This window comes from Genypterus blacodes, unplaced genomic scaffold (genome assembly GCF_046128005.1).
Source record: "Genypterus blacodes isolate CSIRO-AG114 ecotype Tasmania unplaced genomic scaffold, CSIRO-AGI_Gbla_v1 ptg000044l_1, whole genome shotgun sequence".
Taxonomy (NCBI): domain Eukaryota; kingdom Metazoa; phylum Chordata; class Actinopteri; order Ophidiiformes; family Ophidiidae; genus Genypterus; species Genypterus blacodes.
Window position 1 is genome coordinate 174,506 of NW_027466857.1, and position 72,089 is coordinate 246,594.

The window sequence follows — 72,089 nt, forward strand, 5'->3', positions numbered from 1 at the left end:
ATTGGGGAATATTGAATTTTTGGTAAAAATGTTGACCGAAAAAACCGAAAAAACACGTTGACCGCGGGGTCAACGTGTTTTTTCAACTGGTGAAAACTTGAAACGCCCATATCTTGGATAAGGAAGGAGTGAGAGAGCTCACATTTCAGACACAGCATCCAGGCTGCAATGGCTTCAATTTGTGTTATTTTGGGGCAAATTGGGGAACATTGAATTTTTGGTGAAAAAGTTGACCACGCGGTCAATGTTTTTTTCAGCTGAGGAGAACTTGAAACGCCCATATCTTGGATAAGGAAGGAGTGAGAGAGCTCACATTTCAGACACAGCATCCAGGCTGCAATGGCTTCAATTTGTGTTATTTTGGGGCAAATTGGGGAATATTGAATTTTTGGTAAAAATGTTGACCGAAAAAACCGAAAAAACACGTTGACCGCGGGGTCAACGTGTTTTTTCAACTGGTGAAAACTTGAAACGCCCATATCTTGGATAAGGAAGGAGTGAGAGAGCTCACATTTCAGACACAGCATCCAGGCTGCATTGGCTTCAATTTGTGTTATTTCGGGGCAAATTGGGGAATATTGAATTTTTTGTGAAAATGTTGACCCCGCGGTTATTGTTTTTTTCAGCTGAGGAGAACTTGAAACGCCCATATCTTGGATAAGGAAGGAGTGAGAGAGCTCACATTTCAGACACAGCATCCAGGCTGCATTGGCTTCAATTTGTATTATTTCGGGGCAAATTGGGGAATATTGATTTTTTGGTGAAAAAGTTGACCCCGCGGTGAATGTTTTTTTCAGCTGAGGAGAACTTGAAACGCCCATATCTTCGGCATGGAAGGAGTGAGAGAGCTTAAATTTCAGACACAGCATCCAGGCTGCAATGGCTTCAATTTGTGTTATTTTGGGGCAAATTGGGGAATATTGAATTTTTGGTGAACATGTTGACCCCGCGGTCAATGTTTTTTTCAGCTGAGGAGAACTTGAAACGCCAATATCTTGGGCAAGGAAGGAGTTAGAGTGTTAAAATTTTTAGATGCAGCATCCAGGCTGCAATGGCTTCAATTTGTGTTATTTTGGGGCAAATTGGGGAATATTGATTTTTTGGTGAAAAAGTTGACCCCGCGGTCAATGTTTTTTTCAGCTGAGGAGATAACTTGAAATGCCCATATCTTGGGCATGGAAGGAGTGAGAGAGCTCACATTTCAGACACAGCATCCAGGCTGCAATGGGATGAATTTGTGTTATTTCGGGGCAAATTGGGGAATATTGAATTTTTGGTGAAAAAGTTGACCCCGCGGTCAATGTTTTTTTCAGCTGAGGAGAACTTGAAACGCCCATATCTTGGGCAAGGAAGGAGTTAGAGTGTTAAAATTTTTAGACGCAGCATCCAGGCAGCAATGGCTTCAATTTGTGTTATTTCGGGGCAAATTGGGGAATATTGAATTTTTTGTGAAAATGTTGACCCCGCGGTCAATGTTTTTTTCAGCTGAGGAGAACTTTAAACGCCCATATCTTGGATAAGGTAGGAGTGAGAGAGCTCACATTTCAGACACAGCATTCAGGCTGCAATGGCTTCAATTTGTGTTATTTCGGGGCAAATTGGGGAATATTGAATTTTTTGTGAAAATGTTGACCCCGCGGTCAATGTTTTTTTCAGCTGAGGAGATAACTTGAAACGCCCATATCTTGGGCAAGGAAGGAGTTAGAGAGCTCACATTTCAGACACAGCATCCAGGCTGCAATGGCTTCAATTTGTGTTATTTCGGGGCAAATTGGGGAATATTGAATTTTTTGTGAAAATGTTGACCCCGCGGTCAATGTTTTTTTCAGCTGAGGAGATAACTTGAAACGCCCATATCTTGGGCAAGGAAGGAGTTAGAGAGCTCACATTTCAGACACAGCATCCAGGCTGCAATGGCTTCAATTTGTGTTATTTCGGGGCAAATTGGGGAATATTGAATTTTTTGTGAAAATGTTGACCCCGCGGTCAATGTTTTTTTCAGCTGAGGAGATAACTTGAAACGCCCATATCTTGGGCAAGGAAGGAGTTAGAGAGCTCACATTTCAGACACAGCATCCAGGCTGCAATGGCTTCAATTTGTGTTATTTTGGGGCAAATTGGGGAATATTGAATTTTTTGTGAAAAAGTTGACCACGCGGTCAATGTTTTTTTCAGCTGAGGAGAACTTGAAACGCCCATATCTTGGATAAGGAAGGAGTGAGAGAGCTCACATTTCAGACACAGCATCCAGGCTGCAATGGGATGAATTTGTGTTATTTTGGGGCAAATTGGGGAATATTGAATTTTTGGTGAAAATGTTGACCCCGCGGTCAACGTGTTTTTTCAACTGGAGAAAACTTGAAACGCCCATATCTTGGATAAGGAAGGAGTGAGAGACCTCACATTTCAGACACAGCATCCAGGCTGCAATGGCTTCAATTTTTGTTATTTTGGGGCAAATTGGGGAATATTGAATTTTTGGTGAAAATGTTGACCCCGCGGTCAACGTGTTTTTTCAACTGGAGAAAACTTGAAACGCCCATATCTTGGGCAAGGAAGGAGTTAGAGTGTTCAAATTTTTAGACGCAGCATCCAGGCTGCAATGGCTTCAATTTGTGTTATTTTGGGGCAAATTGGGGAATATTGTTTTTTTGGTGAAAAAGTTGACCCCGCGGTCAATGTTTTTTTCAGCTGAGGAGAACTTGAAACGCCCATATCTTTGATAAGGAAGGAGTGAGAGAGCTCACATTTCAGACACAGCATCCAGGCTGCAATGGGATGAATTTGTGTTATTTTGGGGCAAATTGGGGAATATTGAATTTTTGGTGAAAATGTTGACCCCGCGGTCAATGTTTTTTTCAGCTGAGGAGAACTTGAAACGCCCATATCTTGGATAAGGAAGGAGTGAGAGAGCTCACATTTCAGACACAGCATCCAGGCTGCAATGGCTTCAATTTGTGTTATTTTGGGGCAAATTGGGGAATATTGAATTTTTGGTGAAAATGTTGACCCCGCGGTCAATGTTTTTTTCAGCTGAGGAGAACTTGAAACGCCCATATCTTGGATAAGGAAGGAGTGAGAGAGCTCACATTTCAGACACAGCATCCAGGCTGCAATGGCTTCAATTTGTGTTATTTTGGGGCAAATTGGGGAATATTGAATTTTTGGTAAAAATGTTGACCGAAAAAACCGAAAAAACACGTTGACCGCGGGGTCAACGTGTTTTTTCAACTGGTGAAAACTTGAAACGCCCATATCTTGGATAAGGAAGGAGTGAGAGAGCTCACATTTCAGACACAGCATCCAGGCTGCAATGGCTTCAATTTGTGTTATTTTGGGGCAAATTGGGGAACATTGAATTTTTGGTGAAAAAGTTGACCACGCGGTCAATGTTTTTTTCAGCTGAGGAGAACTTGAAACGCCCATATCTTGGATAAGGAAGGAGTGAGAGAGCTCACATTTCAGACACAGCATCCAGGCTGCAATGGGATGAATTTGTGTTATTTTGGGGCAAATTGGGGAATATTGAATTTTTGGTGAAAATGTTGACCCCGCGGTCAATGTTTTTTTCAGCTGAGGAGAACTTGAAACGCCCATATCTTGGGCAAGGAAGGAGTGAGAGAGCTTAAATTTCAGACGCAGCATCCAGGCAGGAATGGCATCAATTTGTGTTATTTTGGGGCAAATTGGGGAATATTGAATTTTTGGTGAAAAAGTTGACCTCGTGGTCAATGTTTTTTTCAGCTGAGGAGATAACTTGAAACGCCCGTATCTTGGGCAAGGAAGGAGTGAGAGAGCTCACATTTCAGACACAGCATCCAGGCTGCAATGGCTTCAATTTGTGTTATTTTGGGGCAAAGTGGGGAATATTGAATTTTTGGTGAAAAAGTTGACCTCGCGGTCAATGTTTTTTTCAGCTGAGGAGATAACTTGAAACGCCCGTGTCTTGGGCAAGGAAGGAGTGAGAGAGCTCACATTTCAGACACAGCATCCAGGCTGCAATGGGATGAATTTGTGTTATTTTGGGGCAAATTGGGGAATATTGAATTTTTGGTGAAAATGTTGACCCCGCGGTCAATGTTTTTTTCAGCTGAGGAGAACTTGAAACGCCCATATCTTGGATAAGGAAGGAGTGAGAGAGCTCACATTTCAGACACAGCATCCAGGCTGCAATGGCTTCAATTTGTGTTATTTTGGGGCAAATTGGGGAACATTGAATTTTTGGTGAAAAAGTTGACCACGCGGTCAATGTTTTTTTCAGCTGAGGAGAACTTGAAACGCCCATATCTTGGGCAAGGAAGGAGTGAGAGAGCTTAAATTTCAGACGCAGCATCCAGGCAGGAATGGCATCAATTTGTGTTATTTTGGGGCAAATTGGGGAATATTGAATTTTTGGTGAAAATGTTGACCCCGCGGTCAATGTTTTTTTCAGCTGAGGAGAACTTGAAACGCCCATATCTTGGATAAGGAAGGAGTGAGAGAGCTCACATTTCAGACACAGCATCCAGGCTGCAATGGCTTCAATTTGTGTTATTTTGGGGCAAATTGGGGAATATTGAATTTTTGGTGAAAATGTTGACCCCGCGGTCAATGTTTTTTTCAGCTGAGGAGAACTTGAAACGCCCATATCTTGGATAAGGAAGGAGTGAGAGAGCTCACATTTCAGACACAGCATCCAGGCTGCAATGGCTTCAATTTGTGTTATTTTGGGGCAAATTGGGGAATATTGAATTTTTGGTAAAAATGTTGACCCCGCGGTCAACGTGTTTTTTCAACTGGTGAAAACTTGAAACGCCCATATCTTGGATAAGGAAGGAGTGAGAGAGCTCACATTTCAGACACAGCATCCAGGCTGCAATGGCTTCAATTTGTGTTATTTTGGGGCAAATTGGGGAACATTGAATTTTTGGTGAAAAAGTTGACCACGCGGTCAATGTTTTTTTCAGCTGAGGAGAACTTGAAACGCCCATATCTTGGATAAGGAAGGAGTGAGAGAGCTCACATTTCAGACACAGCATCCAGGCTGCAATGGGATGAATTTGTGTTATTTTGGGGCAAATTGGGGAATATTGAATTTTTGGTGAAAATGTTGACCCCGCGGTCAACGTGTTTTTTCAACTGGAGAAAACTTGAAACGCCCATATCTTGGATAAGGAAGGAGTGAGAGACCTCACATTTCAGACACAGCATCCAGGCTGCAATGGCTTCAATTTGTGTTATTTTGGGGCAAATTGGGGAATATTGAATTTTTGGTGAAAATGTTGACCCCGCGGTCAACGTGTTTTTTCAACTGGAGAAAACTTGAAACGCCCATATCTTGGGCAAGGAAGGAGTTAGAGTGTTCAAATTTTTAGACGCAGCATCCAGGCTGCAATGGCTTCAATTTGTGTTATTTTGGGGCAAATTGGGGAATATTGTTTTTTTGGTGAAAAAGTTGACCCCGCGGTCAATGTGTTTTTCAGCTGAGGAGAACTTGAAACGCCCATATCTTTGATAAGGAAGGAGTGAGAGAGCTCACATTTCAGACACAGCATCCAGGCTGCAATGGGATGAATTTGTGTTATTTTGGGGCAAATTGGGGAATATTGAATTTTTGGTGAAAATGTTGACCCCGCGGTCAATGTTTTTTGCAGCTGAGGAGAACTTGAAACGCCCATATCTTGGATAAGGAAGGAGTGAGAGAGCTCACATTTCAGACACAGCATCCAGGCTGCAATGGCTTCAATTTGTGTTATTTTGGGGCAAATTGGGGAATATTGAATTTTTGGTGAAAATGTTGACCCCGCGGTCAATGTTTTTTTCAGCTGAGGAGAACTTGAAACGCCCATATCTTGGATAAGGAAGGAGTGAGAGAGCTCACATTTCAGACACAGCATCCAGGCTGCAATGGCTTCAATTTGTGTTATTTTGGGGCAAATTGGGGAATATTGAATTTTTGGTAAAAATGTTGACCCCGCGGTCAACGTGTTTTTTCAACTGGTGAAAACTTGAAACGCCCATATCTTGGATAAGGAAGGAGTGAGAGAGCTCACATTTCAGACACAGCATCCAGGCTGCAATGGGATGAATTTGTGTTATTTTGGGGCAAATTGGGGAATATTGAATTTTTGGTGAAAATGTTGACCCCGCGGTCAATGTTTTTTTCAGCTGAGGAGAACTTGAAACGCCCATATCTTGGGCAAGGAAGGAGTGAGAGAGCTTAAATTTCAGACGCAGCATCCAGGCAGGAATGGCATCAATTTGTGTTATTTTGGGGCAAATTGGGGAATATTGAATTTTTGGTGAAAAAGTTGACCTCGTGGTCAATGTTTTTTTCAGCTGAGGAGATAACTTGAAACGCCCGTATCTTGGGCAAGGAAGGAGTGAGAGAGCTCACATTTCAGACACAGCATCCAGGCTGCAATGGCTTCAATTTGTGTTATTTTGGGGCAAAGTGGGGAATATTGAATTTTTGGTGAAAAAGTTGACCTCGCGGTCAATGTTTTTTTCAGCTGAGGAGATAACTTGAAACGCCCGTGTCTTGGGCAAGGAAGGAGTGAGAGAGCTCACATTTCAGACACAGCATCCAGGCTGCAATGGGATGAATTTGTGTTATTTTGGGGCAAATTGGGGAATATTGAATTTTTGGTGAAAATGTTGACCCCGCGGTCAATGTTTTTTTCAGCTGAGGAGAACTTGAAACGCCCATATCTTGGATAAGGAAGGAGTGAGAGAGCTCACATTTCAGACACAGCATCCAGGCTGCAATGGCTTCAATTTGTGTTATTTTGGGGCAAATTGGGGAATATTGAATTTTTGGTAAAAATGTTGACCCCGCGGTCAACGTGTTTTTTCAACTGGTGAAAACTTGAAACGCCCATATCTTGGATAAGGAAGGAGTGAGAGAGCTCACATTTCAGACACAGCATCCAGGCTGCAATGGCTTCAATTTGTGTTATTTTGGGGCAAATTGGGGAACATTGAATTTTTGGTGAAAAAGTTGACCACGCGGTCAATGTTTTTTTCAGCTGAGGAGAACTTGAAACGCCCATATCTTGGGCAAGGAAGGAGTGAGAGAGCTTAAATTTCAGACGCAGCATCCAGGCAGGAATGGCATCAATTTGTGTTATTTTGGGGCAAATTGGGGAATATTGAATTTTTGGTGAAAATGTTGACCCCGCGGTCAATGTTTTTTTCAGCTGAGGAGAACTTGAAACGCCCATATCTTGGATAAGGAAGGAGTGAGAGAGCTCACATTTCAGACACAGCATCCAGGCTGCAATGGCTTCAATTTGTGTTATTTTGGGGCAAATTGGGGAATATTGAATTTTTGGTGAAAATGTTGACCCCGCGGTCAACGTGTTTTTTCAACTGGAGAAAACTTGAAACGCCCATATCTTGGCTAAGGAAGGAGTGAGAGAGCTCACATTTCAGACACAGCATCCAGGCTGCAATGGCTTCAATTTGTGTTATTTTGGGGCAAATTGGGGAATATTGTTTTTTTGGTGAAAAAGTTGACCCCGCGGTCAATGTTTTTTTCAGCTGAGGAGAACTTGAAACGCCCATATCTTTGATAAGGAAGGAGTGAGAGAGCTCACATTTCAGACACAGCATCCAGGCTGCAATGGGATGAATTTGTGTTATTTTGGGGCAAATTGGGGAATATTGAATTTTTGGTGAAAATGTTGACCCCGCGGTCAATGATTTTTTCAGCTGAGGAGAACTTGAAACGCCCATATCTTGGATAAGGAAGGAGTGAGAGAGCTCACATTTCAGACACAGCATCCAGGCTGCAATGGGATGAATTTGTGTTATTTTGGGGCAAATTGGGGAATATTGAATTTTTGGTGAAAATGTTGACCCCGCGGTCAATGTTTTTTTCAGCTGAGGAGAACTTGAAACGCCCATATCTTGGGCAAGGAAGGAGTGAGAGAGCTTAAATTTCAGACGCAGCATCCAGGCAGGAATGGCATCAATTTGTGTTATTTTGGGGCAAATTGGGGAATATTGAATTTTTGGTGGAAAAGATGACCTCGCGGTCAATGTTTTTTTCAGCTGAGGAGATAACTTGAAACGCCCGTGTCTTGGGCAAGGAAGGAGTGAGAGAGCTCACATTTCAGACACAGCATCCAGGCTGCAATGGCTTCAATTTGTGTTATTTTGGGGCAAATTGGGGAATATTGTTTTTTTGGTGAAAAAGTTGACCCCGCGGTCAATGTTTTTTTCAGCTGAGGAGAACTTGAAACGCCCATATCTTTGATAAGGAAGGAGTGAGAGAGCTCACATTTCAGACACAGCATCCAGGCTGCAATGGGATGAATTTGTGTTATTTTGGGGCAAATTGGGGAATATTGAATTTTTGGTGAAAATGTTGACTCCGCGGTCAATGTTTTTTTCAGCTGAGGAGAACTTGAAACGCCCATATCTTGGATAAGGAAGGAGTGAGAGAGCTCACATTTCAGACACAGCATCCAGGCTGCAATGGCTTCAATTTGTGTTATTTTGGGGCAAATTGGGGAATATTTAATTTTTGGTGAAAATGTTGACCCCGCGGTCAGCGTGTTTTTTCAACTGGAGAAAACTTGAAACGCCCATATCTTGGACAAGGAAGGAGTGAGAGAGCTCACATTTCAGACACAGCATCCAGGCTGCAATGGCTTCAATTTGTGTTATTTTGGGGCAAATTGGGGAATATTGAATTTTTGGTGAAAATGTTGACCCCGCGGTCAAGTGTTTTTTCAACTGGAGAAAACTTGAAACGCCCATATCTTGGATAAGGAAGGAGTGAGAGAGCTCACATTTCAGACACAGCATCCAGGCTGCAATGGCTTCAATTTGTGTTATTTTGGGGCAAATTGGGGAATATTGAATTTTTGGTGAAAATGTTGACCCCGCGGTCAACGTGTTTTTTCAACTGGAGAAAACTTGAAACGCCCATATCTTGGGCAAGGAAGGAGTTAGAGTGTTCAAATTTTTAGACGCAGCATCCAGGCTGCAATGGCTTCAATTTGTGTTATTTTGGGGCAAATTGGGGAACATTGAATTTTTGGTGAAAATGTTGACCCCGCGGTCAATGTTTTTTTCAGCTGAGGAGAACTTGAAACGCCCATATCTTGGGCAAGGAAGGAGTGAGAGAGCTTAAATTTCAGACGCAGCATCCAGGCTGCAATGGCATCAATTTGTGTTATTTTGGGGCAAATTCGGGAATATTGAATTTTTGGTGAAAATGTTGACCCCGCGGTCAATGTTTTTTTCAGCTGAGGAGAACTTGAAACGCCCATATCTTGGGCAAGGAAGGAGTGAGAGAGCTTAAATTTCAGACGCAGCATCCAGGCAGGAATGGCATCAATTTGTGTTATTTTGGGGCAAAGTGGGGAATATTGAATTTTTGGTGAAAATGTTGACCCCGCGGTCAATGTTTTTTTCAGCTGAGGAGAACTTGAAACGCCCATATCTTGGATAAGGAAGGAGTGAGAGAGCTCACATTTCAGACACAGCATCCAGGCTGCAATGGCTTCAATTTGTGTTATTTTGGGGCAAATTGGGGAATATTGAATTTTTGGTGAAAATGTTGACCCCGCGGTCAACGTGTTTTTTCAACTGGAGAAAACTTGAAACGCCCATATCTTGGATAAGGAAGGAGTGAGAGAGCTCACGTTTCAGACACAGCATCCAGGCTGCAATGGCTTCAATTTGTTTTATTTTGGGGCAAATTGGGGAATATTGAATTTTTGGTGAAAATGTTGACCCCGCGGTCAACGTGTTTTTTCAACTGGAGAAAACTTGAAACGCCCATATCTTGGGCAAGGAAGGAGTTAGAGTGTTCAAATTTTTAGACGCAGCATCCAGGCTGCAATGGCTTCAATTTGTGTTATTTTGGGGCAAATTGGGGAATATTGTTTTTTTGGTGAAAAAGTTGACCCCGCGGTCAATGTTTTTTTCAGCTGAGGAGAACTTGAAACGCCCATATCTTTGATAAGGAAGGAGTGAGAGAGCTCACGTTTCAGACACAGCATCCAGGCTGCAATGGCTTCAATTTGTGTCATTTTGGGGCAAAGTGGGGAATATTGAATTTTTGGTGAAAAAGTTGACCCCGCGGTCAATGTTTTTTTCAGCTGAGGAGAACTTGAAACGCCCATATCTTGGATAAGGAAGGAGTGAGAGAGCTCACATTTCAGACACAGCATCCAGGCTGCAATGGGATGAATTTGTGTTATTTTGGGGCAAATTGGGGAATATTGAATTTTTGGTGAAAATGTTGACCCCGCGGTCAATGTTTTTTTCAGCTGAGGAGAACTTGAAACGCCCATATCTTGGGCAAGGAAGGAGTGAGAGAGCTTAAATTTCAGACGCAGCATTCAGGCAGGAATGGCATCAATTTGTGTTATTTTGGGGCAAATTGGGGAATATTGAATTTTTGGTGGAAAAGATGACCTCGCGGTCAATGTTTTTTTCAGCTGAGGAGATAACTTGAAACGCCCGTGTCTTGGGCAAGGAAGGAGTGAGAGAGCTCACATTTCAGACACAGCATCCAGGCTGCAATGGCTTCAATTTGTGTTATTTTGGGGCAAATTGGGGAATATTGTTTTTTTGGTGAAAAAGTTGACCCCGCGGTCAATGTTTTTTTCAGCTGAGGAGAACTTGAAACGCCCATATCTTTGATAAGGAAGGAGTGAGAGAGCTCACATTTCAGACACAGCATCCAGGCTGCAATGGGATGAATTTGTGTTATTTTGGGGCAAATTGGGGAATATTGAATTTTTGGTGAAAATGTTGACTCCGCGGTCAATGTTTTTTTCAGCTGAGGAGAACTTGAAACGCCCATATCTTGGATAAGGAAGGAGTGAGAGAGCTCACATTTCAGACACAGCATCCAGGCTGCAATGGCTTCAATTTGTGTTATTTTGGGGCAAATTGGGGAATATTTAATTTTTGGTGAAAATGTTGACCCCGCGGTCAGCGTGTTTTTTCAACTGGAGAAAACTTGAAACGCCCATATCTTGGACAAGGAAGGAGTGAGAGAGCTCACATTTCAGACACAGCATCCAGGCTGCAATGGCTTCAATTTGTGTTATTTTGGGGCAAATTGGGGAATATTGAATTTTTGGTGAAAATGTTGACCCCGCGGTCAAGTGTTTTTTCAACTGGAGAAAACTTGAAACGCCCATATCTTGGATAAGGAAGGAGTGAGAGAGCTCACATTTCAGACACAGCATCCAGGCTGCAATGGCTTCAATTTGTGTTATTTTGGGGCAAATTGGGGAATATTGAATTTTTGGTGAAAATGTTGACCCCGCGGTCAACGTGTTTTTTCAACTGGAGAAAACTTGAAACGCCCATATCTTGGGCAAGGAAGGAGTTAGAGTGTTCAAATTTTTAGACGCAGCATCCAGGCTGCAATGGCTTCAATTTGTGTTATTTTGGGGCAAATTGGGGAACATTGAATTTTTGGTGAAAATGTTGACCCCGCGGTCAATGTTTTTTTCAGCTGAGGAGAACTTGAAACGCCCATATCTTGGGCAAGGAAGGAGTGAGAGAGCTTAAATTTCAGACGCAGCATCCAGGCTGCAATGGCATCAATTTGTGTTATTTTGGGGCAAATTGGGGAATATTGAATTTTTGGTGAAAATGTTGACCCCGCGGTCAATGTTTTTTTCAGCTGAGGAGAACTTGAAACGCCCATATCTTGGGCAAGGAAGGAGTGAGAGAGCTTAAATTTCAGACGCAGCATCCAGGCAGGAATGGCATCAATTTGTGTTATTTTGGGGCAAAGTGGGGAATATTGAATTTTTGGTGAAAATGTTGACCCCGCGGTCAATGTTTTTTTCAGCTGAGGAGAACTTGAAACGCCCATATCTTGGATAAGGAAGGAGTGAGAGAGCTCACATTTCAGACACAGCATCCAGGCTGCAATGGCTTCAATTTGTGTTATTTTGGGGCAAATTGGGGAATATTGAATTTTTGGTGAAAATGTTGACCCCGCGGTCAACGTGTTTTTTCAACTGGAGAAAACTTGAAACGCCCATATCTTGGATAAGGAAGGAGTGAGAGAGCTCACGTTTCAGACACAGCATCCAGGCTGCAATGGCTTCAATTTGTGTTATTTTGGGGCAAATTGGGGAATATTGAATTTTTGGTGAAAATGTTGACCCCGCGGTCAATGTTTTTTTCAGCTGAGGAGAACTTGAAACGCCCATATCTTTGATAAGGAAGGAGTGAGAGAGCTCACATTTCAGACACAGCATCCAGGCAGGAATGGCATCAATTTGTGTTATTTTGGGGCAAATTGGGGAATATTGAATTTTTGGTGAAAAAGTTGACCTCGCGGTCAATGTTTTTTTCAGCTGAGGAGATAACTTGAAACGCCCGTATCTTGGGCAAGGAAGGAGTGAGAGAGCTCACATTTCAGACACAGCATCCAGGCTGCAATGGCTTCAATTTGTGTTATTTTGGGGCAAAGTGGGGAATATTGAATTTTTGGTGAAAATGTTGACCCCGCGGTCAATGTTTTTTTCAGCTGAGGAGAACTTGAAACGCCCATATCTTGGATAAGGAAGGAGTGAGAGAGCTCACATTTCAGACACAGCATCCAGGCTGCAATGGGATGAATTTGTGTTATTTTGGGGCAAATTGGGGAATATTGAATTTTTGGTGAAAATGTTGACCCCGCGGTCAATGTTTTTTTCAGCTGAGGAGAACTTGAAACGCCCATATCTTGGGCAAGGAAGGAGTGAGAGAGCTTAAATTTCAGACGCAGCATCCAGGCAGGAATGGCATCAATTTGTGTTATTTTGGGGCAAAGTGGGGAATATTGAATTTTTGGTGAAAATGTTGACCCCGCGGTCAATGTTTTTTTCAGCTGAGGAGAACTTGAAACGCCCATATCTTGGATAAGGAAGGAGTGAGAGAGCTCACATTTCAGACACAGCATCCAGGCTGCAATGGGATGAATTTGTGTTATTTTGGGGCAAATTGGGGAATATTGAATTTTTGGTGAAAATGTTGACCCCGCGGTCAATGTTTTTTTCAGCTGAGGAGAACTTGAAACGCCCATATCTTGGGCAAGGAAGGAGTGAGAGAGCTTAAATTTCAGACGCAGCATCCAGGCAGGAATGGCATCAATTTGTGTTATTTTGGGGCAAAGTGGGGAATATTGAATTTTTGGTGAAAATGTTGACCCCGCGGTCAATGTTTTTTTCAGCTGAGGAGAACTTGAAACGCCCATATCTTGGATAAGGAAGGAGTGAGAGAGCTCACATTTCAGACACAGCATCCAGGCTGCAATGGCTTCAATTTGTGTTATTTTGGGGCAAATTGGGGAATATTGAATTTTTGGTGAAAATGTTGACCCCGCGGTCAACGTGTTTTTGCAACTGGAGAAATCTTGAAACGCCCATATCTTGGATAAGGAAGGAGTGAGAGAGCTCACGTTTCAGACACAGCATCCAGGCTGCAATGGCTTCAATTTGTGTTATTTTGGGGCAAATTGGGGAATATTGAATTTTTGGTGAAAATGTTGACCCCGCGGTCAATGTTTTTTTCAGCTGAGGAAAACTTGAAACGCCCATATCTTGGATAAGGAAGGAGTGAGAGAGCTCACATTTCAGACACAGCATCCAGGCTGCAATGGCTTCAATTTGTGTTATTTTGGGGCAAATTGGGGAATATTGAATTTTTGGTGAAAATGTTGACCCCGCGGTCAACGTGTTTTTTCAACTGGAGAAAACTTGAAACGCCCATATCTTGGACAAGGAAGGAGTGAGAGAGCTCACATTTCAGACACAGTGTTGAGAATAATTGCTCTGAGCACAGTGCATGCACCTGGGGGGGGTAGCACTGAGAGGGTGAAGTTGTAACTACATGTGTTGCAGAACACCCGGCCTGATGTCATGTAGACGCCTGTTGCACCTGTTGTGTGAGAATGAATGGGTGCTGACGGATAGCTCGAGGTTGTGCTGTCACACCCCAGTAGGCACACAGTAACACTGCGATGGGAAGATTACTAGCCAACTCAGCCCCAGACCAACTAATAGGAAGAGTCCCAAGAAAGGCGAATCAGGGCAAGGCGATGCCATTACTGTTTTTAGGGTTTTCAAGACTGCTTTACACGATTAAGATCAAACGAGTAATCATAATAGTGGCAAGTACCTATAAATTTAGGATAAAGGGGAAGGGCCTGGGGCGTGGAAAACCCAGGTCCAGAATAGTATATAAGGAGAAGACAAAGAGACACAAGCCAGAGCAACCCCGGGGTTTTCCTCTCACTTGTTTCATTTGTACTTTGCTGCAAATAAACATTTTACTTGGATCTGAAGACTGGTTTCCTCAACTGCTTTTAGACTATAGCTGAAGACAAGTTTTTTACTAGCCAGAACCTTGAAGACTTATTAGAAGTGAACTATTGACGTACTATTGCCACGTCATTTGGCGAGCTAACAGCCAGGAGGGACGGTGCGGCCGAGGGACCAGTGGGGTCGTCAGAGGAGGTGGGACCAACTCAAGGGCCCAAAATCCACCAGAAAGGTGAGAAACAATTCCTTTTTTCTTTTTCCAAATTTATTGGGTGGTGTCCCTGGCCTTTGTCTGATCCCACGGTCACAAGGTATTGTCACCTCTCCCAAAAAGACCTAGATTTAGAATTAATAAGATAAGTGTTGACTAACAAATAAGAGTTGAGGACTGTCGTCAGATCCAAGATTAAGAATGACTGATTCTGACACAATGGGATGATGGATAAATGTCAAAGAGTGATATTTAATTGTTTGATCTGTATGTGGCTTTGTTTGTCATTGGTCTGTGGGGCTGGTATGATCTATGCGTTCGTGAAATATGCAGAGAAACTCTCAAAAGAATCAGTAAGAAGGAGTATGAATATGAGTGTGAATGGAATTTAAGTAGAAAAGCATTTATTGTGGTGAAGTTATTTAAGGGAAAAATCTATACCACAGGGATGGTATGAGATAAGAGTAAAAGTACCGCTGGAAGACGTCTGTCGCCGTGCCCTCTCAGGGGCGACTCCAAGCAGGGAAAAAGCAATGTCGCTGTGCCCTTTCAGGGACGACCAAAGCTAGATAAGAGAATAAGTTATTTAACGTAGAAGTACCGCTTGAAGACGTCTGTCGCCGTGCCCTCTCTGGGGCGACACAAGCAGGGAAAAAAGAAATCTGAAGAAAGTCGCCGTGCCCTCTCCGGGGCGACTCAGATGTAGAAGAGTACCGGGCAGGGAGCCCAGGGAAATAACTGGCAGAGAGCCAGGGGTAGTAACTGGCAGGAAGCCAGAGCATTTTGTTTTAAAAGGCCTTGTGTATATATGTGTGAATAGAGGATAAGGAAGGAGTAGTGGAGAAAGGAAAAGTGGATAGAACTATAAACAGTATACGCTACATTTATGCATTTATATTATTTTTAATGTATATAGAAGTGGAAATGAAGTTTGAATAAGTTGCTGTGTTTGGAATTGTGAATAATGTCGCTGTGTTCTGATCTTAGAAGGTCAGCTTAGATAGCAATCTTGCATACGGGGTGCAAGTAGTTTAATAGTTAGAAGAGTGTATGAGTAACCAATCTAGAAATTGATCCATTTAGCAAAAGTTACTCCGCGTATAGGTTTAAAATAAGGGATGCGAGCCTGTCTCCGTGGTGGGCATTTGTTTTAACATATGAAGATTTATGTCAACACTTAAGAAAGAGTAATCGTCTCACGAAGACACCCCCTCACCCCGCTTTACAGTGTTTAAATGCTCTGTGGGACACTGAAGTTGTGTGTGTAGGCACCAACGAACACCACAGGGAAAGGTGGAGAAACGGAGAGTGGTGGGAAGAAGGAGTAGATCCTACCCAACTGCTAAACAGTGAGTCACACACAGAAAACGTGGGAGCTATAACATGTGTAAGTGGGATTGATTGTATATCAGTGGACGCAACACACAGAGAAGGTTCCCCATTTCCAGAGTATAGAGGATTTGTTGAATGGCAAAAGATAATATTGGGACAGGACATTTTGTATGATAACCGACCAAAATACCCCGGACTCAGAGTAGAGAGAGTAGAGTGGGCAGATCATCATAGAAGGTGGTGTAGGGATACATACAAATACCCAGAGGTGAATTGGTGAGCAAAGTGAAGTCGGAATTGGCTGGAGCTGGAGGATAGTTGGCACAAGAAGGGAGTGCGTTTCAGATAAAGTAAACAGACCAAGGGCAAGGTCATGGGGGTCAAGCTGAGTAAACAATCTGAAGAATTGACACCCGCTGAGCTTATCATGCTGCGTCATCCCACACAAAAAAGGAAAATTCAAAAGTGTATGGGCAGATGGAACAGGACCACAGCAGGCCATAATAAGTGGCCCGTACAGGGAACCTTTGATCTAAAAAATTGTGACAATGTGGAAGAGGAGCTAAGACGTAAAGATAAAAGAAACGACCAAAAACATCAGAAGGAGAGACTGAAGAACGCGGAACAGAAGGATATTCTGCAGTACTTTAAAATGGAGGGTACACATAGACAGATGTTAATGCAGGAAGCATCAGCCCCTCCTCCCCCGTATGGAAAAGAACATGGAGGACAGTACCCACTAATGGCTGGCGGAGTAGATGGTAAAGTAACAGGGACATTAGTGGTAACAATGAAATCAGGAAAACATTCAGGTGGAAAAAGAAAGGTCCCCAGGGAAAAAAGGGAACTAAGGTATGATGAAGAAACAGAGGAGCAAGACAACGGATCACTGAACTCGGACTCTAGTGATTCCGGGTCCAGTGAGGTGTTGGGAGCAAGCAGCCTGAAGGCAGGCATACACTCCAGTAAAGAACCAGATCCAGAGCCAATACCGCGTGGCATGTGTCATGCTACATCTGAGATACAGCTGCCAATCGGAAGGGATAGCTCAAGAGGAGGAGCACCCTCAAGAAGAGCTAGGGATAGAGAGGCAGGAACATACCTGACACCCCAAGAGATACACCATAGGACCACTAGAAGGAGTAGTCTGCCAGAAGAGATGGCCTATAGGCAAATCCAGGAAGCAGGAGACAGACAACAAGAACAATTAGAAAAGACCAGAAGGGACATGTTAATAGAATGGAGCCGTAGAGAACAGCAGAGGGTCAGAGAGGCTGCAAGCCTGACGAAGGAGGCGGAAAGATGCAGGACAGGACAAGTAAGGGTGGAACAAGACACGCGCCAGGTACAAAGGGAACAGTCACCCTACAAAGCCTGGGGGTCACCGGACATGAGATGGGCAGGGGATTCGGCAAAAGAGACGGAAAGATTACGGAGAATGATGGACGAGGTGGAGAGAGAAGTGGTGAATGAAATCAACAGAACACGTGAATTAAGCGAATCATTTCTGCGGGAAGAGCTCGACAGGGAACGTGAGCTCAACGAAGCACGTCGCATAGACTGTTTGGATGATTGTAATAACAGAGAGGAATGCGAAATAGCTGAACACCAGTTTACAGTGGATGTAGAGTTAACGGAAGAAGCCACTGGTGCAGGGGAAATGGACCTGAGGAGCGGGAAAATACCCTATGCGCGCAATCGGACCACAAGGAAAAGACCCTATGAACACAAAAGGCCCAAGAAAGCAACACTTTGTCCACCCAGTAGGGCAAACAAGAAAGCACCTGCAGAAGAATGCCAATCAGAGGATGAAACAAGAAATGATGACGGGAGCCACGGACATGCCATGGGTCCACTGCTGGTAAAGGGACCAGGTAACACAGAGAGGTATGTGCCATGGGGATTTATGGACATCACAGGATTAATAAACCGTCTTCCTGCACTAACAGAAGGAGCTGATAGATGGATAGCAGCATTTGAAGACAACACGGGCGGGATAAAACTGGCTGCTGGAGACATCAAAGCACTACTGATGAAGATCACGGGTCAACATGTGTCGGGAGAGATCTTTGAAGAAGCAGGGGTGGTAGGACTGACAAAGAGCCACAATTATGACCACACCCCTTTTAACGCTATTCGGGGACAGGTATGGAAAACCTTGAGAGACAAATATCCTTCTAAAATGGATCCTTCAAAATTAGAAAGGGAAAGCTTGAAGGATGAAGACAGCCCTCTACAGTTCCTGCATCAGTTCCAACGGAAATGGAAGACAGAGACAGGCAGTGAATGGAATGTAAATGAATCATCAAAAGCTCTGTTTAAGTTGTATGTAAAGAATGCCATGCCAAAGGAGATACAACATAAGCTGAATGGAGTTGTTGGGCTGATGAAGTTGGACTGGCCTGTGTTCACTGAACACCTCGTACACTACGTGGATGTCTACAGAAATGAGAAACGGGCTACTGAGGAGCAGAACAGAATGCTGGCCGGTAAGCTAACCCAGCTGCAGATAGGAGAACTGACGAAACAAAAGAAGAACCGTGAAAAGGTGAAAAACCAGGCGCCAGTGACGGTGGCTGCTCCTGAATTCAAGCCTGAGGGGGCTACAGGAAAACAAACGGAAGTACAGGTGACACAAGCTCCAGTGTACACAACTACACTGGCCCCTGCCCAAGGACAGCAAATGATCCCCACTAACCCAGCAGGTTATCCTACAGGACAGCAGCCTGTCCACGCACCCATGCAGCAGGCCCCTCCAATTCATGTGCACTTCAATCAGGGGGGACAAGGCAACTATCAGCCGCCCGGAAGAGGAAGGCCAATGCAGAATATAGGACCACCCCAGCGTGGAAGATGGAGAGGACCTCCGCCAACACGATATCAACGAGGACCTGACCAGACGTTGCACGACCAACAGCAGACACAATACTCCCAAAATGGTCCACCCACACCGGTAGGTCGACAACAGCTACAGTGCTGGGGATGTGGAGTGACAGGACACGTACAGAGAGACTGTCCTACCAACCCATGGCCGGGAGCTTTAAATCAGGGCCTGTGGATGGGACCTGCAGCTCAGTGGCAATAGGGGAGCCCAGAGGAACAAGAGGGGGAAGTGATAACGCCTGTACTCACGCAACAGCCACAAAGTGAACCTACCATAGACGTTATAATACAAAATCGGCAGCATAAATTTATGGTAGATACAGGTGCCACATACTCATGCATAGGCAGAGATGGAGCCGGACTTCCCCTTTCGGCATCGAAAATACGAACAGTTGGTTTCTCTGGGAAAACACAAATAATACCCCTGACTGAACCGGTTCCAATGAAAATAGGAGACACAGTAGTATGTGCACCTATGCTATATTCAGCAGACACACCAATCAATTTACTAGGGCGTGATATACTGTGCCAGTTAAATGCCACAATAATGTGTTCACCTAATGGCATATACTTTGATGTCCCAAATAAGGTCAGCCCTCACACAAGCCCCATGATGTCCCAAGTGGCAACGACAGACTTTTCACAAAATACAGGCCAAAGGAAAGAAGCACGAGTGTTTTGGATCAGGCTAACCTCACCAGATGCGTTTCTGATACATGCATGGGAAACATGGAAGCCGCTGATAATCCATCAGTTTGAGAAGGCACGAGAGCCAAGTCTTCCTCTACATTGTACGATGCTATATGACGGAAATCAAGACCACGATGACTATGAGACGTGCTGGTTGGAAGCAATGAATAACCATACGACAGTCCTCCAGTATGATGCCATCATTGTGGGACCCCAAGGAGCAGCTGCTGAGGTGATAGGCACGGAGGAGGTAAAAGAATGGTTCCAAGTACCGGGATCATCGCCACACATCACCTTGTTGATAGCAGAAAACTTTGAGTCACATGATTTAGGACCAATGATGAAGAAGGCACAACTAGTACAGGAATGGACACCTACAGACTGTAAGCCCATTTGCATTTCCTCTGACGGGCAGTTCCTCAAGATCAGCATAACAAAAGCAGACGAGGCCATAGCGGAAGAGGTGCAGTTACCCAGACATGATAGGAAACAGATGATGGTTGCAAAAGAGCATGAAGCTTTGTTGGAGCAAGTTCCGCCACAAGTATGGTCAGCACACAAGACAGATGTAGGTCTCGTAAAATCTGCAGAGCCCCTATATGTTCACATAAAACCAGAAGTTAGGTTACCGAGGCAAAAACAGTATCCGTTAAAACAAGAAGCTGTTGCAGGGATAAGGCCCATTATCTCAGGACTGGTAGAAGCAGGAGTTTTAGTGAAAACTGACAGTGCATGCAACACACCCATTTTTCCAATACGAAAGCCAAATGGAAATGACTATAGATTGGTGCATGATTTAAGGGCAGTTAATGCTGTTGTTGCAGAAGAAATACCTGTTGTTCCAGACCCACATACTTTACTGTCTAACATACCTCCAGGAACAAAGTGGTACACAGTGATTGATTTGTGCTCTGCCTTCTTCAGTGTTCCAGTTCATCCACAGTCGCAGTTCCTATTTGCGTTTACCTATGAGGGGGAACAGTATACTTATACACGTCTCCCTCAGGGTTTTGTTCACTCCCCGTCGATATTTAACCGAGTTTTAGCAAATGATCTCAGCCATCTGGACATACAGTCTACCACCTTAATGTATGTGGATGACATTTTGATATGCTCTAGCAGCAAAGAACAGTGTGAAAAAGATTCACTCACAGTCCTAACAGTTTTAGCTGAAGGAGGACACAAAGTGAGCAAAAATAAACTGCAGTTTTGTCAAACATCTGTAGAATATTTGGGCAGACAGTTGAGTGAGGAAGGAAGGCACATTGCCCCCTCCCAGCTGATGGCCATAAGTCAAGCCCCTAAGCCTCAAACAGTAGGCCAGATGTTATCTTTCCTGGGAATGACAGGATATAGCAGACCATGGATATGTGACTATGCCATTAAAACAGCTCCATTAAGAGCTTTGATACGAGCAGCTGGACAAACCCCACAGTCAGCGCAACTCCAATGGACTGAGGAAGCAGAAGGAGCGTTTCAACTCCTTAAGAAAGATATGCAGACTGCCCCAGTTTTAGCCAATCTCGACTATCGCAAGCCGTTTCACCTGTACGTAGCTGAAAGACAGGGACATGCATGTGCGGTATTGATGCAGGTGTCTCCTACCGGTAAGCAACCAATAGCGTACTATAGCACAAAATTAGATAGGGTAGAGGAAGGGCTGCCACCCTGCTACCAGGGATTAGCGGCGGCTGCATTTGCCTACAAAAAGGCGTCAGTGTTAACCATGGGACACCCTGTAATACTATATACGTCTCACCAACTGCATGCAATGCTTACCGGCCCACGTTTTGTAATAACCCAGGCCAGGCGAACAGGCTATGAGGTCCTGTTGTCAGGGTCAGAGCTAACAATACAGCGATGCACCACGATAAATCCAGCAACACGAATGGTTTTGCCTACTGAAGGGGAGCCTCATGACTGCCTTAAAGAAACAGATAGTTTCTTGCAAGTACGCGACAACCTGTACAACCAGCCGATTCCGTCGGACATAGTTTTGTTTGTAGATGGATCTTGTGTACGAGGAGACACAGGAACAAAAGCTGGCTATGGCATAGTTCAGCTCAATTTGGACGACACATTTACCCAAATACAATCAGTGAGCCTCGACCAACCATGTTCTGCACAATTGGCAGAGATTAAAGCTTTAACAGCAGCATGCAAACTGGCTTCGGGCAAACGTGCCACCATTTATACAGACAGTGCTTATGGATATGGCGTATGCCATATTAATGCCAGTATTTGGAAACAACGAGGATTTATTCGTGCAGATGGCACGCCGGTGGCGCATGGGCAAGCAGTGATAGAATTGATACAGGCCATGCAGCTTCCTACCCAATTGGCTATAGTCAAATGTGCAGCACATCAGCTGAATGATTCACCGGTGGCTAGAGGCAATAATCATGCAGATGCTGCAGCAAAAGCGGCAACAGGACAGGCCACTCAGGGGCCCATACTGTTTGAACAGGATTGTGCCCCTATAACCAACATGGCTTCATTGATACAGGCGCAAAACAGAGTTTCTGAAGCAGAACAAAGGTTATGGCTCCAAAGGGGGGCCATACGAACGGCCACTCCACACAATGGGTTATGGAGGAGTAGCCATGGGCATTTTGTGTTGCCATTGTCGTTATTGGTAATTGCAATCAAGACAGTACATGAACCTGACCACTGTTCCAGAGTTCAAGTGTTGAGAAAGTTGCAAGCTGTATGGTGGTCACCATACATGGCTGCAATGGTTGACAGAGAACTGTCCATATGCCAACATTGTCCAAAGTATAATGTTAGAAAAATGTTTACTCATCCATTGGCACATATTCCAGTGCCTGAGGGTCCGTTTAAACACCTGATGATGGATTTTGTGGACATGATTGACAGGGTACAGGGAAAAAGATACCTATTGGTGGTTGTGTGTCGGTTTAGTAGGTGGGTTGAAGCTTGTGCGACAGCTAGAAATGACCATAAAGTAGTAGCTAGGTTTTTGTGTATGGAGGTTTTCCCCAGGTTTGGAATACCAGACACTATCTCGTCAGATAGTGGACCACATTTTATCTCACGGGTAATCAAAGAGATGTTCAGTAGATTGGGCATCAAACAGAAATTTGGCTGTGTCTACCATCCGCAATCACAAGGCTCAGTGGAACGAGCAAATGGAGTTTTGAAAACTAAAATCGCTAAGATTGCTGCCGACAGCAACCATAAGCTCACGTGGGTGGATGCTTTACCAATTGCTTTAATGGCCATGCGCTCCCAAACTAACCGACTAACACATCTAACTCCCCATGAAATGCTTACAGGTCGCCCGATGCCCCTTCCACAACACAGAGGGCCGACGGAGGGGCCTCCATTGCAGCAGCTGGAACGAGAGCTGGGCGATTATCTGAAAGCTTTGTCTCAAATTCACAGGCTTGTGTTTCAACAGGTGAAAGAGGCCAACAGCAAAGACGACACACACATCCCAGTAGATGTCCGTGACATCCGGGTGGGAGACCAAGTGTATATACGGGTTTTTAGACGTCAGTGGAACGAGCCTCGTAGAGACGGGCCTTTTAAAGTGGTGCTCACTACGCCCACTGCTTTGAAAGTTGAAGGTAAGCCATTTTGGTTCCATCGCAACCACTGCACCCGCCATCGACCGCCTGACCCGCCTGGTCACTTTCCTGACCAATTAGGCACCACTGACTCACGGCAGCATGCTGAAGGGGACGCGCAACGTGGCCCCCAGACCACGCCCGCTAACACTAGCCCTGCCCATAGTAGCTCAAGTGACTCAAGCTCCTCTCACGCACAGCGACGGTCGGCCAGACTACGGGCTCATCGTCAACAAAGTAGTTCGAGCGGTTCTACTAGTAGTTCTGGCTCGACTGATGGACAGGTGTCGCCTGATCCTGCAACAGGGGAAGTGCCTACAGGCAGCGGTGAAAGAGCAGTTGAGGACCATGCTGTGTCACGTACTGATGACGCTCCTGATGTGCAAGCAGGGCCATCAGGACTTCAGACGTCTGCCGGGTCGCCACCACCCGCCTCACCCACAGGGGAGGTGGGCCCATCGACTCCAGACTACCCGCCAACGCCGGGCCACGATTGGTCTGATTCAAATTAGTTGGTTTGCCCTTATAGTGCTAACCTTGGGAGGGTTAGCAAGGGGGGAAGTTATATTAACCAACACACACCAATCACACACTCAGCACCCACTAGATGGATGTGCCATGGCCATGATTACGTTAGCAACTAACAAGGGCATAGTGGATAAAGGGGTAGTCACACCAACAGTGTATATAAAAGCGGACATCTATGAACATGTGTTAGCAATAGCCTATGCCACAGCTGAACCAGTAGGGAAGGAATGGCTGGGTTATCCGCTCAACGCAGAATGCCGGGGAGAAGGGATGGTGATCATTCAGGTAAAATGCACAAACATCGCATGCCAACATCAGGAAACAGGACAGGAAATGACAATAGGGGAAGCAAGAGATAAAATACAATTAGCAAACAAACGACACAAGAGGGATCTGGAAAAACTACGATCTACACAATGGAGTAGTAACATGTTTCAGACATGGCTTAGATTCTCAGCGGAGGAAATGGCTGCAGCCAAGAAAGAGAAACGGGAATGCATCGCCTGCTATAATGCGAAAAGAATTCCGCAGTTCAAAATACTGCCAGGAAGCGCAATAGGAAGCTGCCCATATTTTAACGAGGGCAGGTGTTTCGCTCAGTGTGCAATGCATATGGCAGGGAAAACAAAGGGATGGAGCAAAGATGATGAAATTTGCCCACACCGGCTCCAATATACAGGATATGATGTTACCACGGTAATTCCCCCAGTAGTTCACAAACCGGATGGATTGATTTTTCCTTTCTGCATAGTAAGAGGGAGAGAATTAGAAAACGTTGTTAATGCAAAAACAGGGGCAATGACAGATGCAGCAGGACTAATACAATGCGGCATGGAGACATGGTATCCGGTAATAGAGACAGGGAACACCACAACTACCACCAAGTCATGTACCACCAGGCCAAAAGCCCGCATTCAATGCAAGCAGGTGATACCCAATGGAGGTCGTGTAACTTACGAACAGAACTCCTCCTACATGGCTCAATACCGCCTGGCAGATTTTGGACAGGGTACGGAGCCACTAGGGGATATCTTCTGGATATGTGAGCACAATACTACACTATTGTCTAAATTACCACCCAATTGGACAGGTATGTGTGCACCATTAATGTTAACAGGTCAGCTATCTTTAATAACGCAACAAGACACTCTGGACCACCCCAGAAATAGGAGAGATACCGAGAACTCCAATGACAAAACCTATATGGACAACAGTCAGGAGCACGGCTGGGACTGGAAAAGTACTGATGAAGTATACATTAGTTGGGACCAAGTCCCATACGGGATCCCTGAAGAACACACTGCTATAGGAACAGAATGGGTAAAAAGTGGACGAGCAGTAGGATCAGTTCCATTTGTAGGACCCATCAACAATGCCCAGTACATAGCACGGAATAGCCGATGGGTAAATTACCTATGGTATAATCAACAGAGATTTATCAACTTCACCATAGTAGGGATAGGTCTGATAAGAGAACAACTGCATGTTACATCCATTATGACCCTACAGAACAGATTTATCCTGGAAGCAAGAATGGCTGCAGACCAAGGCGTTTGTGATATTATCGGAGAAGAATGTTGTACCCTGATCCCGTTACATACAGGACCAAAAGGCAATCTGACGCGGGTCCTGTCAGAAATGAAACGCATGCGACATGATCACGTTAAAAATTCTAATTGGAATACACAGTTGAAAGGCTTCTGGGATTGGCTGGGAAAATTGGGATGGCTGAAATGGCTAAAGACAATTGGAATAGCACTAGGAGGAATAGTGCTGGTAGTACTAGTTGTAATTGGGTGTGTTATACCATTGATGCGCGTCCTAATCCTCCGCATGATCACAGGAGTAACGGGACAATTTCCAGTAATCCAGATACAGGTAGACGCCGATCAGGTAGAACACATACACATGACAGGGTATGAGCCCACTGAACTGATGACAGGGGGTGTGCCCGATGAAAAATGCTACGCTTAAAGTGAATCACCATCCACTCTCCCAAACGGTATGTAGAAAAGTAGATATGTAGAAAAGTAGATAAAGTAGTAATTTAGAAATATAGTAGTGTATAATCATATAAGGTGTACATAGTAATTGTAAATATTTTCATCACAGACAGGTGCCAAAAATGGCGGAGGCATTCTATGCCAGCCAGCAGGCACCTCCAGATATGGACCCAGGGCAGAGCCACAGCCCAACTGGACCAAACAACACACCCATATATACAGAAACACCACACCCAGAGATAGATAGATATAGTTCACTTAGGCAACCAGGCCAAGACGGAGTGAGTCCGTGGCAGGAGGAGCAGCATGATTTTCCCATCCAGGTGCTGGAGAACCCCAGGAGAGTCCAGTACCTGATGCCCCCACCAGTGACACCATCGATGGGACCTCCTCCGAATCCATGGTCATCGCCCATCATGGAACCGGAACAACGTTTCAGCCCAGAAAGCCCTGAGGACCCAGACGATCAAAGCCTCTCACCAAGTCCAGGACAATCGAGCAGAGGCATCCCGCTGATACCCACTCAGAATCTACGCACCGCAAGGGTAACTCCTGAGGTCCGACAACATCCTGCCGCACCTCCACCTCCCGACGCCACCCCTCAACTTCCCAACTTCATGCCTCAACTACCAGATTTCACGATTGACGATCTCAGACACATAACTAGGTTTGTGCCACGCCCGCTCAGCCTGCTTACCACCCCAGGTGACCTCCGGGAGGACATTTTGAGTATGAGCAAAGATGTGTTCACCCAGCTGCAAGCAGGCCTGTCTGACAGAGCACGAAGATTATTGTGCGCCACCAGAAGGGCTCTATACGCTCGTCGGAAAAGTCAGCGGGTTAGACAACTAGAAGCTGATAATCTGCGTCTGAGGCAGATCGAACGGCAGAGTCATGTATTACAAGAACAAGCGAACCATCTGCAAGACGAGAATGACCTGATGCAGTATACAGTATCACAACTGCGCCGTGCCAATGCTTTACTGATCCACTTCTGTCAAGGGCGGCTGCGAGGTCAGACAGCAGCTCTCAGTGGACTGGAAGCCCAAATGAGGGGAAACACGATGGGAGGTGTTCCACCGCCGGCACGGGAGCAGGGCCAAGATTGGAGACGTGGACGAACATAAAGCCAATGGCAGATCAAGACATACTGAATGAAGCTGTACAGGCCGTTTTTGGCAATGACCAATTAGAAGAAGAAGACATGGTACTAGAAGATGATAATATACCCCACGAAGTAATGTACATAAACAGATGGGAGCAATGGAAAATGCTACGTGACCAAAATGTTTTAGCTGGAAGGACTGTAGGAGGATGGGACTATGGTGATTTTTTGACTCCCAAGATCCAGTTCATAAACGAGCATACAGACATTGAATCCCTGGCCCCTGGACCCAAGGTAATTAACACCCTGGTAGGAACAGTGTCAACCCTTATCGATGTAAAGACTGAATGGCATGCGCCATGGATGACAGCATCAGATCCCGTCACGCCACATCTATCCTGGGAAACGTTACCCAGCATCGAGCAAAAACAAAAAGATGTCAGGACAAGGCACCTGCACGAACTGTTTCAACAGATATTGGAGCAGGGTGACATGCAATATTGGGATGAAGGGTTTGGAGTGTTAACCGGATATGAGCGAAGGCAGCCTATCACAGCGGTTCATCCACAATTGTTTGTACAGAAGTTGACATACCATGTATTTGTGATATATTACTTGTTTTTGTGGAAACACCTGTATCCAGACCAGAGCAGAAGCCCTTTTACGGTGTACCCAGGGTCTAACGACACCAGATATCTGCTGGCTGCCTACAGCAAGAAAGTTGTGACAAACATTCTGGACGGAGGTCACAGAATCATTTGGTCTGACACAACACACAAAATGCGTCAGTGGCTGCATTTAATATCCCTCAAAGATAAAAGGGTGACAGACGTCATCCGGCCACATGGCCTCATGCGTCGTCTCTGTGCCAACGGAGAAGGGCTAGCGCCGTACAATGGGGAGTTCATCCGGAGAGCGGTGGAGTTCTATGATGCCGTAGAGGCAGAAAAGGCGGTGGAGTAGATAGAAACTTACAGTCAGTGGCGAAGGTAAAGATAAATGTATGATCAAGACTGTAATAATAATAATAAGACTTTAAAAGGACTCAGTCCTACTGATAGTTGCCAGGGTTGTTTTACCTTGTGTATCAAAGGCATTATCTTCTTACAGGATGTGTTTAAGCTACAACTCAGGCATGAAAGTAATAGGAGATTGACCTGTGGTGAGAAGGGAGTAGGGACAGGCTGGGAGGAACCCCATATTATGGCTGCCCCAAGGCAGATATATTTTTTGTACTATGTTAAAACAAAAAAGAAAATCCTTCTACAAACAAATCCTAAAGAGGCAGTGCTCCTCACAAGTCGCACCGAAAGGATTACTCCTTTCCGAACGCCCCACAGAGTCAACTGGTCAACAGTGGACATGGGATGATGCTTTGTGGATGGGTAAAGCTCCATATATACCTGCATATATATATATATCGGTAGCAGTAGGTCACTAATCATAGAGCGCATGAGCACTTATGTTACCCAGATATATCATTGTGTTATTTTGTCACATGTTGCCCACATATACCATTGCGGTTACTTATGTCACTTCTGTTTATTTTTTTTTATGACTGGTTTGTTTTTGTTATAAGAAATGTGTACAATGAATGCTAGCTGGCCACCTGGAGAGGGTTTTACCTTGGCCAGATGTAATGGGAGGATGTTTCCCTCTCCATGTCGCTAGATTCAGCTGGAGGGCCAGACAAGGACGATCACTGCGTAGCCTCACATGGATTTAGTCCAGGAGGATAAGGGATGACAGTCGGTTGTGTTTTGCAGCTGAGTTGTCATCTGCTGCAGTGAACCTCATTGTCAGGAATTAGAAGAATCGGAAGGTGTTTGATTTCTTTATTATTCACATTGTATGTATTTTAGACTAGTCACTGTCACATTGCATGTATTTTAAAGTTTATCACCATCACTTTGCATGATTACAGAAGGTATTTCCCATTTATCGTTCAGTGGGTGGTCCTTTCAGGACCAAAGGGGGGAATGTTGAGAATAATTGCTCTGAGCACAGTGCATGCACCTGGGGGGGGTAGCACTGAGAGGGTGAAGTTATAACTACATGTGTTGCAGAACACCCGGCCTGATGTCATGTAGACGCCTGTTGCACCTGTTGTGTGAGAATGAATGGGTGCTGACGGATAGCTCGAGGTTGTGCTGTCACACCCCAGTAGGCACACAGTAACACTGCGATGGGAAGATTACTAGCCAACTCAGCCCCAGACCAACCAATAGGAAGAGTCCCAAGAAAGGCGAATCAGGGCAAGGCGATGCCATTACTGTTTTTAGGGTTTTCAAGACTGCTTTACACGATTAAGATCAAACGAGTAATCATAATAGTGGCAAGTACCTATAAATTTAGGATAAAGGGGAAGGGCCTGGGGCGTGGAAAACCCAGGTCCAGAATAGTATATAAGGAGAAGACAAAGAGACACAAGCCAGAGCAACCCCGGGGTTTTCCTCTCACTTGTTTCATTTGAACTTTGCTGCAAATAAACATTTTACTTGGATCTGAAGACTGGTTTCCTCAACTGCTTTTAGACTATAGCTGAAGACAAGTTTTTTACTAGCCAGAACCTTGAAGACTTATTAGAAGTGAACTATTGACGTACTATTGCCACGTCAACAGCATCCAGGCTGCAATGGCTTCAATTTGTGTTATTTTGGGGCAAATTGGGGAATATTGAATTTTTGGTGAAAATGTTGACCCCGAGGTCAACGTGTTTTTTCAACTGGAGAAAACTTGAAACGCCCATATCTTGGGCAAGGAAGGAGTTAGAGTGTTCAAATTTTTAGACGCAGCATCCAGGCTGCAATGGCTTCAATTTGTGTTATTTTGGGGCAAATTGGGGAATATTGTTTTTTTGGTGAAAAAGTTGACACCGCGGTCAATGTTTTTTTCAGCTGAGGAGAACTTGAAACGCCCATATCTTTGATAAGGAAGGAGTGAGAGAGCTCAAATTTCAGACACAGCATCCAGGCTGCAATGGGATGAATTTGTGTTATTTTGGGGCAAATTGGGGAATATTGAATTTTTGGTGAAAAAGTTGACCCCGCGGTCAATGTTTTTTTCAGCTGAGGAGAACTTGAAACGCCCATATCTTGGATAAGGAAGGAGTGAGAGAGCTCACATTTCAGACACAGCATCCAGGCTGCAATGGCTTCAATTTGTGTTATTTTGGGGCAAATTGGGGAATATTGAATTTTTGGTGAAAATGTTGACCCCGCGGTCAACGTGTTTTTTCAACTGGAGAAAACTTGAAACGCCCATATCTTGGATAAGGAAGGAGTGAGAGAGCTCACATTTCAGACACAGCATCCAGGCTGCAATGGCTTCAATTTGTGTTATTTTGGGGCAAATTGGGGAACATTGAATTTTTGGTGAAAATGTTGACCCCGCGGTCAATGTTTTTTTCAGCTGAGGAGAACTTGAAACGCCCATATCTTGGATAAGGAAGGAGTGAGAGAGCTCACATTTCAGACACAGCATCCAGGCTGCAATGGCTTCAATTTGTGTTATTTTGGGGCAAATTGGGGAATATTGAATTTTTGGTGAAAATGTTGACCCCGCGGTCAACGTGTTTTTTCAACTGGAGAAAACTTGAAACGCCCATATCTTGGGCAAGGAAGGAGTTAGAGTGTTCAAATTTTTAGACGCAGCATCCAGGCTGCAATGGCTTCAATTTGTGTTATTTTGGGGCAAATTGGGGAATATTGTTTTTTTGGTGAAAAAGTTGACCCCGCGGTCAATGTTTTTTTCAGCTGAGGAGAACTTGAAATGCCCATATCTTGGATAAGGAAGGAGTTAGAGTGTTAAAATTTTTAGACGCAGCATCCAGGCTGCAATGGCTTCAATTTGTGTTATTTTGGGGCAAAGTGGGGAATATTGAATTTTTGGTGAAAATGTTGACCCCGCGGTCAATGTTTTTTTCAGCTGAGGAGAACTTGAAACGCCCATATCTTGGATAAGGAAGGAGTGAGAGAGCTCACATTTCAGACACAGCATCCAGGCTGCAATGGGATGAATTTGTGTTATTTTGGGGCAAATTGGGGAATATTGAATTTTTGGTGAAAATGTTGACCCCGCGGTCAATGTTTTTTTCAGCTGAGGAGAACTTGAAACGCCCATATCTTGGGCAAGGAAGGAGTGAGAGAGCTTAAATTTCAGACGCAGCATCCAGGCAGGAATGGCATCAATTTGTGTTATTTTGGGGCAAATTGGGGAATATTGAATTTTTGGTGAAAATGTTGACCCCGCGGTCAATGTTTTTTTCAGCTGAGGAGAACTTGAAACGCCCATATCTTGGGCAAGGAAGGAGTTAGAGTGTTCAAATTTTTAGACGCAGCATCCAGGCTGCAATGGCTTCAATTTGTGTTATTTTGGGGCAAATTGGGGAATATTGTTTTTTTGGTGAAAAAGTTGACCCCGCGGTCAATGTTTTTTTCAGCTGAGGAGAACTTGAAACGCCCATATCTTTGATAAGGAAGGAGTGAGAGAGCTCAAATTTCAGACACAGCATCCAGGCTGCAATGGGATGAATTTGTGTTATTTTGGGGCAAATTGGGGAATATTGAATTTTTGGTGAAAATGTTGACCCCGCGGTCAATGGTTTTTTCAGCTGAGGAGAACTTGAAACGCCCATATCTTGGATAAGGAAGGAGTGAGAGAGCTCACATTTCAGACACAGCATCCAGGCTGCAATGGCTTCAATTTGTGTTATTTTGGGGCAAATTGGGGAACATTGAATTTTTGGTGAAAAAGTTGACCACGCGGTCAATGTTTTTTTCAGCTGAGGAGAACTTGAAACGCCCATATCTTGGATAAGGAAGGAGTGAGAGAGCTCACATTTCAGACACAGCATCCAGGCTGCAATGGGATGAATTTGTGTTATTTTGGGGCAAATTGGGGAATATTGAATTTTTGGTGAAAATGTTGACCCCGCGGTCAATGTTTTTTTCAGCTGAGGAGAACTTGAAACGCCCATATCTTGGGCAAGGAAGGAGTGAGAGAGCTTAAATTTCAGACGCAGCATCCAGGCAGGAATGGCATCAATTTGTGTTATTTTGGGGCAAATTGGGGAATATTGAATTTTTGGTGAAAAAGTTGACCTCGCGGTCAATGTTTTTTTCAGCTGAGGAGATAACTTGAAACGCCCGTATCTTGGGCAAGGAAGGAGTGAGAGAGCTCACATTTCAGACACAGCATCCAGGCTGCAATGGTTTCAATTTGTGTTATTTTGGGGCAAAGTGGGGAATATTGAATTTTTTGTGAAAATGTTGACCCCGCGGTCAATGTTTTTTTCAGCTGAGGAGAACTTGAAACGCCCATATCTTGGGCAAGGAAGGAGTTAGAGAGCTCACATTTCAGACACAGCATCCAGGCTGCAATGGCTTCAATTTGTGTTATTTCGGGGCAAATTAGAGAATATTGAATTATTGGTGAAAATGTTGACCCCGCGGTCAACGTGTTTTTTCAACTGGAGAAAACTTGAAACGCCCGTATCTTGGGCAAGGAAGGAGTTAGAGTGTTAAAATTTTTAGACGCAGCATCCAGGCTGCAATGGCTTCAATATGTGTTATTTTGGGGCAAATTGGGGAATATTGAATTTTTTGTGAAAATGTTGACCCCGCGGTCAATGTTTTTTTCAGCTGAGGAGATAACTTGAAACGCCCGTATCTTGGGCAAGGAAGGAGTGAGAGAGTTCACATTTCAGACACAGCATCCAGGCTGCAATGGAATGAATTTGTGTTATTTTGGGGCAAATTGGGGAATATTGATTTTTTTGGTGAAAATGTTGACCCCGCGGTCAATGTTTTTTTCAGCTGAGGAGAACTTGAAACGCCCATATCTTTGATAAGGAAGGAGTGAGAGAGCTCAAATTTCAGACACAGCATCCAGGCTACAATGGGATGAATTTGTGTTATTTTGGGGCAAAGTGGGGAATATTGAATTTTTGGTGAAAATGTTGACCCCGCGGTCAATGTATTTTTCAGCTGAGGAGAACTTGAAACGCCCATATCTTGGATAAGGAAGGAGTGAGAGAGCTCACATTTCAGACACAGCATCCAGGCTGCAATTGGATGAATTTGTGTTATTTTGGGGCAAATTGGGGAATATCGATTTTTTTGTGAAAAAGTTGACCCCGCGGTCAATGTTTTTTTCAGCTGAGGAGAACTTGAAACGCCCATATCTTGGGCAAGGAAGGAGTGAGAGAGCTTTAATTTCAGACGCAGCATCCAGGCAGGAATGGCATCAATTTGTGTTATTTTGGGGCAAATTGGGGAATATTGAATTTTTGGTGAAAAAGTTGACCTCGCGGTCAATGTTTTTTTCAGCTGAGGAGATAACTTGAAACGCCCGTATCTTTGGCAAGGAAGGAGTTAGAGTGTTAAAATTTTTAGACGCAGCATCCAGGCTGCAATGGCTTCAATTTGTGTTATTTTGGGGCAAATTGGGGAATATTGATTTTTTTGTGAAAAAGTTGACCCCGCGGTCAATGTTTTTTTCAGCTGAGGAGAACTTGAAACGCCCATATCTTGGATAAGGAAGGAGTGAGAGAGCTCACGTTTCAGACACAGCATCCAGGCTGCAATGGCTTCAATTTGTGTTATTTTGGGGCAAATTGGGGAATATTGTTTTTTTGGTGAAAAAGTTGACCCCGCGGTCAATGTTTTTTTCAGCTGAGGAGAACTTGAAACGCCCATATCTTTGATAAGGAAGGAGTGAGAGAGCTCAAATTTCAGACACAGCATCCAGGCTACAATGGGATGAATTTGTGTTATTTAGGGGCAAAGTGGGGAATATTGAATTTTTGGTGAAAATGTTGACCCCGCGGTCAATGTTTTTTTCAGCTGAGGAGAACTTGAAACGCCCATATCTTGGATAAGGAAGGAGTGAGAGAGCTCACATTTCAGACACAGCATCCAGGCTGCAATGGCTTCAATTTGTGTTATTTCGGGGCAAATTAGAGAATATTGAATTATTGGTGAAAATGTTGACCCCGCGGTCAACGTGTTTTTTCAACTGGAGAAAACTTGAAACGCCCGTATCTTGGGCAAGGAAGGAGTTAGAGTGTTAAAATTTTTAGACGCAGCATCCAGGCTGCAATGGCTTCAATATGTGTTATTTTGGGGCAAATTGGGGAATATTGAATTTTTTGTGAAAATGTTGACCCCGCGGTCAATGTTTTTTTCAGCTGAGGAGAACTTGAAACGCCCATATCTTGGATAAGGAAGGAGTGAGAGAGCTCACATTTCAGACACAGCATCCAGGCTGCAATGGGATGAATTTGTGTTATTTTGGGGCAAATTGGGGAATATTGATTTTTTTGTGAAAAAGTTGACCCTGCGGTCAATGTTTTTTTCAGCTGAGGAGAACTTGAAACGCCCATATCTTGGATAAGGAAGGAGTGAGAGAGCTCACGTTTCAGACACAGCATCCAGGCTGCAATGGCTTCAATTTGTGTTATTTTGGGGCAAAGTGGGGAATATTGAATTTTTGGTGAAAATGTTGACCCCGCGGTCAATGTTTTTTTCAGCTGAGTAGAACTTGAAACGCCCATATCTTGGGCATGGAAGGAGTGAGAGAGGTCACATTTCAGACGCAGCATCCAGGCTGCAATGGCTTCAATTTGTGTTATTTTGGGGCAAATTGGGGAATATTGAATTTTTGGTGAAAATGTTGACCCCGCGGTCAATGTTTTTTTCAGCTGAGGAGATAACTTGAAACGCCTGTATCGTGGGCAAGGAAGGAGTGAGAGAACTCACATTTCAGACACAGCATCCAGGCTGCAATGGCTTCAATTTGTGTTATTTTGGGGCAAAGTGGGGAATATTGAATTTTTGGTGAAAATGTCGACCCCGCGGTCAATGTTTTTTTCAGCTGAGGAGATAACTTGAAACGCCCGTATCGTGGGCAAGGAAGGAGTGAGAGAGCTCACATTTCAGACACAGCATCCAGGCTGCAATGGCTTCAATTTGTGTTATTTTGGGGCAAATTGGGGAATATTGAATTTTTGGTGAAAATGTTGACCGCGCGGTCAATGTTTTTTTCAGCTGAGGAGAACTTGAAACGCCCATATCTTGGATAAGGAGGAGTGAGAGAGCTCACATTTCAGACACAGCATCCAGGCTGCAATGGGATGAATTTGTGTTATTTTGGGGCAAATTGGGGAATATTGATTTTTTTGTGAAAAAGTTGACCCCGCGGTCAATGTTTTTTTCAGCTGAGGAGAACTTGAAACGCCCATATCTTGGATAAGGAAGGAGTGAGAGAGCTCACGTTTCAGACACAGCATCCAGGCTGCAATGGCTTCAAATTGTGTTATTTTGGGGCAAATTGGGGAATATTGAATTTTTGGTGAAAAAGTTGACCCCGCGGTCAATGTTTTTTTCAGCTGAGGAGAACTTGAAACGCCCATATCTTGGGCAAGGAAGGAGTGAGAGAGCTTTAATTTCAGACGCAGCATCCAGGCAGGAATGGCATCAATTTGTGTTATTTTGGGGCAAATTGGGGAATATTGAATTTTTGGTGAAAAAGTTGACCTCGCGGTCAATGTTTTTTTCAGCTGAGGAGATAACTTGAAACGCCCGTATCTTTGGCAAGGAAGGAGTTAGAGTGTTAAAATTTTTAGACGCAGCATCCAGGCTGCAATGGCTTCAATTTGTGTTATTTTGGGGCAAATTGGGGAATATTGATTTTTTTGTGAAAAAGTTGACCCCGCGGTCAATGTTTTTTTCAGCTGAGGAGAACTTGAAACGCCCATATCTTGGATAAGGAAGGAGTGAGAGAGCTCACGTTTCAGACACAGCATCCAGGCTGCAATGGCTTCAATTTGTGTCATTTTGGGGCAAATTGGGGAATATTGTTTTTTTGGTGAAAAAGTTGACCCCGCGGTCAATGTTTTTTTCAGCTGAGGAGAACTTGAAACGCCCATATCTTTGATAAGGAAGGAGTGAGAGAGCTCACATTTCAGACACAGCATCCAGGCTGCAATGGCTTCAATTTGTGTTATTTTGGGGCAAATTTGGGAATATTGAATTTTTGGTGAAAATGTTGACCCCGCGGTCAACGTGTTTTTTCAACTGGAGAAAACTTGAAACGCCCGTATCTTGGGCAAGGAAGGAGTTAGAGTGTTAAAATTTTTAGACGCAGCATCCAGGCTGCAATGGCTTCAATATGTGTTATTTTGGGGCAAATTGGGGAATATTGAATTTTTTGTGAAAATGTTGACCCCGCGGTCAATGTTTTTTTCAGCTGAGGAGAACTTGAAACGCCCATATCTTGGATAAGGAAGGAGTGAGAGAGCTCACGTTTCAGACACAGCATCCAGGCTGCAATGGCTTCAATTTGTGTTATTTTGGGGCAAAGTGGGGAATATTGAATTTTTGGTGAAAATGTTGACCCCGCGGTCAATGTTTTTTTCAGCTGAGGAGAACTTGAAACGCCCATATCTTGGATAAGGAAGGAGTGAGAGAGCTCACATTTCAGACACAGCATCCAGGCTGCAATGGGATGAATTTGTGTTATTTTGGGGCAAATTGGGGAATATTGAATTTTTGGTGAAAATGTTGACCCCGCGGTCAATGTTTTTTTCAGCTGAGGAGATAACTTGAAACGCCTGTATCGTGGGCAAGGAAGGAGTGAGAGAACTCACATTTCAGACACAGCATCCAGGCTGCAATGGCTTCAATTTGTGTTATTTTGGGGCAAAGTGGGGAATATTGAATTTTTGGTGAAAATGTCGACCCCGCGGTCAATGTTTTTTTCAGCTGAGGAGATAACTTGAAACGCCCGTATCGTGGGCAAGGAAGGAGTGAGAGAGCTCACATTTCAGACACAGCATCCAGGCTGCAATGGCTTCAATTTGTGTTATTTTGGGGCAAATTTGGGAATATTGAATTTTTGGTGAAAATGTTGACCGCGCGGTCAATGTTTTTTTCAGCTGAGGAGAACTTGAAACGCCCATATCTTGGATAAGGAGGAGTGAGAGAGCTCACATTTCAGACACAGCATCCAGGCTGCAATGGGATGAATTTGTGTTATTTTGGGGCAAATTGGGGAATATTGATTTTTTTGTGAAAAAGTTGACCCCGCGGTCAATGTTTTTTTCAGCTGAGGAGAACTTGAAACGCCCATATCTTGGATAAGGAAGGAGTGAGAGAGCTCACGTTTCAGACACAGCATCCAGGCTGCAATGGCTTCAAATTGTGTTATTTTGGGGCAAATTGGGGAATATTGAATTTTTGGTGAAAAAGTTGACCCCGCGGTCAATGTTTTTTTCAGCTGAGGAGAACTTGAAACGCCCATATCTTGGGCAAGGAAGGAGTTAGAGTGTTAAAATTTTTAGACGCAGCATCCAGGCTGCAATGGCTTCAATTTGTGTTATTTTGGGGCAAATTGGGGAATATTGAATTTTTGTTGAAAAAGTTGACCCCGCGGCCAATGTTTTATTCAGCCGAGGAGAACTTGAAACGCCCATATCTTGGATAAGGAAGGAGTGAGAGAGCTCACATTTCAGACACAGCATCCAGGCTGCAATGGCTTCAATTTGTGTTATTTTGGGGCAAATTGGGGAATATTGAATTTTTGGTGAAACAGTTGACCCCGCGGCCAATGTTTTATTCAGCCGAGGAGAACTTGAAACGCCCATATCTTGGATAAGGAAGGAGTGAGAGAGCTCACATTTCAGACACAGCATCCAGGCTGCAATGGCTTCAATTTGTGTTATTTTGGGGCAAATTGGGGAATAGTGAATTTTTGGTGAAACAGTTGACCCCGCGGTCAATGTTTTTTTCAGCTGAGGAGATAACTTGAAACGCCCATATCTTGGGCAAGGAAGGAGTTAGAGTGTTAAAATTTTTAGACGCAGCATCCAGGCTGCAATGGCTTCAATTTGTGTTATTTTGGGGCAAATTGGGGAATATTTAATTTTTGGTGAAAATGTTTACCCCGCAGTCAATGTTTTTTTCAGCTGAAAAGATAACTTGAAACGCCCATATCTTGGGCAAGGAAGGAGTTAGAGAGCTCACATTTCAGACACAGCATCCAGGCTGCAATGGCTTCAATTTGTGTTATTTTGGGGCAAATTGGGGAATATTGAATTTTTGGTGAAAAAGTTGACCCCGCGGTCAATGTTTTTTTCAGCTGAGGAGAACTTGAAACGCCCATATCTTGGATAAGGAAGGAGTGAGAGAGCTTACATTTCAGACACAGCATCCAGGCTGCAATGGCTTCAATTTGTGTTTTTTTCGGGCAAATTGGGGAATATTGAATTTTTGGTGAAAAAGTTGACCCCGCGGTCAATTTTTTCTTCAGCTGAGGAGAACTTGAAACGCCCATATCTTGGGCAAGGAAGGAGTTAGAGAGCTCACATTTCAGACACAGCATCCAGGCTGCAATGGCTTCAATTTGTGTTATTTCGGGGCAAATTGGGGAATATTGAATTTTTGGTGAAAAAGTTGACCTCGCGGTCAATGTTTTTTTCAGCTGAGGAGATAACTTGAAACGCCCATATCTTGGGCAAGGAAGGAGTTAGAGTGTTAAAATTTTTAGACGCAGCATCCAGGCTGCAATGGCTTCAATTTGTGTTATTTTGGGGCAAATTGGGGAATATTGAATTTTTGGTGAAAATGTTGACCCCGCGGTCATCGTGTTTTTTCAACTGGAGAAAACTTGAAACGCCCATATCTTGGATAAGGAAGGAGTGAGAGAGCTCACATTTCAGACACAGCATCCAGGCTGCAATGGCTTCAATTTGTGTTATTTCGGGGCAAATTGGGGAATATTGAATTTTTGGTGAAAAAGTTGACCTCGCGGTCAATGTTTTTTTCAGCTGAGGAGATAACTTGAAACGCCCATATCTTGGGCAAGGAAGGAGTTAGAGTGTTAAAATTTTTAGACGCAGCATCCAGGCTGCAATGGCTTCAATTTGTGTTATTTTGGGGCAAATTGGGGAATATTGAATTTTTGGTGAAAATGTTGACCCCGCGGTCATCGTGTTTTTTCAACTGGAGAAAACTTGAAACGCCCATATCTTGGATAAGGAAGGAGTGAGAGAGCTCACATTTCAGACACAGCATCCAGGCTGCAATGGCTTCAATTTGTGTCATTTTGGGGCAAATTGGGGAATATTGAATTTTTGGTGAAAAAGTTGACCCCGCGGTCAATGTTTTTTTCAGCTGAGGAGAACTTGAAACGCCCATATCTTGGGCAAGGAAGGAGTTAGAGTGTTAAAATTTTTAGACGCAGCATCCAGGCTGCAATGGCTTCAATTTGTGTTATTTTGGGGCAAATTGGGGAATATTGAATTTTTTGTGAAAATGTTGACCCCGCGGTCAATGTTTTTTTCAACTGAGGAGATAACTTGAAACGCCCGTATCTTGGGCAAGGAAGGAGTTAGAGAGCTCACATTTCAGACACAGCATCCAGGCTGCAATGGCTTCAATTTGTGTTATTTTGGGGCAAATTGGGGAATATTGAATTTTTGGTGAAAAAGTTGACCCCGCGGTCAATGTTTTTTTCAGCTGAGGAGAACTTGAAACGCCCATATCTTGGATAAGGATGGAGTGAGAGAGCTCACATTTCAGACACAGCATCCAGGCTGCATTGGCTTCAATTTGTGTTATTTTGGGGGAAATTGGGGAATATTGAATTTTTGGTGAAAATGTTGACCCCGCGGTCAATGTTTTTTTCAGCTGAGGAGAACTTGAAACGCCCATATCTTGGGCAAGGAAGGAGTGAGAGAGCTCACATTTCAGACACAGCATCCAGGCTGCAATGGCTTCAATTTGTGTTATTTCAGGGCAAATTGGGGAATATTGAATTTTTGGTGAAAAAGTTGACCCCGCGGTCAATGTTTTTTTCAGCTGAGGAGAACTTGAAACGCCCATATCTTGGATAAGGAAGGAGTGAGAGTGTTAAAATTTTTAGACGCAGCATCCAGGCTGCAATGGCTTCAATTTGTGTTATTTCGGGGCAAATTGGGGAATATTGAATTTTTGGTGAAAAAGTTGACCCCGCGGTCAATGTTTTTTTCAGCTGAGGAGAACTTGAAACGCCCATATTTTGGGCAAGGAAGGAGTTAGAGTGTTAAAATTTTTAGACGCAGCATCCAGGCTGCAATGGCTTCAATTTGTGTTATTTTGGGGCAAATTGGGGAATATTGATTTTTTGGTGAAAAAGTTGACCCCGCGGTCAATGTTTTTTTCAGCTGAGGAGAACTTGAAACGCCCATATCTTGGATAAGGAAGGAGTGAGAGTGTTAAAATTTTTAGACGCAGCATCCAGGCTGCAATGGCTTCAATTTGTGTTATTTTGGGGCAAATTGGGGAATATTGAATTTTTTGTGAAAATGTTGACCCCGCGGTCAATGTTTTTTTCAACTGGGGAGATAACTTGAAACGCCCGTATCTTGGGCAAGGAAGGAGTGAGAGAGCTCACATTTCAGACACAGCATCCAGGCTGCAATGGCTTCAATTTGTGTTATTTTGGGGCAAATTGGGGAATATTGAATTTTTGGTGAAAAAGTTGACCCCGCGGTCAATGTTTTTTTCAGCTGAGGATAACTTGAAACGCCCATATCTTGGATAAGGAAGGAGTGAGAGAGCTCACATTCAGACACAGCATCCAGGCTGCATTGGCTTCAATTTGTGTTATTTTGGGGCAAATTGGGGAATATTGAATTTTTGGTGAAAATGTTGACCCCGCAGTCAATGTTTTTTTCAGCTGAGGAGAACTTGAAACGCCCATATTTTGGGCAAGGAAGGAGTGAGAGAGCTTAAATTTCAGACGCAGCATCCAGGCAGAAATGGCATCAATTTGTGTTATTTTGGGGCAAATTGGGGAATATTGAATTTTTGGTGAAAATGTTGACCCCGCAGTCAATGTTTTTTTCAGCTGAGGAGAACTTGAAACGCCCATATTTTGGGCAAGGAAGGAGTGAGAGAGCTTAAATTTCAGACGCAGCATCCAGGCAGAAATGGCATCAATTTGTGTTATTTTGGGGCAAATTGGGGAATATTGAATTTTTGGTGAAAAAATTGACCCCGCGGTCAATGTTTTTTTCAGCTGAGGAGAACTTGAAACGCCCATATCTTGGATAAGGATGGAGTGAGAGAGCTCACATTTCAGACACAGCATCCAGGCTGCATTGGCTTCAATATGTGTTATTTTGGGGCAAATTGGGGAATATTGAATTTTTGGTGAAAATGTTGACCCCGCAGTCAATGTTTTTTTCAGCTGAGGAGATAACTTGAAACGCCCGTATCTTGGGCAAGGAAGGAGTTAGAGTGTTCAAATTTTAAGACGCAGCATCCAGGCTGCAATGGCTTCAATTTGTGTTATTTCGGGGCAAATTGGGGAATATTGAATTTTTTGTGAAAATGTTGACCCCGCGGTCAATGTTTTTTTCAGCTGAGGAGAACTTGAAATGCCCATATCTTGGATAAGGAAGGAGTGAGAGAGCTCACATTTCAGACACAGCATCCAGGCTGCAATGGCTTCAATTTGTGTTATTTTGGGGCAAATTGGGGAATATTGAATTTTTGGTGAAAAAGTTGACCCCCCGGTCAATGTTTTTTTCAGCTGAGGAGAACTTGAAACGCCCATATCTTGGATAAGGATGGAGTGAGAGAGCTCACATTTCAGACACAGCATCCAGGCTGCATTGGCTTCAATTTGTGTTATTTTGGGGCAAATTGGGGAATATTGAATTTTTGGTGAAAAAGTTGACCTCGCGGTCACTGTTTTTTTCAGCTGAGGAGAACTTGAAACGCCCATATCTTGGATAAGGAAGGAGTGAGAGAGCTCACATTTCAGACACAGCATCCAGGCTGCAATGGCTTCAATTTGTGTTATTTTGGGGCAAATTGGGGAATATTGAATTTTTGGTGAAAAAGTTGACCTCGCGGTCACTGTTTTTTTCAGCTGAGGAGAACTTGAAACGCCCATATCTTGGATAAGGAAGGAGTGAGAGAGCTCACATTTCAGACACAGCATCCAGGCTGCAATGGGATGAATTTGTGTTATTTCGGGGCAAATTGGGGAATATTGAATTTTTGGTGAAAAAGTTGACCCCGCGGTCAATGTTTTTTTCAGCTGAGGAGAACTTGAAACGCCCATATCTTGGGCAAGGAAGGAGTTAGAGTGTTAAAATTTTTAGACGCAGCATCCAGGCTGCAATGGCTTCAATTTGTGTTATTTTGGGGCAAATTGGGGAATATTGAATTTTTTGTGAAAATGTTGACCCCGCGGTCAATGTTTTTTTCAACTGAGGAGATAACTTGAAACGCCCGTATCTTGGGCAAGGAAGGAGTGAGAGAGCTCACATTTCAGACACAGCATCCAGGCTGCAATGGCTTCAATTTGTGTTATTTCAGGGCAAATTGGGGAATATTGAATTTTTGGTGAAAAAGTTGACCCCGCGGTCAATGTTTTTTTCAGCTGAGGATAACTTCAAACGCCCATATCTTGGATAAGGAAGGAGTGAGAGAGCTCACATTCAGACACAGCATCCAGGCTGCAATGGCTTCAATTTGTGTTATTTTGGGGCAAATTGGGGAATATTGAATTTTTGGTGAAAAAGTTGACCTCGCGGTCACTGTTTTTTTCAGCTGAGGAGAACTTGAAACGCCCATATCTTGGGCAAGGAAGGAGTGAGAGAGCTCACATTTCAGACACAGCATCCAGGCTGCAATGGCTTCAATTTGTGTTATTTTGGGGCAAATTGGGGAATATTGAATTTTTGGTGAAAAAGTTGACCCCGCGGTCAATGTTTTTTTCAGCTGAGGAGAACTTGAAACGCCCATATCTTGGGCAAGGAAGGAGTGAGAGAGCTCACATTTCAGACACAGCATCCAGGCTGCAATGGCTTCAATTTGTGTTATTTCAGGGCAAATTGGGGAATATTGAATTTTTGGTGAAAAAGTTGACCCCGCGGTCAATGTTTTTTTCAGCTGAGGATAACTTCAAACGCCCATATCTTGGATAAGGAAGGAGTGAGAGAGCTCACATTCAGACACAGCATCCAGGCTGCAATGGCTTCAATTTGTGTTATTTTGGGGCAAATTGGGGAATATTGAATTTTTGGTGAAAAAGTTGACCTCGCGGTCACTGTTTTTTTCAGCTGAGGAGAACTTGAAACGCCCATATCTTGGATAAGGAAGGAGTTAGAGAGCTCACATTTCAGACACAGCATCCAGGCTGCAATGGCTTCAATTTGTGTTATTTCGGGGCAAATTGGGGAATATAGAATTTTTGGCGAAAATGTTGACCACGCGGTCAACGTGTTTTTTCAACTGGAGAAAACTTGAAACGCCCATATCTTGGATAAGGAAGGAGTTAGAGAGCTCACATTTCAGACACAGCATCCAGGCTGCAATGGCTTCAATTTGTGTTATTTTGGGGCAAATTGGGGAATATTGAATTTTTGGTGAAAAAGTTGACCCCGCGGTCAATGTTTTTTTCAGCTGAGGAGAACTTGAAACGCCCATATCTTGGATAAGGATGGAGTGAGAGAGCTCACATTTCAGACACAGCATCCAGGCTGCATTGGCTTCAATTTGTGTTATTTTGGGGCAAATTGGGGAATATAGAATTTCTGGTGAAAAAGTTGACCCCGCGGTCAATGTTTTTTTCAGCTGAGGAGAACTTGAAACGCCCATATCTTGGATAAGGATGGAGTGAGAGAGCTCACATTTCAGACACAGCATCCAGGCTGCATTGGCTTCAATTTGTGTTATTTTGGGGCAAATTGGGGAATATTGAATTTTTGGTGAAAAAGTTGACCCCGCGGTCAATGTTTTTTTCAGCTGAGGAGATAACTTGAAACGCCCATATCTTGGGCAAGGAAGGAGTTAGAGTGTTAAAATTTTTAGACGCAGCATCCAGGCTGCAATGGCTTCAATTTGTGTTATTTTGGGGCAAATTGGGGAATATTGAATTTTTGGTGAAAAAGTTGACCCCGCGGTCAATGTTTTTTTCAGCTGAGGAGAACTTGAAACGCCCATATCTTGGGCAAGGAAGGAGTTAGAGTGTTAAAATTTTTAGACGCAGCAACCAGGCTGCAATGGCTTCAATTTGTGTTATTTTGGGGCAAATTGGGGAATATTGAATTTTTGGTGAAAAAGTTGACCCCGCGGTCAATGTTTTTTTCAGCTGAGGAGAACTTGAAACGCCCATATCTTGGATAAGGATGGAGTGAGAGAGCTCACATTTCAGACACAGCATCCAGGCTGCATTGGCTTCAATTTGTGTTACTTTGGGGCAAATTGGGGAATATTGAATTTTTGGCGAAAATGTTGACCACGCGGTCAACGTGTTTTTTCAACTGGAGAAAACTTGAAACGCCCATATCTTGGATAAGGAAGGAGTTAGAGAGCTCACATTTCAGACACAGCATCCAGGCTGCAATGGGATGAATTTGTGTTATTTTGGGGCAAATTGGGGAATATTGAATTTTTGGTGAAAAAGTTGACCCCGCGGTCAATGTTTTTTTCAGCTGAGGAGAACTTGAAACGCCCATATCTTGGGCAAGGAAGGAGTTAGAGTGTTAAAATTTTTAGACGCAGCATCCAGGCTGCAATGGCTTCAATTTGTGTTATTTTGGGGCAAATTGGGGAATATTGAATTTTTGGTGAAAAAGTTGACCCCGCGGTCAATGTTTTTTTCAGCTGAGGAGAACTTGAAACGCCCATATCTTGGATAAGGAAGGAGTTAGAGTGTTAAAATTTGTAGATGCAGCATCCAGGCTGCAATGGCTTCAATTTGTGTTATTTAGGGGCAAATTGGGGAATATTGAATTTTTTGTGGAAATGTTGACCCCGCGGTCAATGTTTTTTTCAGCTGAGGAGAACTTGAAACGCCCATATCTTGGGCAAGGAAGGAGTTAGAGAGCTCACATTTCAGACACAGCATCCAGGCTGCAATGGCTTGAATTTGTGTTATTTTGGGGCAAATTGGGGAATATTGAATTTTTGGTGAAAAAGTTGACCCCGCGGTCAATGTTTTTTTCAGCTTAGGAGAACTTGAAACGCCCATATCTTGGATAAGGAAGGAGTGAGAGAGCTCACATTTCAGACACAGCATCCAGGCTGCAATGGCTTCAATTTGTGTTATTTTGGGGCAAATTGGGGAATATTGAATTTTTGGTGAAAAAGTTGACCTCGCGGTCAATGTTTTTTTCAGCTGAGGAGATAACTGAAACGCCCATATCTTGGGCAAGGAAGGAGTTAGAGTGTTCAAATTTTTAGACGCAGCATCTAGGCTGCAATGGCTTCAATTTGTGTTATTTTGGGGCAAATTGGGGAATATTGAATTTTTTGTGAAAAAGTTGACCCCGCGGTCAATGTTTTTTTCAACTGAGGAGAACTTGAAACGCCCATATCTTGGGCAAGGAAGGAGTTAGAGTGTTAAAATTTCAGACACAGCATCCAGGCTGCATTGGGGAATATTGAATTTTTGGTGAAAATGTTGACCCCGCAGTCAATGTTTTTTTCAGCTGAGGAGAACTTGAAACGCCCATATCTTGGGCAAGGAAGGAGTTAGAGTGTTAAAATTTTTAGACGCAGCATCCAGGCTGCAATGGCCTCAATTTGTGTCATTTTGGGGCAAATTGGGGAATATTGAATTTTTTGGTGAAAAAGTTGACCCCGCGGTCAATGTTTTTTTCAGCTGAGGAGAACTTGAAATGCCCATATCTTAGATAAGGAAGGAGTGAGAGAGCTCACATTTCAGACACAGCATCCGGGCTGCAGTGGCTTCAATTTGTGTTATTTTGGGGCAAATTGGGGAATATTGAATTTTTGGTGAAAATGTTGACCCCGCGGTCAACGTGTTTTTTCAACTGGAGAAAACTTGAAACGCCCATATCTTGGATAAGGAAGGAGTGAGAGAGCTCACATTTCAGACACAGCATCCAGGCTGCAATGGCTTCATTTTGTGGTTTTTTCGGGCAAATTGGGGAATATTGATTTTTTTGTGAAAAAGTTGACCCCGCGGTCAATGTTTTTTTCAGCTGAGGAGAACTTGAAACGCCCATATCTTGGGCATGGAAGGAGTGAGAGAGCTCACATTTCAGACACAGCATCCAGGCTGCAATGGCTTCAATTTGTGTTATTTTGGGGCATATTGGGGAATATTGAATTTTTCGTGAAAATGTTGACCCCGCGGTCAATGTTTTTTTCAGCTGAGGAGAACTTGAAACGCCCATATCTTGGGCAAGGAAGGAGTTAGAGTGTTAAAATTTTTAGACGCAGCATCCAGGCTGCAATGGCTTCAATTTGTGTTATTTTGGGGCAAATTGGGGAATATTGAATTTTTCGTGAAAATGTTGACCCCGCGGTCAACGTGTTTTTTCAACTGGAGAAAACTTGAAACGCCCATATCTTGGATAAGGAAGGAGTGAGAGAGCTCACATTTCAGACACAGCATCCAGGCTGCAATGGCTTCAATTTGTGGTTTTTTCGGGCAAATTGGGGAATATTGATTTTTTTGTGAAAAAGTTGACCCCGCGGTCATTGTTTTTTTCAGCTGAGGAGAACTTGAAACGCCCATATCTTGGATAAGGAAGGAGTGAGAGAGCTCACATTTTAGACACAGCATCCAGGCTGCAATGGCTTCAATTTGTGTTATTTTGGGGCAAATTGGGGAATATTGATTTTTTGGTGAAAAAGTTGACCCCGCGGTCAATGTTTTTTTCAGCTGAGGAGAACTTGAAACGCCCATATCTTGGGCAAGGAAGGAGTTAGAGTGTTCAAATTTTTAGACGCAGCATCCAGGCTGCAATGGCTTCAATTTGTGTTATTTTGGGGCAAATTGGGGAATATTGAATTTTTGGTGAAAATGTTGACCCCGCGGTCAATGTTTTTTTCAGCTGAGGAGAACTTGAAATGCCCATATCTTGGATAAGGAAGGAGTGAGAAAGCTCACATTTCAGACACAGCATCCAGGCTGCAATGGCTTCAATTTGTGTTATTTTGGGGCAAATTGGGGAATATTGAATTTTTGGTGAAAAAGTTGACCTCGCGGTCAATGTTTTTTTCAGCTGAGGAGATAACTTGAAACGCCCATATCTTGGGCAAGGAAGGAGTTAGAGTGTTCAAATGTTTAGACGCAGCATCCAGGCTGCAATGGCTTCAATTTGTGTTATTTCGGGGCAAATTGGGAAATATTGAATTTTTGGTGAAAAAGTTGACCCCGCCGTCAATGTTTTTTTCAGCTGAGGAGAACTTGAAACGCCCATATCTTGGATAAGGAAGGAGTGAGAGAGCTCACATTTCAGACGCAGCATCCAGGCTGCAATGGCTTCAATTTGTGTTATTTTGGGGCAAATTGGGGAATATTAAATATGTGGTGAAAATGTTGACCCCGCGGTCAATGTTTTTTTCAGCTGAGGAGAACCTTGAAACGCCCATATCTTGGATAAGGAAGGAGTGAGAGAGCTCACATTTCAGACACAGCATCCAGGCTGCAATGGCTTCAATTTGTGTTATTTTGGGGCAAATTGGGGAATATTGAATTTTTTGTGAAAATGTTGACCCCGCGGTCAATGTTTTTTTCAGCTGAGGAGAACTTGAAACGCCCATATCTTGGATAAGGAAGGAGTGAGAGAGCTCACATTTCAGACACAGCATCCAGGCTGCAATGGCTTCAATTTGTGTTATTTTGGGGCAAATTGGGGAATATTGAATTTTTGGTGAAAAAGTTGACCTCGCGATAAATGTTTTTTTCAGCTGAGGAGATAACTTGAAATGCCCATATAATGGGCAAGGAAGGAGTTAGAGTGTTAAAATTTTTAGACGCAGCATTCAGGCTGCAATGGCTTCAATTTGTGTCATTTTGGGGCAAATTGGGGAATATTGAATTTTTGGTGAAAAAGTTGACCCCGCGGTCAATGTTTTTTTCAGCTGAGGAGATAACTTGAAACGCCCATATCCTGGGCAAGGAAGGAGTTAGAGTGCTCACATTTCAGACACAGCATCCAGGCTGCAATGGCTTCAATTTGTGTTATTTCGGGGCAAATTGGGGAATATTGAATTTTTGGTGAAAATGTTGACCCCGCGGTCAATGTTTTTTTCAGCTGAGGAGAACTTGAAACGCCCATATCTTGGGCAAGGAAGGAGTTAGAGTGTTAAAATTTTTAGACGCAGCATCCAGGCTGCAATGGCTTCAATTTGTGTTATTTTGGGCAAATTGGGGAATATTGAATTTTTTGTGAAAATGTTGACCCTGCGGTCAATGTTTTTTTCAGCTGAGGAGAACTTGAAACGCCCATATCTTGGGCAAGGAAGGAGTTAGAGAGCTCACATTTCAGACACAGCATCCAGGCTGCAATGGCTTCAATTTGTGTTATTTCGGGGCAAATTGGGGAATATTGAATGTTTGGTGAAAATGTTGACCCCGCGGTCAATGTTTTTTTTTCAGCTGAGGAGATAACTTGAAACGCCCATATCTTGGGCAAGGAAGGAGTTAGAGTGTTAAAATTTTTAGACGCAGCATCCAGGCTGCAATGGCTTCAATTTGTGTTATTTTCGGGCAAATTGGGGAATATTGAATTTTTGGTGAAAATGTTGACCCCGCGGTCAACGTGTTTTTTCAACTGGAGAAAACTTGAAACGCCCATATCTTGGATAAGGAAGGAGTGAGAGAGCTTACATTTTAGACGCAGCATCCAGGCTGCAATGGCTTCAATTTGTGTTATTTCGGGGCAAATTGGGAAATATTGATTTTTTTGTGAAAATGTTGACCCCGCGGTCAACGTGTTTTTTCAACTGGAGAAAACTTGAAACGCCCATATCTTGGATAAGGAAGGAGTGAGAGAGCTTACATTTCAGACACAGCATCCAGGCTGCAATGGGATGAATTTGTGTTATTTCGGGGCAAATTGGGGAATATTGAATTTTTGGTGAAAATGTTGACCCCGCGGTCAATGTAATTTTCAGCTGAGGAGATAACTTGAAACGCCCATATCTTGGGCAAGGAAGGAGTTAGAGTGTTAAAATTTTTAGACGCAGCATCCAGGCTGCAATGGCTTCAATTTGTGTTATTTCGGGGCAAATTGGGGAATATTGAATTTTTGGTGAAAATGTTGACCCCGCGGTCAATGTTTTTTTCAGCTGAGGAGAACTTGAAATGCCCATATCTTGGATAAGGAAGGAGTGAGAGAGCTCACATTTCAGACACAGCATCCAGGCTGCAATGGCTTCAATTTGTGTTATTTCCGGGCAAATTGGGGAATATTGAATTTTTGGTGAAAATGTTGACCCAGCGGTCAACGTGTTTTTTCCACTGGAGAAAACTTGAAACGCCCATATCTTGGATAAGGAAGGAGTGAGAGAGCTCACATTTCAGACACAGCATCCAGGCTGCAATGGCTTCAATTTGTGTTATTTCGGGGCAAATTGGGCAATATTGATTTTTTTGTGAAAAAGTTGACCCCGCGGTCAATGTTTTTTTCAGCTGAGGAGAACTTGAAACGCCCATATCTTGGATAAGGAAGGAGTGAGAGAGCTTACATTTCAGACACAGCATCCAGGCTGCAATGGGATGAATTTGTGTTATTTCGGGGCAAATTGGGGAATATTGAATTTTTTTTGAAAATGTTGACCCGCGGTCAATGTTTTTTTCAGCTGAGGAGAACTTGAAACGCCCATATCTTGGATAAGGAAGGAGTGAGAGAGCTTACATTTCAGACACAGCATCCAGGCTGCAATGGCTTCAATTTGTGTTATTTTGGGGCAAATGGGGAATATTGATTTTTCGGTGAAAAAGTTGCACCCGCGGTCAATGTATTTTTCAGCTGAGGAGATAACTTGAAACGCCCATATCTTGGGCAAGGAAGGAGTTAGAGTGTTAAAATTTTTAGATGCAGCATCCAGGCTGCAATGGCTTCAATTTGTGTTATTTCGTGGCAAATTGGGGAATATTGAATTTTTGGTGAAAATGTTGACCCCGCGGTCAACGTGTTTTTTCAACTGGAGAAAACTTGAAACGCCCATATCTTGGATAAGGAAGGAGTGAGAGAGCTCATATTTCAGACACAGCATCCAGGCTGCAATGGCTTCAATTTGTGTGATTTTGGGGCAAATTGGGGAATATTGAATTTTTGGTGAAAATGTTGACCCCGCGGTCAATGTTTTTTTCAGCTGAGGAGAACTTGAAATGCCCATATCTTGGATAAGGAAGGAGTGAGAGAGCTCACATTTCAGACACAGCATCCAGGCTGCAATGGCTTCAATTTGTGTTATTTTAGGGGCAAATTGGGGAATATTGATTTTTTGGTGAAAAAGTTGACCTTGCGGTCAATGTTTTTTTCAGCTGAGGAGATAACTTGAAACGCCCATATCTTGGGCAAGGAAGGAGTAAGAGTGTTAAAATTTGTAGACGCAGCATCCAGGCTGCAATGGCTTCAATTTGTGTTATTTCGGGGCAAATTGGGGAATATTGAATTTTTGGTGAAAATGTTGACCCCGCGGTCAACGTGTTTTTTAAACTGGAGAAAACTTGAAACGCCCATATCTTGGATAAAGAAGGAGTGAGAGAGCTCACATTTCAGACACAGCATCCAGGCTGCAATGGGATGAATTTGTGTTATTTCGGTACAAATTGGGGAATATTGAATTTTTGGTGAAAAAGTTGACCCCGCGGTCAATGTTTTTTTTTCAGCTGAGGAGATAACTTGAAACGCCCATATCTTGGGCAAGGAAGGAGTTAGAGTGTTAAAATTTGTAGACGCAGCATCCAGGCTGCAATGGCTTCAATTTGTGTTATTTCGGGGCAAATTGGGGAATATTGAATTTTTGGTGAAAATGTTGACCCCGCGGTCAACGTGTTTTTTGAACTGGAGAAAACTTGAAACGCCCATATCTTGGATAAGGAAGGAGTGAGAGAGCTCACATTTCAGACACAGCATCCAGGCTGCAATGGCTTCAATTTGTGTTATTTTGGGGCAAATTGGGGAATATTGAATTTAGGTGAAAAAGTTGACCCCGCGGTCAATGTTTTTTTCAGCTGAGGAGAACTTGAAACGCCCATATCTTGGATAAGGAAGGAGTGAGAGAGCTCACATTTCAGACACAGCATCCAGGCTGCAATGGCTTCAATTTGTGTTATTTTAGGGGCAAATTGGGGAATATTGAATTTTTGGTGAAAAAGTTGACCTCGCGGTCAATGTTTTTTTCAGCTGAGGAGATAACTTGAAACGCCCATATCCTGGGCAAGGAAGGAGTTAGAGTGCTCACATTTCAGACACAGCATCCAGGCTGCAATGGCTTCAATTTGTGTTATTTCGGGGCAAATTGGGGAATATTGAATTTTTGGTGAAAATGTTGACCCCGCGGTCAATGTTTTTTTCAGCTGAGGAGAACTTGAAACGCCCATATCTTGGGCAAGGAAGGAGTTAGAGTGTTAAAATTTTTAGACGCAGCATCCAGGCTGCAATGGCTTCAATTTGTGTTATTTTGGGCAAATTGGGGAATATTGAATTTTTTGTGAAAATGTTGACCCTGCGGTCAATGTTTTTTTCAGCTGAGGAGAACTTGAAACGCCCATATCTTGGGCAAGGAAGGAGTTAGAGAGCTCACATTTCAGACGCAGCATCCAGGCAGAAATGGCATCAATTTGTGTTATTTTGGGGCAAATTGGGGAATATTGAATTTTTGGTGAAAAAGTTGACCCCGCGGTCAATGTTTTTTTCAGCTGAGGAGAACTTGAAACGCCCATATCTTGGATAAGGATGGAGTGAGAGAGCTCACATTTCAGACACAGCATCCAGGCTGCATTGGCTTCAATATGTGTTATTTTGGGGCAAATTGGGGAATATTGAATTTTTGGTGAAAATGTTGACCCCGCAGTCAATGTTTTTTTCAGCTGAGGAGATAACTTGAAACGCCCGTATCTTGGGCAAGGAAGGAGTTAGAGTGTTCAAATTTTAAGACGCAGCATCCAGGCTGCAATGGCTTCAATTTGTGTTATTTCGGGGCAAATTGGGGAATATTGAATTTTTTGTGAAAATGTTGACCCCGCGGTCAATGTTTTTTTCAGCTGAGGAGAACTTGAAATGCCCATATCTTGGATAAGGAAGGAGTGAGAGAGCTCACATTTCAGACACAGCATCCAGGCTGCAATGGCTTCAATTTGTGTTATTTTGGGGCAAATTGGGGAATATTGAATTTTTGGTGAAAAAGTTGACCCCCCGGTCAATGTTTTTTTCAGCTGAGGAGAACTTGAAACGCCCATATCTTGGATAAGGATGGAGTGAGAGAGCTCACATTTCAGACACAGCATCCAGGCTGCATTGGCTTCAATTTGTGTTATTTTGGGGCAAATTGGGGAATATTGAATTTTTGGTGAAAAAGTTGACCTCGCGGTCACTGTTTTTTTCAGCTGAGGAGAACTTGAAACGCCCATATCTTGGATAAGGAAGGAGTGAGAGAGCTCACATTTCAGACACAGCATCCAGGCTGCAATGGCTTCAATTTGTGTTATTTTGGGGCAAATTGGGGAATATTGAATTTTTGGTGAAAAAGTTGACCTCGCGGTCAAAGTTTTTTTCAGCTGAGGAGAACTTGAAACGCCCATATCTTGGGCAAGGAAGGAGTTAGAGTGTTAAAATTTTTAGACGCAGCATCCAGGCTGCAATGGCTTCAATTTGTGTTATTTTGGGGCAAATTGGGGAATATTGAATTTTTTGTGAAAATGTTGACCCCGCGGTCAATGTTTTTTTCAACTGAGGAGATAACTTGAAACGCCCGTATCTTGGGCAAGGAAGGAGTGAGAGAGCTCACATTTCAGACACAGCATCCAGGCTGCAATGGCTTCAATTTGTGTTATTTTAGGGCAAATTGGGGAATATTGAATTTTTGGTGAAAATGTTGACCCCGCGGTCAATGTTTTTTTCAGCTGAGGAGAACTTGAAACGCCCATATCTTGGATAAGGAAGGAGTGAGAGAGCTCACATTTCAGACACAGCATCCAGGCTGCAATGGCTTCAATTTGTGTTATTTTGGGGCAAATTGGGGAATATTGAATTTTTGGTGAAAAAGTTGACCTCGCGGTCACTGTTTTTTTCAGCTGAGGAGAACTTGAAACGCCCATATCTTGGGCAAGGAAGGAGTTAGAGTGTTAAAATTTTTAGACGCAGCATCCAGGCTGCAATGGCTTCAATTTGTGTTATTTTGGGGCAAATTGGGGAATATTGAATTTTTTGTGAAAATGTTGACCCCGCGGTCAATGTTTTTTTCAACTGAGGAGATAACTTGAAACGCCCGTATCTTGGGCAAGGAAGGAGTGAGAGAGCTCACATTTCAGACACAGCATCCAGGCTGCAATGGCTTCAATTTGTGTTATTTTAGGGCAAATTGGGGAATATTGAATTTTTGGTGAAAATGTTGACCCCGCGGTCAATGTTTTTTTCAGCTGAGGAGAACTTGAAACGCCCATATCTTGGATAAGGAAGGAGTGAGAGAGCTCACATTTCAGACACAGCATCCAGGCTGCAATGGGATGAATTTGTGTTATTTCGGGGCAAATTGGGGAATATTGAATTTTTGGTGAAAAAGTTGACCCCGCGGTCAATGTTTTTTTCAGCTTAGGAGAACTTGAAACGCGCATATCTTGGATAAGGAAGGAGTGAGAGAGCTCACATTTCAGACACAGCATCCAGGCTGCAATGGGATGAATTTGTGTTATTTCGGGGCAAATTGGGGAATATTGAATTTTTGGTGAAAAAGTTGACCCCGCGGTCAAAGTTTTTTTCAGCTGAGGAGAACTTGAAACGCCCATATCTTGGGCAAGGAAGGAGTTAGAGTGTTAAAATTTTTAGACGCAGCATCCAGGCTGCAATGGCTTCAATTTGTGTTATTTTGGGGCAAATTGGGGAATATTGAATTTTTTGTGAAAATGTTGACCCCGCGGTCAATGTTTTTTTCAACTGAGGAGATAACTTGAAACGCCCGTATCTTGGGCAAGGAAGGAGTGAGAGAGCTCACATTTCAGACACAGCATCCAGGCTGCAATGGCTTCAATTTGTGTTATTTCAGGGCAAATTGGGGAATATTGAATTTTTGGTGAAAAAGTTGACCCCGCGGTCAATGTTTTTTTCAGCTGAGGATAACTTCAAACGCCCATATCTTGGATAAGGAAGGAGTGAGAGAGCTCACATTCAGACACAGCATCCAGGCTGCAATGGCTTCAATTTGTGTTATTTTGGGGCAAATTGGGGAATATTGAATTTTTGGTGAAAAAGTTGACCTCGCGGTCACTGTTTTTTTCAGCTGAGGAGAACTTGAAATGCCCATATCTTGGATAAGGAAGGAGTTAGAGAGCTCACATTTCAGACACAGCATCCAGGCTGCAATGGCTTCAATTTGTGTTATTTCGGGGCAAATTGGGGAATATAGAATTTTTGGCGAAAATGTTGACCACGCGGTCAACATGTTTTTTCAACTGGAGAAAACTTGAAACGCCCATATCTTGGATAAGGAAGGAGTTAGAGAGCTCACATTTCAGACACAGCATCCAGGCTGCAATGGCTTCAATTTGTGTTATTTTGGGGCAAATTGGGGAATATTGAATTTTTGGTGAAAAAGTTGACCCCGCGGTCAATGTTTTTTTCAGCTGAGGAGAACTTGAAACGCCCATATCTTGGATAAGGATGGAGTGAGAGAGCTCACATTTCAGACACAGCATCCAGGCTGCATTGGCTTCAATTTGTGTTATTTTGGGGCAAATTGGGGAATATAGAATTTCTGGTGAAAAAGTTGACCCCGCGGTCAATGTTTTTTTCAGCTGAGGAGAACTTGAAACGCCCATATCTTGGATAAGGATGGAGTGAGAGAGCTCACATTTCAGACACAGCATCCAGGCTGCATTGGCTTCAATTTGTGTTATTTTGGGGCAAATTGGGGAATATTGAATTTTTGGTGAAAAAGTTGACCCCGCGGTCAATGTTTTTTTCAGCTGAGGAGATAACTTGAAACGCCCATATCTTGGGCAAGGAAGGAGTTAGAGTGTTAAAATTTTTAGACGCAGCATCCAGGCTGCAATGGCTTCAATTTGTGTTATTTTGGGGCAAATTGGGGAATATTGAATTTTTGGTGAAAAAGTTGACCCCGCGGTCAATGTTTTTTTCAGCTGAGGAGAACTTGAAACGCCCATATCTTGGGCAAGGAAGGAGTTAGAGTGTTAAAATTTTTAGACGCAGCAACCAGGCTGCAATGGCTTCAATTTGTGTTATTTTGGGGCAAATTGGGGAATATTGAATTTTTGGTGAAAAAGTTGACCCCGCGGTCAATGTTTTTTTCAGCTGAGGAGAACTTGAAACGCCCATATCTTGGATAAGGATGGAGTGAGAGAGCTCACATTTCAGACACAGCATCCAGGCTGCATTGGCTTCAATTTGTGTTATTTTGGGGCAAATTGGGGAATATTGAATTTTTGGCGAAAATGTTGACCACGCGGTCAACGTGTTTTTTCAACTGGAGAAAACTTGAAACGCCCATATCTTGGATAAGGAAGGAGTTAGAGAGCTCACATTTCAGACACAGCATCCAGGCTGCAATGGCTTCAATTTGTGTTATTTTGGGGCAAATTGGGGAATATTGAATTTTTGGTGAAAAAGTTGACCCCGCGGTCAATGTTTTTTTCAGCTGAGGAGAACTTGAAACGCCCATATCTTGGGCAAGGAAGGAGTTAGAGTGTTAAAATTTTTAGACGCAGCATCCAGGCTGCAATGGCTTCAATTTGTGTTATTTTGGGGCAAATTGGGGAATATTGAATTTTTGGTGAAAAAGTTGACCCCGCGGTCAATGTTTTTTTCAGCTGAGGAGAACTTGAAACGCCCATATCTTGGGCAAGGAAGGAGTTAGAGAGCTCACATTTCAGACACAGCATCCAGGCTGCAATGGCTTGAATTTGTGTTATTTTGGGGCAAATTGGGGAATATTGAATTTTTGGTGAAAAAGTTGACCTCGCGGTCAATGTTTTTTTCAGCTGAGGAGATAACTGAAACGCCCATATCTTGGGCAAGGAAGGAGTTAGAGTGTTAAAATTTCAGACACAGCATCCAGGCTGCATTGGGGAATATTGAATTTTTGGTGAAAATGTTGACCCCGCAGTCAATGTTTTTTTCAGCTGAGGAGAACTTGAAACGCCCATATCTTGGATAAGGAAGGAGTGAGAGAGCTCACATTTCAGACACAGCATCCGGGCTGCAGTGGCTTCAATTTGTGTTATTTTGGGGCAAATTGGGGAATATTGAATTTTTGGTGAAAATGTTGACCCCGCGGTCAACGTGTTTTTTCAACTGGAGAAAACTTGAAACGCCCATATCTTGGATAAGGAAGGAGTGAGAGAGCTCACATTTCAGACACAGCATCCAGGCTGCAATGGCTTCATTTTGTGGTTTTTTCGGGCAAATTGGGGAATATTGATTTTTTTGTGAAAAAGTTGACCCCGCGGTCAATGTTTTTTTCAGCTGAGGAGAACTTGAAACGCCCATATCTTGGGCATGGAAGGAGTGAGAGAGCTCACATTTCAGACACAGCATCCAGGCTGCAATGGCTTCAATTTGTGTTATTTTGGGGCATATTGGGGAATATTGAATTTTTCGTGAAAATGTTGACCCCGCGGTCAATGTTTTTTTCAGCTGAGGAGAACTTGAAACGCCCATATCTTGGGCAAGGAAGGAGTTAGAGTGTTAAAATTTTTAGACGCAGCATCCAGGCTGCAATGGCTTCAATTTGTGTTATTTTGGGGCAAATTGGGGAATATTGAATTTTTCGTGAAAATGTTGACCCCGCGGTCAACGTGTTTTTTCAACTGGAGAAAACTTGAAACGCCCATATCTTGGATAAGGAAGGAGTGAGAGAGCTCACATTTCAGACACAGCATCCAGGCTGCAATGGCTTCAATTTGTGGTTTTTTCGGGCAAATTGGGGAATATTGATTTTTTTGTGAAAAAGTTGACCCCGCGGTCATTGTTTTTTTCAGCTGAGGAGAACTTGAAACGCCCATATCTTGGATAAGGAAGGAGTGAGAGAGCTCACATTTTAGACACAGCATCCAGGCTGCAATGGCTTCAATTTGTGTTATTTTGGGGCAAATTGGGGAATATTGATTTTTTGGTGAAAAAGTTGACTCCGCGGTCAATGTTTTTTTCAGCTGAGGAGATAACTTGAAATGCCCATATCTTGGGCATGGAAGGAGTGAGAGAGCTCACATTTCAGACACAGCATCCAGGCTGCAATGGCTTCAATTTGTGTTATTTTGGGGCAAATGGGGAATATTGATTTTTTGGTGAAAAAGTTGACCTCGCGGTCAATGTTTTTTTCAGCTGAGGAGAACTTGAAACGCCCATATCTTGGATAAGGAAGGAGTGAGAGAGCTCACATTTTAGACACAGCATCCAGGCTGCAATGGCTTCAATTTGTGTTATTTTGGGGCAAATTGGGGAATATTGATTTTTTGGTGAAAAAGTTGACCCCGCGGTCAATGTTTTTTTCAGCTGAGGAGATAACTTGAAATGCCCATATCTTGGGCATGGAAGGAGTGAGAGAGCTCACATTTCAGACACAGCATCCAGGCTGCAATGGCTTCAATTTGTGTTATTTTGGGGCAAATGGGGAATATTGATTTTTTGGTGAAAAAGTTGACCTCGCGGTCAATGTTTTTTTCAGCTGAGGAGAACTTGAAATGCCCATATCTTGGATAAGGAAGGAGTGAGAGAGCTCACATTTCAGACACAGCATCCAGGCTGCAATGGCTTCATTTTGTGGTTTTTTCGGGCAAATTGGGGAATATTGATTTTTTTGTGAAAAAGTTGACCCCGCGGTCAATGTTTTTTTCAGCTGAGGAGAACTTGAAACGCCCATATCTTGGGCATGGAAGGAGTGAGAGAGCTCACATTTCAGACACAGCATCCAGGCTGCAATGGCTTCAATTTGTGTTATTTTGGGGCATATTGGGGAATATTGAATTTTTGGTGAAAATGTTGACCCCGCGGTCAATGTTTTTTTCAGCTGAGGAGAACTTGAAACGCCCATATCTTGGGCAAGGAAGGAGTTAGAGTGTTAAAATTTTTAGACGCAGCATCCAGGCTGCAATGGCTTCAATTTGTGTTATTTTGGGGCAAATTGGGGAATATTGAATTTTTGGTGAAAATGTTGACCCCACGGTCAATGTTTTTTTCAGCTGAGGAGAACTTGAAATGCCCATATCTTGGATAAGGAAGGAGTGAGAAAGCTCACATTTCAGACACAGCATCCAGGCTGCAATGGCTTCAATTTGTGTTATTTTGGGGCAAATTGGGGAATATTGAATTTTTGGTGAAAAAGTTGACCTCGCGGTCAATGTTTTTTTCAGCTGAGGAGATAACTTGAAACGCCCATATCTTGGGCAAGGAAGGAGTTAGAGTGTTCAAATGTTTAGACGCAGCATCCAGGCTGCAATGGCTTCAATTTGTGTTATTTCGGGGCAAATTGGGAAATATTGAATTTTTGGTGAAAAAGTTGACCCCGCCGTCAATGTTTTTTTCAGCTGAGGAGAACTTGAAACGCCCATATCTTGGATAAGGAAGGAGTGAGAGAGCTCACATTTCAGACGCAGCATCCAGGCTGCAATGGCTTCAATTTGTGTTATTTTGGGGCAAATTGGGGAATATTAAATATGTGGTGAAAATGTTGACCCCGCGGTCAATGTTTTTTTCAGCTGAGGAGAACCTTGAAACGCCCATATCTTGGATAAGGAAGGAGTGAGAGAGCTCACATTTCAGACACAGCATCCAGGCTGCAATGGCTTCAATTTGTGTTATTTTGGGGCAAATTGGGGAATATTGAATTTTTGGTGAAAAAGTTGACCTCGCGATAAATGTTTTTTTCAGCTGAGGAGATAACTTGAAATGCCCATATAATGGGCAAGGAAGGAGTTAGAGTGTTAAAATTTTTAGACGCAGCATTCAGGCTGCAATGGCTTCAATTTGTGTCATTTTGGGGCAAATTGGGGAATATTGAATTTTTGGTGAAAAAGTTGACCCCGCGGTCAATGTTTTTTTCAGCTGAGGAGATAACTTGAAACGCCCATATCCTGGGCAAGGAAGGAGTTAGAGTGCTCACATTTCAGACACAGCATCCAGGCTGCAATGGCTTCAATTTGTGTTATTTCGGGGCAAATTGGGGAATATTGAATTTTTGGTGAAAATGTTGACCCCGCGGTCAATGTTTTTTTCAGCTGAGGAGAACTTGAAACGCCCATATCTTGGGCAAGGAAGGAGTTAGAGTGTTAAAATTTTTAGACGCAGCATCCAGGCTGCAATGGCTTCAATTTGTGTTATTTTGGGGCAAATGGGGAATATTGATTTTTCGGTGAAAAAGTTGCACCCGCGGTCAATGTATTTTTCAGCTGAGGAGAACTTGAAACGCCCATATCTTGGGCAAGGAAGGAGTTAGAGAGCTCACATTTCAGACACAGCATCCAGGCTGCAATGGCTTCAATTTGTGTTATTTCGGGGCAAATTGGGGAATATTGAATTTTTGGTGAAAATGTTGACCCCGCGGTCAACGTGTTTTTTCAACTGGAGAAAACTTGAAACGCCCATATCTTGGATAAGGAAGGAGTGAGAGAGCTTACATTTTAGACGCAGCATCCAGGCTGCAATGGCTTCAATTTGTGTTATTTCGGGGCAAATTGGGAAATATTGATTTTTTTGTGAAAATGTTGACCCCGCGGTCAACGTGTTTTTTCAACTGGAGAAAACTTGAAACGCCCATATCTTGGATAAGGAAGGAGTGAGAGAGCTTACATTTCAGACACAGCATCCAGGCTGCAATGGGATGAATTTGTGTTATTTCGGGGCAAATTGGGGAATATTGAATTTTTGGTGAAAATGTTGACCCCGCGGTCAATGTAATTTTCAGCTGAGGAGATAACTTGAAACGCCCATATCTTGGGCAAGGAAGGAGTTAGAGTGTTAAAATTTTTAGACGCAGCATCCAGGCTGCAATGGCTTCAATTTGTGTTATTTCGGGGCAAATTGGGCAATATTGATTTTTTTGTGAAAAAGTTGACCCCGCGGTCAATGTTTTTTTCAGCTGAGGAGAACTTGAAACGCCCATATCTTGGATAAGGAAGGAGTGAGAGAGCTTACATTTCAGACACAGCATCCAGGCTGCAATGGGATGAATTTGTGTTATTTCAGGGCAAATTGGGGAATATTGAATTTTTTTTGAAAATGTTGACCCGCGGTCAATGTTTTTTTCAGCTGAGGAGAACTTGAAACGCCCATATCTTGGATAAGGAAGGAGTGAGAGAGCTTACATTTCAGACACAGCATCCAGGCTGCAATGGCTTCAATTTGTGTTATTTTGGGGCAAATGGGGAATATTGATTTTTCGGTGAAAAAGTTGCACCCGCGGTCAATGTATTTTTCAGCTGAGGAGATAACTTGAAACGCCCATATCTTGGGCAAGGAAGGAGTTAGAGTGTTAAAATTTTTAGATGCAGCATCCAGGCTGCAATGGCTTCAATTTGTGTTATTTCGGGGCAAATTGGGGAATATATTGAATTTTTGGTGAAAAAGTTGACCCCGCGGTCAATGTTTTTTTCAGCTGAGGAGAACTTGAAACGCCCATATCTTGGGCAAGGAAGGAGTTAGAGAGCTCACATTTCAGACACAGCATCCAGGCTGCAATGGCTTCAATTTGTGTTATTTCGGGGCAAATTGGGGAATATTGAATTTTTGGTGAAAAAGTTGACCCCGCGGTCAATGTTTTTTTTTCAGCTGAGGAGATAACTTGAAACGCCCATATCTTGGGCAAGGAAGGAGTTAGAGTGTTAAAATTTGTAGACGCAGCATCCAGGCTGCAATGGCTTCAATTTGTGTTATTTCGGGGCAAATTGGGGAATATTGAATTTTTGGTGAAAATGTTGACCCCGCGGTCAACGTGTTTTTTGAACTGGAGAAAACTTGAAACGCCCATATCTTGGATAAGGAAGGAGTGAGAGAGCTCACATTTCAGACACAGCATCCAGGCTGCAATGGCTTCAATTTGTGTTATTTTAGGGGCAAATTGGGGAATATTGAATTTTTGGTGAAAAAGTTGACCTCGCGGTCAATGTTTTTTTCAGCTGAGGAGATAACTTGAAACGCCCATATCCTGGGCAAGGAAGGAGTTAGAGTGCTCACATTTCAGACACAGCATCCAGGCTGCAATGGCTTCAATTTGTGTTATTTCGGGGCAAATTGGGGAATATTGAATTTTTGGTGAAAATGTTGACCCCGCGGTCAATGTTTTTTTCAGCTGAGGAGAACTTGAAACGCCCATATCTTGGGCAAGGAAGGAGTTAGAGTGTTAAAATTTTTAGACGCAGCATCCAGGCTGCAATGGCTTCAATTTGTGTTATTTTAGGCAAATTGGGGAATATTGAATTTTTTGTGAAAATGTTGACCCTGCGGTCAATGTTTTTTTCAGCTGAGGAGAACTTGAAACGCCCATATCTTGGGCAAGGAAGGAGTTAGAGAGCTCACATTTCAGACACAGCATCCAGGCTGCAATGGCTTCAATTTGTGTTATTTCGGGGCAAATTGGGGAATATTGAATTTTTTGTGAAAATGTTGACCCCGCGGTCAATGTTTTTTTCAGCTGAGGAGAACTTTAAACGCCCATATCTTGGGCAAGGAAGGAGTTAGAGTGTTCAAATTTTTAGACGCAGCATCCAGGCTGCAATGGCTTCAATTTGTGTTATTTTAGGGGCAAATTGGGGAATATTGAATTTTTGGTGAAAAAGTTGACCTCGCGGTCAATGTTTTTTTCAGCTGAGGAGATAACTTGAAACGCCCATATCTTGGGCAAGGAAGGAGTTAGAGTGTTAAAATTTGTAGACGCAGCATCCAGGCTGCAATGGCTTCAATTTGTGTTATTTCGGGGCAAATTGGGGAATATTGAATTTTTGGTGAAAATGTTGACCCCGCGGTCAACGTGTTTTTTCAACTGGAGAAAACTTGAAACGCCCATATCTTGGATAAGGAAGGAGTGAGAGAGCTCACATTTCAGACACAGCATCCAGGCTGCAATGGCTTCAATTTGTGTTATTTCGGGGCAAATTGGGGAATATTGAATTTTTGGTAAAAATTTTGACCCCGCGGTCAACGTGTTTTTTCAACTGGAGAAAACTTGAAACGCCCATATCTTGGATAAGGAAGGAGTGAGAGAGCTCACATTTCAGACACAGCATCCAGGCTGCAATGGCTTCAATTTGTGTTATTTTGGGGCAAATTGGGGAATATTGAATTTTTGGTGAAAAAGTTGACCCCGCGGTCAATGTTTTTTTCAGCTGAGGAGAACTTGAAACGCCCATATCTTGGGCAAGGAAGGAGTTAGAGAGCTCACATTTCAGACACAGCATCCAGGCTGCAATGGCTTCAATTTGTGTTATTTCGGGGCAAATTGGGGAATATTGAATTTTTGGTGAAAATGTTGACCCCGCGGTCAACGTGTTTTTTCAACTGGAGAAAACTTGAAACGCCCATATCTTGGATAAGGAAGGAGTGAGAGAGCTCACATTTCAGACACAGCATCCAGGCTGCAATGGCTTCAATTTGTGTTATTTCGGGGCAAATTGGGGAATATTGAATTTTTGGTGAAAATGTTGACCCTGCGGTCAACGTGTTTTTTCAACTGGAGAAAACTTGAAACGCCCATATCTTGGATAAGGAAGGAGTGAGAGAGCTCACATTTCAGACACAGCATCCAGGCTGCAATGGCTTCAATTTGTGTTTTTTTCGGGCAAATTGGGGAATATTGATTTTTTTGTGAAAAAGTTGTCCCCGCGGTCAATGTTTTTTTCAGCTGAGGAGAACTTGAAACGCCCATATCTTGGATAAGGAAGGAGTGAGAGAGCTTAAATTTCAGACACAGCATCCAGGCTGCAATGGCTTCAATTTGTGTTATTTTGGGGCAAATTGGGGAATATTGAATTTTTGGTGAAAATGTTGACCCCGCGGTCAATGTTTTTTTCAGCTGAGGAGAACTTGAAATGCCCATATCTTGGATAAGGAAGGAGTTAGAGAGCTCACATTTCAGACACAGCATCCAGGCTGCAATGGCTTCAATTTGTGTTATTTTGGGGCAAATTGGGGAATATTGAATTTTTGGTGAAAAAGTTGACCTCGCGGTCAATGTTTTTTTCAGCTGAGGAGATAACTTGAAACGCCCATATCTTGGGCAAGGAAGGAGTTAGAGTGTTAAAATTTTTAGACGCAGCATCCAGGCTGCAATGGCTTCAATTTGTGTTATTTTCGGGCAAATTGGGGAATATTGAATTTTTGGTGAAAATGTTGACCCCGCGGTCAACGTGTTTTTTCAACTGGAGAAAACTTAAAACGCCCATATCTTGGATAAGGAAGGAGTGAGAGAGCTCACATTTCAGACACAGCATCCAGGCTGCAATGGCTTCAATTTGTGTTATTTCGGGGCAAATTGGGGAATATTGAATTTTTGGTGAAAATGTTGACCCCGCGGTCAACGTGTTTTTTCAACTGGAGAAAACTTGAAACGCCCATATCTTGGATAAGGAAGGAGTGAGAGAGCTCACATTTCAGACACAGCATCCAGGCTGCAATGGCTTCAATTTGTGTTATTTCGGGGCAAATTGGGGAATATTGAATTTTTGGTGAAAATGTTGACCCTGCGGTCAACGTGTTTTTTCAACTGGAGAAAACTTGAAACGCCCATATCTTGGATAAGGAAGGAGTGAGAGAGCTCACATTTCAGACGCAGCATCCAGGCTGCAATGGCTTCAATTTGTGTTATTTCGGGGCAAATTGGGGAATATTGAATTTTTGGTGAAAATGTTGACCCCGCGGTCAATGTTTTTTTCAGCTGAGGAGAACTTGAAATGCCCATATCTTGGATAAGGAAGGAGTGAGAGAGCTCACATTTCAGACACAGCATCCAGGCTGCAATGGCTTCAATTTGTGTTATTTCCGGGCAAATTGGGGAATATTGAATTTTTGGTGAAAATGTTGACCCAGCGGTCAACGTGTTTTTTCCACTGGAGAAAACTTGAAACGCCCATATCTTGGATAAGGAAGGAGTGAGAGAGCTCACATTTCAGACACAGCATCCAGGCTGCAATGGCTTCAATTTGTGTTATTTCGGGGCAAATTGGGGAATATTGAATTTTTGGTGAAAATGTTGACCCCGCGGTCAATGTTTTTTTCAGCTGAGGAGAACTTGAAATGCCCATATCTTGGGCAAGGAAGGAGTTAGAGTGTTAAAATTTTTAGACGCAGCATCCAGGCTGCAATGGCTTCAATTTGTGTTATTTCGGGGCAAATTGGGAAATATTGATTTTTTTGTGAAAATGTTGACCCCGCGGTCAACGTGTTTTTTCAACTGGAGAAAACTTGAAACGCCCATATCTTGGATAAGGAAGGAGTGAGAGAGCTCACATTTCAGACACAGCATCCAGGCTGCAATGGCTTCAATTTGTGGTTTTTTCGGGCAAATTGGGCAATATTGATTTTTTTGTGAAAAAGTTGACCCCGCGGTCAATGTTTTTTTCAGCTGAGGAGAACTTGAAACGCCCATATCTTGGATAAGGAAGGAGTGAGAGAGCTTACATTTCAGACACAGCATCCAGGCTGTAATGGCTTCAATTTGTGTTATTTTGGGGCAAATGGGGAATATTGATTTTTCGGTGAAAAAGTTGACCCCGCGGTCAATGTAATTTTCAGCTGAGGAGATAACTTGAAACGCCCATATCTTGGGCAAGGAAGGAGTTAGAGTGTTAAAATTTTTAGACGCAGCATCCAGGCTGCAATGGCTTCAATTTGTGTTATTTCGGGGCAAATTGGGGAATATTGAATTTTTGGTGAAAATGTTGACCCCGCGGTCAACGTGTTTTTTCAACTGGAGAAAACTTGAAACGCCCATATCTTGGATAAGGAAGGAGTGAGAGAGCTTACATTTCAGACACAGCATCCAGGCTGCAATGGCTTCAATTTGTGTTATTTTGGGGCAAATGGGGAATATTGATTTTTCGGTGAAAAAGTTGCACCCGCGGTCAATGTATTTTTCAGCTGAGGAGATAACTTGAAACGCCCATATCTTGGGCAAGGAAGGAGTTAGAGTGTTAAAATTTTTAGATGCAGCATCCAGGCTGCAATGGCTTCAATTTGTGTTATTTCGGGGCAAATTGGGGAATATTGAATTTTTGGTGAAAATGTTGACCCCGCGGTCAATGTTTTTTTCAGCTGAGGAGAACTTGAAACGCCCATATCTTGGGCAAGGAAGGAGTTAGAGAGCTCACATTTCAGACACAGCATCCAGGCTGCAATGGCTTCAATTTGTGTTATTTCAGGGCAAATTGGGGAATATTGAATTTTTGGTGAAAATGTTGACCCCGCGGTCAACGTGTTTTTTCAACTGGAGAAAACTTGAAACGCCCATATCTTGGATAAGGAAGCAGTGAGAGAGCTCACATTTCAGACACAGCATCCAGGCTGCAATGGCTTCAATTTGTGTTATTTCGGGGCAAATTGGGGAATATTGAATTTTTTTTGAAAATGTTGACCCGCGGTCAATGTTTTTTTCAGCTGAGGAGAACTTGAAACGCCCATATCTTGGATAAGGAAGGAGTGAGAGAGCTTACATTTCAGACACAGCATCCAGGCTGCAATGGCTTCAATTTGTGTTATTTTGGGGCAAATGGGGAATATTGATTTTTCGGTGAAAAAGTTGCACCCGCGGTCAATGTATTTTTCAGCTGAGGAGATAACTTGAAACGCCCATATCTTGGGCAAGGAAGGAGTTAGAGTGTTAAAATTTTTAGATGCAGCATCCAGGCTGCAATGGCTTCAATTTGTGTGATTTTGGGGCAAATTGGGGAATATTGAATTTTTGGTGAAAATGTTGACCCCGCGGTCAATGTTTTTTTCAGCTGAGGAGAACTTGAAATGCCCATATCTTGGATAAGGAAGGAGTGAGAGAGCTCACATTTCAGACACAGCATCCAGGCTGCAATGGCTTCAATTTGTGTTATTTTAGGGGCAAATTGGGGAATATTGAATTTTTGGTGAAAAAGTTGACCTCGCGGTCAATGTTTTTTTCAGCTGAGGAGATAACTTGAAACGCCCATATCTTGGGCAAGGAAGGAGTAAGAGTGTTAAAATTTGTAGACGCAGCATCCAGGCTGCAATGGCTTCAATTTGTGTTATTTCGGGGCAAATTGGGGAATATTGAATTTTTGGTGAAAATGTTGACCCCGCGGTCAACGTGTTTTTTCAACTGGAGAAAACTTGAAACGCCCATATCTTGGATAAGGAAGGAGTGAGAGAGCTCACATTTCAGACACAGCATCCAGGCTGCAATGGCTTCAATTTGTGTTATTTCGGGGCAAAATGGGGAATATTGATTTTTTGGTGAAAATGTTGACCTCGCGGTCAATGTTTTTTTCAGCTGAGGAGATAACTTGAAATGCCCATATCTTGGGCAAGGAAGGAGTGAGAGAGCTCACATTTCAGACACAGCATCGAGGCTGCAATGGCTTCAATTTGTGTTATTTTTGGGTAAATTGGGGAATATTGAATTTTTGGTGAAAAAGTTGACCCCGCGGTCAATGTTTTTTTTTCAGCTGAGGAGATAACTTGAAACGCCCATATCTTGGGCAAGGAAGGAGTTAGAGTGTTAAAATTTGTAGACGCAGCATCCAGGCTGCAATGGCTTCAATTTGTGTTATTTCGGGGCAAATTGGGGAATATTGAATTATTGGTGAAAATGTTGACCCCGCGGTCAACGTGTTTTTTGAACTGGAGAAAACTTGAAACGCCCATATCTTGGATAAGGAAGGAGTGAGAGAGCTCACATTTCAGACACAGCATCCAGGCTGCAATGGCTTCAATTTGTGTTATTTTGGGGCAAATTGGGGAATATTGAATTTTTGGTGAAAAAGTTGACCCCGCGGTCAATGTTTTTTTCAGCTGAGGAGAACTTGAAACGCCCATATCTTGGATAAGGAAGGAGTGAGAGAGCTCACATTTCAGACACAGCATCCAGGCTGCAATGGCTTCAATTTGTGTTATTTCGGGGCAAATTGGGGAATATTGAATTTTTGGTGAAAATGTTGACCCCGCGGTCAATGTTTTTTTCAGCTGAGGAGAACTTGAAATGCCCATATCTTGGATAAGGAAGGAGTGAGAGAGCTCACATTTCAGACACAGCATCCAGGCTGCAATGGCTTCAATTTGTGTTATTTTAGGGGCAAATTGGGGAATATTGAATTTTTGGTGAAAAAGTTGACCTCGCGGTCAATGTTTTTTTCAGCTGAGGAGATAACTTGAAACGCCCATATCCTGGGCAAGGAAGGAGTTAGAGTGCTCACATTTCAGACACAGCATCCAGGCTGCAATGGCTTCAATTTGTGTTATTTCGGGGCAAATTGGGGAATATTGAATTTTTGGTGAAAATGTTGACCCAGCGGTCAATGTTTTTTTCAGCTGAGGAGAACTTGAAACGCCCATATCTTGGGCAAGGAAGGAGTTAGAGTGTTAAAATTTTTAGACGCAGCATCCAGGCTGCAATGGCTTCAATTTGTGTTATTTTGGGCAAATTGGGAATATTGAATTTTTTGTGAAAATGTTGACCCTGCGGTCAATGTTTTTTTCAGCTGAGGAGAACTTGAAACGCCCATATCTTGGGCAAGGAAGGAGTTAGAGAGCTCACATTTCAGACACAGCATCCAGGCTGCAATGGCTTCAATTTGTGTTATTTCGGGGCAAATTGGGGAATATTGAATTTTTGGTGAAAATGTTGACCCCGCGGTCAACGTTTTTTTCAGCTGAGGAGAACTTGAAATGCCCATATCTTGGATAAGGAAGGAGTGAAAGAGCTCACATTTCAGACACAGCATCCACGCTGCAATGGCTTCAATTTGTGTTATTTCGGGGCAAATTGGGGAATATTGAATTTTTGGTGAAAATGTTGACCCTGCGGTCAACGTGTTTTTTCAACTGGAGAAAACTTGAAACGCCCATATCTTGGATAAGGAAGGAGTGAGAGAGCTCACATTTCAGACACAGCATCCAGGCTGCAATGGCTTCAATTTGTGTTTTCTTCGGGCAAATTGGGGAATATTGATTTTTTTGTGAAAAAGTTGACCCCCCGGTCAATGTTTTTTTCAGCTGAGGAGAACTTGAAATGCCCATATCTTGGATAAGGAAGGAGTGAGAGAGCTTAAATTTCAGACACAGCATCCAGGCTGCAATGGCTTCAATTTGTGTTATTTTGGGGCAAATGGGGAATATTGATTTTTTGGTGAAAAAGTTGACCCCGCGGTCAATGTTTTTTTCAGTTGAGGAGATAACTTGAAACGCCCGTATCTTGGGCAAGGAAGGAGTTAGAGTGTTAAAATGTTTAGACGCAGCATCCAGGCTGCAATGGCTTCAATTTGTGTTATTTCGGGGCAAATTGGGAAATATTGAATTTTTTGTGAAAATGTTGACCCCGCGGTCAACGTGTTTTTTCAACTGGAGAAAACTTGAAACGCCCATATCTTGGATAAGGAAGGAGTGAGAGAGCTCACATTTCAGACACAGCATCCAGGCTGCAATGGCTTCAATTTGTGTTATTTTGGGGCAAATTGGGGAATATTGAATTTTTGGTGAAAAAGTTGACCCCGCGGTCAATGTTTTTTTCAGCTGAGGAGAACTTGAAACGCCCACATCTTGGATAAGGAAGGAGTCAGAGAGCTCACATTTCAGACGCAGCATCCAGGCTGCAATGGGATGAATTTGTGTTATTTTGGGGCAAATTGGGGAATATTGAATTTTTGGTGAAAATGTTGACCCCGCAGTCAATGTTTTTTTCAGCTGAGGAGAACTTGAAACGCCCATATCTTGGGCAAGGAAGGAGTTAGAGAGCTCACATTTCAGACACAGCATCCAGGCTGCAATGGCTTCAATTTGTGTTTTTTTCGGGCAAATTGGGGAATATTGATTTTTTGGTGAAAAAGTTGACCCCGCGGTCAATGTTTTTTTCAGCTGAGGAGAACTTGAAATGCCCATATCTTGGATAAGGAAGGAGTGAGAGAGCTTAAATTTCAGACACAGCATCCAGGCTGCAATGGCTTCAATTTGTGTTATTTTGGGGCAAATGGGGAATATTGATTTTTTGGTGAAAAAGTTGACCCCGCGGTCAATGTTTTTTTCAGCTGAGGAGATAACTTGAAACGCCCGTATCTTGGGCAAGGAAGGAGTTAGAGTGTTAAAATGTTTAGACGCAGCATCCAGGCTGCAATGGCTTCAATTTGTGTTATTTCGGGGCAAATTGGGAAATATTGAATTTTTTGTGAAAATGTTGACCCCGCGGTCAACGTGTTTTTTCAACTGGAGAAAACTTGAAACGCCCATATCTTGGATAAGGAAGGAGTGAGAGAGCTCACATTTCAGACACAGCATCCAGGCTGCAATGGCTTCAATTTGTGTTATTTTGGGGCAAATTGGGGAATATTGAATTTTTGGTGAAAATGTTGACCCCGCGGTCAATGTTTTTTTCAGCTGAGGAGAACTTGAAACGCCCACATCTTGGATAAGGAAGGAGTCAGAGAGCTCACATTTCAGACGCAGCATCCAGGCTGCAATGGGATGAATTTGTGTTATTTTGGGGCAAATTGGGGAATATTGAATTTTTGGTGAAAATGTTGACCCCGCAGTCAATGTTTTTTTCAGCTGAGGAGAACTTGAAACGCCCATATCTTGGATAAGGAAGGAGTGAGAGAGCTCACATTTCAGACACAGCATCCAGGCTGCAATGGCTTCTATTTGTGTTATTTCGGGGCAAATTGGGGGGTATTGAATTTTTGGTGAAAAAGTTGACCCCGCGGTCAATGTTTTTTTCAGCTGAGGAGAACTTGAAACGCCCATATCTTGGATAAGGAAGGAGTGAGAGAGCTCACATTTCAGACACAGCATCCAGGCTGCAATGGCTTCAATTTGTGTTTTTTTCGGGCAAATTGGGGAATATTGATGTTTTTGTGAAAAAGTTGACCCCGCGGTCAATGTTTTTTTCAGCTGAGGAGATAACTTGAAACGCCCGTATCTTGGGCAAGGAAGGAGTTAGAGTGTTAAAATTTTTAGACGCAGCATCCAGGCTGCAATGGCTTCAATTTGTGTTATTTTGGGGCAAATTGGGGAATATTGATTTTTTTGTGAAAATTTTGACCCCGCGGTCAATGTTTTTTTCAGCTGAGGAGAACTTGAAACGCCCATATCTTGGGCAAGGAAGGAGTTAGAGTGTTAAAATTTTTAGACGCAGCATCCAGGCTGCAATGGCTTCAATTTGTGTTATTTCGGGACAAATTGGGAAATATTGAATTTTTTGTGAAAATGTTGACCCCGCAGTCAATGTTTTTTTCAGCTGAGGAGAACTTGAAACGCCCATATCTTGGGCAAGGAAGGAGTTAGAGAGCTCACATTTCAGACACAGCATCCAGGCTGCAATGGCTTCAATTTGTGTTTTTTTCGGGCAAATTGGGGAATATTGATTTTTTTGTGAAAAAGTTGACCCCGCGGTCAATGTTTTTTTCAGCTGAGGAGAACTTGAAACGCCCATATCTTGGATAAGGAAGGAGTGAGAGAGCTTAAATTTCAGACACAGCATCCAGGCTGCAATGGCTTCAATTTGTGTTATTTTGGGGCAAATTGGGGAATATTGAATTTTTGGTGAAAAAGTTGACCTCGCGGTCAATGTTTTTTTCAGCTGAGGAGATAACTTGAAACGCCCATATCTTGGGCAAGGAAGGAGTTAGAGTGTTAAAATTTTTAGACGCAGCATCCAGGCTGCAATGGCTTCAATTTGTGTTATTTTCGGGCAAATTGGGGAATATTGAATTTTTGGTGAAAATGTTGACCCCGCAGTCAACGTGTTTTTTCAACTGGAGAAAACTTGAAACGCCCATATCTTGGATAAGGAAGGAGTGAGAGAGCTCACATTTCAGACACAGCATCCAGGCTGCAATGGCTTCAATTTGTGTTTTTTTCGGGCAAATTGGGGAATATTGATTTTTTTGTGAAAAGTTGACCCCGCGGTCAATGTTTTTTTCAGCTGAGGAGAACTTGAAACGCCCATATCTTGGGCAAGGAAGGAGTTAGAGAGCTCACATTTCAGACACAGCATCCAGGCTGCAATGGCTTCAATTTGTGTTATTTCGGGGCAAATTGGGGAATATTGAATTTTTGGTGAAAAAGTTGACCTCGCGGTCAATGTTTTTTTCAGCTGAGGAGATATCTTGAAACGCCCATATCTTGGGCAAGGAAGGAGTTAGAGTGTTAAAATTTTTAGACGCAGCATCCAGGCTGCAATGGCTTCAATTTGTGTTATTTCGGGGCAAATTGGGAAATACTGATTTTTTTGTGAAAATGTTGACCCCGCGGTCAATGTTTTTTTCAGCTGAGGAGAACTTGAAACGCCCATATCTTGGATAAGGAAGGAGTGAGAGAGCTCACATTTCAGACACAGCATCCAGGCTGCAATGGCTTCAATTTGTGTCATTTTGGGGCAAATTGGGGAATATTGAATTTTTGGTGAAAATGTTGACCCCGCGGTCAATGTTTTTTTCAGCTGAGGAGAACTTGAAACGCCCATATCTTGGATAAGGAAGGAGTGAGAGAGCTTACATTTCAGACACAGCATCCAGGCTGCAATGGCTTCAATTTGTGTTATTTTGGGGCAAATGGGGAATATTGATTTTTCGGTGAAAAAGTTGACCCCGCGGTCAATGTAATTTTCAGCTGAGGAGATAACTTGAAACGCCCATATCTTGGGCAAGGAAGGAGTTAGAGTGTTAAAATTTTTAGACGCAGCATCCAGGCTGCAATGGCTTCAATTTGTGTTATTTCGGGGCAAATTGGGGAATATTGAATTTTTGGTGAAAATGTTGACCCCACGGTCAACGTGTTTTTTCAACTGGAGAAAACTTGAAACGCCCATATCTTGGATAAGGAAGGAGTGAGAGAGCTTACATTTCAGACACAGCATCCAGGCTGCAATGGCTTCAATTTGTGTTATTTTGGGGCAAATTGGGAATATTGATTTTTCGGTGAAAAAGTTGCACCCGCGGTCAATGTATTTTTCAGCTGAGGAGATAACTTGAAACGCCCATATCTTGGGCAAGGAAGGAGTTAGAGTGTTAAAATTTTTAGATGCAGCATCCAGGCTGCAATGGCTTCAATTTGTGTTATTTCGGGGCAAATTGGGGAATATTGAATTTTTGGTGAAAAAGTTGACCCCGCGGTCAATGTTTTTTTCAGCTGAGGAGAACTTGAAACGCCCATATCTTGGATAAGGAAGGAGTGAGAGAGCTTAAATTTCAGACACAGCATCCAGGCTGCAATGGCTTCAATTTGTGTTTTTTTCGGGCAAATTGGGGAATATTGATTTTTTTGTGAAAAAGTTGACCCCGCGGTCAATGTTTTTTTCAGCTGAGGAGAACTTGAAA